At 39.1% G+C, this 72,089-nt stretch overlaps 1 long non-coding RNA gene across 1 annotated transcript; it reads left to right on the top strand.

Moving 5' to 3' along the window:
* The first annotated feature begins 845 nt into the window (after positions 1-845).
* Positions 846-38,348, top strand: 2810049E08Rik (RIKEN cDNA 2810049E08 gene). The gene is made up of 3 exons (NR_036594.1): positions 846-1,052; positions 20,367-20,453; positions 37,541-38,348. It is a non-coding gene; the product is annotated as an RIKEN cDNA 2810049E08 gene (long non-coding RNA).
* Positions 38,349-72,089: the final 33,741 nt, after the last annotated feature.

Below are 72,089 nucleotides of genomic sequence, written 5' to 3' on the forward strand. Positions count from 1 at the left end.
TCTGTCTGTCTGTCTAACTGTCTATTTATTTGAGACAGGATTTCTCTGTGTAGCTTTGGCTGTTCTGCAACTCACTCTGTAGAACAGACTGGCCTTGAACTCAGAGAGTCACCTGCCTCTGTTGGGGAATAAAGCAGTGCACCCCCACCCCTCGGTCCATTCTAGCATTCTTTTTTTTCCCCCATTCTAGCATTCTTAATAGGATACCTCTATTATTCAAGTTACTTACAGCTGGGAACTCTGTTACTTACCACCCAAAGCTTACTAACTGAATCCCACATCTACTCTTTTTCCAGTTATTCTCTTCTTGGAATATGAATCTTTGTAGTCTCTTCCATTCAATGCAGTAGAATGATAGGACTCAGAATACTGAAGCTGGAACACTAATAAGATTATACATTTAACCTCACTAAGTACATGTGATTTATTACAGAATGAATGAATTTAAACTCATAAAGCAGTTAACTTAAGGTTTCACAATCGAGTCTGAACACAAGAGTATACAATGCTAGTTGTCTGAATTCCAGTGACATCTATTTTTTACATTCCCCCCCAACTTGCGCTGTTTCTTTTTACTCTCACAATTCAACTCTAGTGAATTTAAAATGATCACTTTTATACTCTTTTATCCATAGATCACGGCCTTACTCAACTCACTTGAGAGAAACTCTCAAGTAGATAAGAACACAGAGATCCACAACACATGAAGACAGTGAGAGACTTTGGAGCACTCAGTCCTAAATATGATGTCTTTATCAAACCTTTCCCCTCAGGGATCTATGCAGAAGAGGAGACACATTTCAAGAGCCAGAGGTTATGTATGACTCAAAAGAAAAAAAAATGTCTTCCAAACACAACAGGACTGTTGCATATATAAACTCACAGAGACTGTGGCAGCATGTCAAAGTTCCACAAAGATTCAAGCTAGAGGGGAGGCTGATCATAGACGCCCTACACCCAGCTAAGAGGCTATCTGCATTGATGTCCACTGGTAAGACAGAAATTAGTGTTCTCCAATGCATTGTCCCTGGACATATCAACCACAACTGAGGGTAAGCCCCATGCTCAGGTTTTGTGTTGTCTAACACAAAACAAACTCAATGGCATTTTTTTTGGGTAAACTTTTGTTCCATGTTGACTTTTTTTGGCATTTTTTGTCTTATCAGTGTTTTGCTTGTTTTGATTCTGGCCTCTTATATATATGTTCACACACCTGTAGCCATACATGAGCATATACACCATACACATACACATGAACACACACACACATGAATTCACACATGCCCACATACACGTGAACATCTACACACACACACACACACACACACACACACACACACACACACACACATACACACAAAGATGTATAAGGCTAGAACATGCCTAACATGATGAAGTAAATTAGATATCACAGAAGTCATTTATGGATTTCTAGGAAGATCTCGATACTGTAGCTTCTTAAGAACTAAGGTTTTTGTAATTAGTGGTGTTTAGTAATCTCCATATATGTTCATTGTACTTTGCATATTGAATTTGTAAGGGGCTAATTTTAGAAATATAATGTATACAAAATGAACTGGGATCATATTCAAACCTAACACAAAGGAAAGATATACAAGAGTTGAACTGTTCAAATCCATCCCCATCATCCACTATAATTTGAAGACACCTTCTAACTCCTAGATCCCGTAAGTACTCACAAGTTCTGAGTGCGTCACAGGATGATGAACAAGGAAGAAGTGTGGTGGACAGAGAGCAAGAGATAGGCAGCTCTGGGTCATTGCTCTTGGTACCAGGCAGGTCTAGATCACCTTAGCTCACTGTCCCAGTATACTGAATTTTCTTAAAGAAAGAGATATTAGACAGCGATACATTTTGCAACAATTCTTCTAATTATATGCTCCAGTACAGGGGAATGCCAGGGCCAGGAAGTGGGAGTGGGTGGGTAGGGGAGCAGGGTGGGGGGAGGGTATAGGGGACTTTCGGGATAGCATTTGAAATGTAAATTAAAAAAATATCTAATAAAAAAATTGAAAAAAATTCTTCTAAAAGCCAGATAAAGTAAGATGGACAGCTTTATTAACAACCTGAAATATCATTTAAACTGCACATGTGTTTTAAACTTATTCTTTATTACAACAAGATCCTTATGTATATAAATAAAATTTTTAAATTGTTGTAAAAAATAAAATTTACCATTTTAAAATTGTCAATAATAATAATAATAATAATAATAATAATAATAATTTTCTAAGCATCCTTCTGCCTGACCTGATATCCCATGTTGCCTAGTGAAGCCTGGAATGCATGGAGTTCTTCCTGCTTGGCATTCTTAAGTGCTTGGACTACATACATGCACCACGACCCCTAGCTTAGTTATTCTTTCAGTACATAGCTCTGTGGAATTAAGTCATTCACAAACTGCAGACATCACCACCACCATGTTCCATAGAGCATTACTTATCTTTTGAAGTAGAAGCTGCACTCGTTAAAAACAGAGTTATGCAGACCCCCTTCCAGCGTCTAGAAACCACCATTTTGCCTTCTGTTTCTGGAATTTGACTCTTCCAAGTAATATTAAGGGGATGGTACAAGTTTTATCTTCTCTGCTTACTAGTTTATTTCATTCAAAAAATTTAAGCATATGTTAGAATTTCTTTTGGTTTTATGTCTTAATGATATTCCATTGTATGTATTACTACATTTGGGTTTCTATCCATTTATCAGTGGATATTGGGGTTGCTCTCCCGGATTAGTTGTAAATAATGGTGTTAAGAGTACAGAGATGGATGCCTCTTTGCATGCCTGCTTTCAATTATTTTGAGTATCTGATCAGAGGTTCAATTCCTGGATCACATATTAATTCAATATTTAACTTTATGGAGAATCACAATGTTTACTACAGCAGATCAATGACTTTATAAACCCATCAGAAGTATGTAAAAATTCTAACTTTTCCATGTTATCGTCAACATTTGCTATTGTCTCATTGTTTCATTGTTTTGTATCAGGCATTCTGATGAATGTTAGGTAGCATAACAGTGTGATTTTTACTTAAATTACTGTAACAACTACTGAAGTTGAAAATCTCCTCTCTCTCTCTCTCTCTCTCTCTCTCTCTCTCTCTCTCACACACACACACACACACACACACACACACACACACAAGAGATCAAACATCAAACCCAGGGCCCTCTTCATGATAACCAGAAATCTACTATTGAGCAGTATACAAATTCTGAAAATTAACATTTTGGATATTTGTCCATCTTCTGGGGAGGTGTGTTTATTCAACTGTGCTTCCTGTTTTTTGATTGAGGGCTGTTTTTCTGAATGATAGGTGATAGGAATTCTTTATAGAGTCTATATATGAATTACATACTAGCTTGTAGATTGCAAATGCCTTCTATCATTCTATATAGGTGTTTTGTTCTTCTGTTCATGGTGTCCTTTGATACATAGAAAGTTTTCATTTCAGTACCATGCAATTTAGCTCTATGTTTGTTGTTGCTGTTCTTCTATGCCTCTGTTGTGATTCCCAAGAAATCACTGCTAACTCTAACACAAGGCTTTACTTTTCAGCGATTTATAGTTTTACATGTTTGATCTATGTGGAATTATGTTTATAAGTGATATTAGATTATATTATTGTTGTACAAATGTGGTAAAAACATTCTTTTGCATTTAGATATTCTATTTTTCTATCAATTGTTGTGAAAAAGACGCAGAAGTTCTTTTATTGTTCTATCTCCTTCATGTGTTTTCTTGAGCATAGAGAAAACTAGGAACACCAGATAAGGGGTTTTAGTTAGCTACCACGATTTGAGCTAGCAGATGTGACACTTGCTAGAAGCGACACTGAGTATTTAACTAACTGCCCGAAATCTGTTTGCTTATTTCAATTCTACCATGGATTCATCCCTCTGAGTAATAGTATTGTAGACCACAAAGACTGAACAATTAACCAGATAGAAGGATCCTACTCTTTTGAAGTTTAAGCTACGATGATCTGTCACTTGGGAGTGGGATTGCATTACAAAGCTACCTTCTTGAGATTCCTATAAGGACAGAAAAAAGGCTTCCCTTTTTGACAATAATGACAAATGATTCTGTCCCCCAAACTATGGATTCCTTTCCCTTTGTTTGAGAAATAATTCCTAGTGAGTATATATTGCTTAAATATTAATCCACAGATGCTGTTATATTGTCCCACCAAGAAGTAAAATTCTTCACCCTAAGTAAAGGCATAGTAACAAGGGCTAATATTTCATATGAAATACCAAAATCAAACCAAAAAGAAGTTAAAAATATTGAGACAGTGGTCTTCAGGACATTAAGCCTAAGGTAATAAAAGAAGGGTATTCGTAAAAGAAGGTAGAAACATAAAGTGAATCGAATGATTGTTTCAAATTAATTGTATTTTTAAAAATTATGTCACATAAGAGCTAAGGCTACTGTGAGTCCACTAGACTGCTTGTGTAGTTTAGTGTCTAGAGAGATGAAAACATGTACTGTAGATCAGAGTACTGAATTCTCAAGATAAATAGATAAATAGGTCCAGACTTCTTCCCAAGGTGCCAGAATTTGTTATTTTTCTTACTGCTGTCAACTGTCCGTCAAGAATCAACTTAAGAGAGAAAGAGCTTTTTAAGTCATAGTTTAAGAAGGGGTACCATCCAACATGGCAAAGAAGGTCTTAACTCTGGGAAGTTGAGCAGAGGATCACATTGGATCCAAAGTCAGGAAGTTTAGCACAGAAAGAAGTTCCAGTGAGGCTCTGTCTCCTGAAGAAGATAAGAGCCTTCTTAAACAAGGCTCCTAGCTGGGGACCAAGTGTTCAAAGATATGAACCCTCAGAGCTGTTTAATATTAAAATGATAACAATAGCCTCTGAGTTTTCTGTTGAACACAGATCAGTAAGTACATGTGAGGAAGCTGTCAGAGGGCCTGGTAAGAAAATGGTGCCTATTCCCACCAAGCTGACAATAATACCTCATGATTCAAAGGTCACAGGGTCGAACATTCACAAGGTAGTTATGCAGCATAATCAGCTGTCTCTAGATTAAATATTGCCCTGGTTCCATGTATCAACCCTCTAAAGTAGCAATCTCCCACATCAAACTGTATCTGAGTAATGAGCCAGAAGGAAGCTCAGGCACTGAGTACACAAGAGTCCAGTATGTAACCCAAAACTTCCAGATATCTAAGAAACAAAATCCATGATAGAGAAAAAGTAGCTAGTTGAGTCTGAGATAATAAAGATAAAGCAAACCAAACTTATAATGATTTTAAACTGCTAGAACTGGGATAGATAATGCACCAATGATATTGACAGCATAGGAGACAATACGGATAAACTACAATATGAAAAGATGTGGGATCCGAGTTGTAAGTCCGACTTAGCATCTCTCAAGAAAAGAAACAGTTGAAATAATGGTGAGATATTTTCCAAACTCAACAAAAATTATCCAACAATACCAATGAATTCCATGGACAAGAAACGTGAGCATCACATATAGTGGTTAAATTGCTCAAGCTCAGGGAACGAGAAAATTGCTCTTTAAAATCAATGCAGGAAGGAAATGATTCATTTTACATAGGGGAAGGTAGAGGTGACACAGATTACCTAGAATTCTATACCCAGAAAAAATAACTTTTAAAGAGAAAGATGTTTCAAACATACTAAATAAAGATTTTGTCATTCACAAACCAGCACCCTAGAAAACAAAGAGAAGCTGTGTGTAGTAGTGCACACCTATGTTTCTAGCACTCAGGATGCTACTACTGAAGCAAGGATTGGGAGTACTGTCCTGCTTGAACTAGTAAGACTCTGTCTCAAAACAACAAACAACTCAAAGTCATAAATAAAACAGAAACTAAAACTTCAAACATGAACAGAAAAATCTTGAAATTGTTTAGGAAAGAAGGATCATACAGGAATGAAAAGAATGAGAAATAGCTATTTCATAAATAAGACATTACTAATTATTAGTCTATTACCTAACATCACTTAATGAAATTATTAATTTGAAATTTTACTTGTATATATTATGTAAAGGTCTCTCAGAACTCAACAGTAAGTTTAGAAAGGGTGGGAGATTTCCATCACAAATGATTCATAATTGAAGAGCTGGAACTTCGTAATTCCCTGAATTTATCATTAAACATTTTATACATTATCATCTTCCTACTTAATGACATACAAATATTATGTCTCGATAAGACAAGAAAATCAAGAAGAAGGAAGACCAACGTGTGGATACTTCATTCCTCCCTAGAATATGGAACAAAATACCCATAGAAGGAGTTACAGAGACAAAGTTTGGAGATAAGACGAAAGGATGGACTATCCAGAGACTACCCCACCTGGGGATCCATCCCATTATCAGCCACCAAACCCAGAGACTATTACATATGCCAGCAAGATTTGCTGAAGGGACTCTGATATAGCTGTCTCATATAAAGCTATGCTAGTGCCTAGCAAATACAGAAGTGGATGCTGACAGTCATCTATAGGATGGAACACAGGGCTCCCAGTAGAAGAGCTAGAGAAAATACCCAAGTAGCTGAAGGGGTCTGCAACCCTATAGGTGGAACAACACTATGAACTAACCAGTATCACCAGAGTTCGTGTCTCTAGCAGCATATGCAGCAGAAGATGGCCTAGTCGGCCATCATTGGGAAAAGAGGCCCCTTGGTATTGCAAACTTTATATGGCCCAGTACAGGGGAACGCCAGGGCCAAGAAGTGGGAGTGGGTGGGTAGGGGAGCAGGGCGGTGGGAGGATATAGGGGAATTTCGGGATAGCATTTGAAATTTAAATAAAGAAAATATCTAATAAAAAATGAAAAAAAATTATTTAGAAACCCAGCCTTAAAAAATTAAATGAAAGAACATGCAAAGCAATGAAACTTGTTGATAAAGAGGGTATAGGTAAAGTCTGTTTCATCAGTACCAGTGAGGGATAGGCATGGAATTAAAATGGCAAGAAACATATTACAATGGCTAAAACTAAAATTAAGTTATTAAAACAATGCCAATGAGAATACAGAAAAAGTACCTTACAAATCTATTTAGTAAGGAAATATTAAATTGTTTAGCCACTTCAGGAAATAGTATCACAGCTTATTAAAACCTGAACAATCAATTAACAATGAAACTATGGAAGGTTAGGTGCATTATTCACATCAAAACCTGAACCCAGTTGCCACAGCAGCTTTGTTCCTTATTCTAGTTTGGGAACAGCAAAAGCACTCTTCAAAGTGTCAGCGGGTAAATAAAGATGGCCCATCCACACTGTAGAATACTAAACAACGAAAAAAAGAGTTTGTATGCGTATTGTTGGCATTTTCTCCAGACTCTACCCAACAACAGCTAGGTATGAGCCTGATTCAAATATAAAAAGGACTCTCTCTCCATCTTTCCCCTTTCTCTCTCTCTCTATGTCTGTGTCTCTTTCTCTTATAAGGGATCAAAGAATAATACCTCAGCCTCAAAGACTCAGATAGTATGTAAACGCAAAGAGTGTTGTATTCTGCAGAAGTTCAGCATGCTGGGGTCTCCCCATTACCAAAATAGACAACCAAGTGAGTGTGCAGGCCTGAGTTAAAGCACATTAGGGAACTCCAGGGTATCTGCGTGACCTCTATATTAATCTGTTGGGTCTATCTCTATGGACATTCTATTACTGGGGTGTGGGCACTGGAAACTTGGCTGGGAAGGTCTGGAAACTGTTGTTGAAGAAGTAGCTGAGGAAGTCTGGAAACTGCTGCTGACCTATTGTCTTTGCCTCAGGCCAGGTGGCAGGGCAGCTTCTGAGGCCTGAACTTGCCTGGAATTGCCCAGTCCTCTGAGACAGGGATTTAGACCTAGTCTCCTTAACGGCCAATTTCAAGCCTATCATGGAATCGGTCTATCCTTCTCACTCTCTCTCTTCACCATGTGTCCCAATCTTCCACTCTTTCTCTCTTCCTCTCTTCTATCGCAGTCTTTCTCTGCCCCCCTTTCTTTGACTCTACTCCCTCCTCCAGTCCCAAATAAACTACATTAGGACTGTTGCATGGCTTGATTGTTCAAGGGGATACCTTGGCAGGGCCTGCCAAGCCCCACACTCCTTAAGGCCTTGTTTTATAAAACAAAACACAGGTAACAGGTCATTGGCTCAATAAAATCATGGTAAGTGAAAAGAACAAAAATTATGACACAGAGACTAGATCAATGCTTTCTAGAGTTGGACATTGTTTTGTAACAGCTTCCTCCCAGATAGAAACATTTTATCCTACAGGGAAGCACTTTAAGCAAAGAAGTAAACACCTCAAAACAGCTTCAGGAATCCCGGAAACACCTGATTCACTAAACCTCTCCCTAAGACTGCTGAGAGCCACTCTTGGCAAACCAAGCCGCAAAGAAGGCTCTGACATGATCCCAGCTGTCTAGAAGAAGCAGAAACCAGCTGAGCTGCCTGAAAGAGGTTTAACCCAACTGAGTCACTTGGAAAGGACACTGTCCAATCTGCTAAGCCACCTATAAGCTGTGCAGTGTGCACCAGTTTCCCAGCTTTGTGAGATGTACTGGGGCAGGTCTTGGTGATTCAGCTGTCTTTGAATCATTTCTACTCCTCCAAGTAGCTGCTCACCCATATTTCTGTAAGTAAGCCTAGTAAAACTTACTGGCTTGCCAAGTTGGACTCTGATGGAATCTATACCTTTTTCTGTCTTGGGCTTCCTATTTGGTGAACAGACATGTATGTAATGTCTCCCCAGAAAAAGTTTTTTCATTCCTGCTTCTTGCTTTCATAAATATGGCTGCTATGAACATAGTGGAGCATGTGTCCTTATTACAAGTTGGAGCATCTTCTGGGTATATGCCCAGGGTAGTATTGCTGGATCTTTCGGTAGTACTATGTTCAATTTTCTGAGGAAAAGTCCATCTGATTTCCAGAGTGGTTGTACCAGCTTGCAATCCCACCAGCAATGGAAGAGCATTCCTCTTTCTCCATATCCTCGTCAGCATCTGCTGTCACCTGAGGTTAGCCATTTGATCTTAGCCATTCTGAGTGGTGTGAGGTGGAATCTCAGGGTTGTTTTGATTTGTATTTCCCTGATGAGTGAGGATGTTGAACATTTTTTTTAGGTGCTTCTCATCCATTTGGTATTCCTCAGGTGAGAATTCTTTGTTTAGATCTGTACTCCATTAGATTAGCTCTGTACCCCATAGGGCTATTTGCTTTTCTGGAGTCTAACTTCTTGAGTTCTTTGTATATATATTGGATATTAGCCCTCTATCAGATTTAGGATTGGAAAAGATATTTTCCTTTGCACAATGAACTACTATGCGCTATTGAAAACAATGAATTTATGAAATTCTTAGACAAATGGATGGATCTGGAGGATATCATCCCAATTGAGGTAACCCAATCATAAAAGAACACACCTGGTATGCACTCACTAATAAGTGGATATTAGCCCAGAAGCTCTCTTGCACGCGCCTGACTCTCCAGCAAGAACGATGCCACAATAGGATCCTTCTGCACATGTTTATTGGGAGAGCTTGATTGCAGAGGTGAAGAGACCCTGAGCCTAGAAATGGTGCTGCTTATATAGGCCTAGGAGTGACGTGTCCATACCTGATTGGTTATGCTACCAGTACCTCATTAATATGCGTCGGGCCAGGCAGTGACTCAGCAAAAAACTCTTATGCCCATGCGCACATTGGTTGTTTACCCATAATCATGGGCGGTAGCCAGTGGTAGCCAGTGCCATCTTGGTTTTTTTTTGTTTGTTTGTTTGTTTGTTTGTTTTTTGTAATGGCGTTTGTGGCTTCCCACAAAGCTCAGAATACCCAAGATACAATTTGCAAAACACATGAAACTGAAGAAGAAGGGAGAACAAAGTGTGGATACTTTGATCCTTCTTAGAGGGGAGAACAAAATACCCATGGAAGGAGTTACAAAGACAAAGTTCAGAGAGGAGACTAAAGGGATCTTTAATAAACTGGTTCAAGAACACAGGAACAAAACTTTGACCAGCTATATACATTTATATATATCTTCCAGAGACTGCCCCACCTGGAGACCCATCCCATAAACAGCCACCAAACCCAGACACTATGCCAGATGCCAACAAGAGCTTGCGGACAGGAGCCTGATAAAGCTGTCTCCTGAGTGGTTCTGCCACTGCCTGACAAATACAGATATGGATGCTCACAGCCATCCATTGGACGAAGCACAGGGTCCCCAATGAAGGAGCTAGAGAAAGTACCCAAGTTGCTGAAGGGGTTTGCAGCCCCATAGGAGGAACAACAATATGAACTAAGCAGTACCCCCAGAGCTCTCTGGGACTAAACCACCAATCATAGAAAACACATGGTGAGACTCATGTCTCTAGCTGCATATGTAGTAGAGGATGGCTTAGTTGGTCATCAATGGGAGGAGAGGCCATTGGTTCTGTGAAGGTTCTAAGCCCCAGTATAGGGGAATGCCAGGGCCAGGAAGCAGGAGTGGGTGGGTTGGGGAGCAAGGGAGGGGAGGGGATAGGAGATTTTCGGAGGGGAAACTAGAAAAGGACATAACATTTGAAATGTAAATAAAGAAAATATCTAATAAAAAAAGTGTTGTCATGCAACAGAGATGGTGAGAGCAATGGATATGACTTAAATGAAGGACCACATCAGGAAAACTGACTGGGGATGGATTATATGAAAACAGTATTATTTTTGTACCTTCTTATGCATACACACTTGTCTCAAATTTTATTTTAAAAAGAACTGCACGATTAGTTGTGGTTTTCTGTTATCGTTTCCATCTGTTGCATCACAAGTCTTTGCAAGAAATACATTTGATAGTGAAGTTATATACTGAATGTATAAGGATTTCTTGAAACTCAACAATAATTATAGAAGAAACTAGTTTTGCCAATGGGCAAGATTCAAACAAACAGTTCATCAGAATGTCTGTATTGTCACACTAAAGTACATGTAATGATGGTTGGCTAGATTCATCTTAAGGTCAAGAGTCTAAAACTACACTGAAATATCATTATGTGACTGTTTCTGGAAGTTTGATCAGAGCTAGTGCCATTCATGCTATGAAGACATTGGAATTGCAGTAATTTGGTGGTAACATAAAAAAGTGTGGCCATTCTAGAAAACAGAGCAACCGTTTCTAAAAAGCTTAAATATGCACTTAGCATATGGCCAAGCTATTACATTTATAGACAAAAATAAATGTATATAGCTGGTCAAGGTTTTGTTCCTGTGTTCTTGAACCAGTTAATTAGACATTTTTAGATTTGCAATTACTCAAAGGCCTCTAGTATCAGAAAAAGTAAACTGGTTTTGGGATGTCCACATAAAGGTTACCTACTTCACAGAGGACTAGAATTAATGAAAGAACTATTAAGCCCAGTGTGTATGTATGTGTGTGTGTGTGTATGCATCTGTATATGTGTGTGTGTATATGTATGTATATGTGTGTGTGTGTGTGTGTGTGTATATATATAATCTGAAAAGTAATCTTGCAGAAAGGAAGAAGCCAAAGAACCTATCTTTTAGGGTTTGATATTTATAAAATTTCAACAATGCAAGCCAGTTAATGGTGATGGAAAGCAGGACAGTAGATGTTTAGAGTTTGAGAAGACAAATGGGAGCATTGCAGATGGATGTCGGAATAGTTTGGGAAAGATTAATTGTTATTTTGTTTTTATGATTTCTCAGCAGGAATCAGACACTTTGTTTTATTATCTGTTAGTTCTTCCTTGAGTTAAAAGTACTTTTAAGGAATTGAGATGGAGTTAATTTCCCTCCTTGGAGTTGCTTCAGCTAGGATTTGAACTTCCATCATATCTGGTCTCTCCTTTTGTTGTAGAACACTTGACTTCTAGTGTTCTTCTCTGAGCTGTTGTGTGAAAAGTATGGCTGTCCTGGGCCTGCTATTCTGGAGATACTTAGTAGTGAGGCCACAGGGAAAGATTCAGACGCCAGCAGTCTGAGCTGAGACTGTCATCTCATTGTAGCTCTTTCATACTATTATGTCTTGGCATGATTTGTTACTCAGCAACAGGTGACCTGAATGACACCTACTCTCCTTTCTCCATGCTTTTAGTATGATTTGACCTTTTCAAAAAAAGATATTTTGTTAATTAGCCAGGAAATGTCATTGCAAATGTACGTGAATGTGGGGTCCGCGCATTTGTGTGATTTTAGGTGTCCTTCCTTCTCTGTCTCCTTTCCTATACAGAATCTCTCATTAACTTGAAGCCAGGCTGGTGGCCAACCCAGTGATCCTTCTGCCTCTTCTCTGCTCCCACAATCATGGTGTCCAGGATTTTTCTCCATAATCCTGATGTGTGCAGCTATACCCAGCTTTTTCATGAGTGCAGGTCTTCCAGCTTGCTCAGCAAGCTTCTTACCCACTGGGCCATCTCTCCAGCTGCATCTTTTGTTCCAGATAGAGTACTACAGCCTGCCACAGAATAAGTGTGTACATTATAAAGCTGTGTTCTATTGCCTGAGCTCTAGCTTTGAGTTTAGAAAATAAACTAACTGTGTCTTAAATGAGGAGAATCACTAGATTTAGTCTAACATCTTCAAATTCAGTGAAACAGTTTGGATCCTGACAAAGGATTTAAGAGACATCTGACCTGCCATGGCTCTTGGTATATGTGTGATATGTTGTTATGATAGAGGAACAATTTTGTCTATACCTTATCTACTGCATGTAACAGGTATTGATTTTGATTATGGTTATTATTGATTTTTGAATGGCTTCCTTCATGTAGTGTCAAAGGAACAGTTTGTGTATATGTGTGCATGTTTATCCTATTAAAACTGAGGCCCAGGAAACACACCATAAGAGCTCTTATTTGTTATTAGACAACCCGACTCTGTCTGCTTGATTTCATGTAGGAGGATCCTTGCATGTGTATTTTTCAAGGATTTTTGTAGTTTGAAATAATCATAGCAGTGAGACTATGTGAGGATGATGTAGTGTGGTTCTTAATGCCCTAGTGCTAGGAGCTGATGTAAATATACATACTGGCTAACAGAATCAGATTATGTAATTAGTTAGATAATCAAGCAATTAATAGCTTTTATGGGAAGCAAAAACCCAAAGTGGAATTCCCCACACTTTAATGGCTGAAGTAAGTTATTGGATCTGAAACCCCTTTCATGGTGATCAATATATTTTGAAGCTAGTGTCTAGTAAGGTCAGTGTTGCATGGTAGTGAAATTTTCTCCTATTGGCTCACATGAGCAAACTCTTATTACTTCTTTCCAATTCTTCATCCTGTCACATCTTATTGGGAGTTAAAAATCAGCTAGGGCGGTTTATATCACAAAATGGCAAATTCTAAACGTCAAGCCTCCACCCCAGAACAGATTGGCAAAAAATTTCAACACAATCCTAGTTATACCTTTAAGTACTCAGATAAATATCAATTTAGGTAGATTTATGTGAACTGAGAGTAATTTGAGTCATAATGAACTGTATGAGGAGATGAGGGTAATGCCAAATGGTAGGAGTTCAAGTGAATATAGAAAAGAAAATATACAAGTTATCAGTTATTAATAGAGTATTGGACAAATGCATGTATTTCTTTGTTTCCAGATTCTGCTAATTCACATGAAACAAAAATGGGCTTTCCAGAAGGAGATAAAAAAGAAAGGGTTTGGTGGTGAGAGTGTTTTTTTGTGCCACCAGCTTTCAGAGTGCAAGACAGACAAGTTGAGTTCTGAGTGGCAAGTGTCATTCTGAGGCCAGGCTTGAACTCTCAAAGTTGAAAGTAAGGAAGATTTACAAAGATTTCCATGAAGATAGAGCTGGTAAATATTAAATATTAAAGATGAGAGTTTGTCGGCCTCTATTATTCAAATCCTAATTTAATAAGGGTTCTCAAACGCTTTGACACCCCCCATTCTTTTGTCCATTGGTTGGATGCAAATATCTGCATCTGATTTTTTTCAGCTGCTTGCTCAGTCTTCCAGAGTGCTATCATGCCAGGTCCCTTTCTGTGAGTGCTCCATAGCCTCAGTATCAGTGTCAGGCTTTGGGGCCTCCCCTGGAGCTGGTTCCCACTTTGGGCCTGTTGCGGGACCTTCTTTTCCTCAGGGTCCTCTCTATTTCCATCTCTGTAATTCTTTCAGACAGAAACAATTATGGGTCAGAGGTGTGACTGTGGGATGGCAACCCCATCCCTCACTTGATGGCCTGTCTTCCTGCTGGAGGTGGACTCTACAAGTTCCCTCTCCCTACTGTCCGGCATTTCATCCACGGTTCCTTTTTTTGAGTCCCAAGAGTCTCTCACCTCCCAGGTATCAGATGCATTCTGGAGCCCCCCCCCCCCCCACCCCTGACCGCCTACCTCCCGAGGTTGCCTGTTTCCCAAGAAGCAGCTGAAAGAGTCAGAGGCAGATAGTTGTACCCAACCAATGGACAAAAGAATCTGACTCCTGTTGTTGAATTAGGGAAAGACTGAAAGAAACTGAGGAGAAGGGCAATCCAGCAGGAGGGCCAGCAGTCTCAATTAATCTGGACCCCCGAGATCTCTCAAACACTGGACCACCCAAAAGGCAGCATTCAGAAGCTTATATGAGGCCCCCAACATATATACAGCAGAGGACTTCCTGGTCTGTGTTCATTCAGAGATGATGCACCTAACCATCAAGAGAATGGAGGCCCCAGGGATTTTAGAGGTCAGATGGGATACGGGGTAGGAGCATCCAGGTGGAGATAGGGGGGTGAGGAGGAGGTATGGGATGGGATGGGTGGAGGGAGGGTGAATGGGGGAGGAGTAAAATATGGAGTGTAAAATAAACAAATAAATTAATTTTTAAAATATCAGTTAAAGCAAAATCAAACAAACAAAAAAAGGAATTGTTTTCACTATTCTGGTTTTTTTGCCTTTCCAGATCAATTTGAGAATTGCTCTTTCCATGTCTTTGAAGAATTGTGTTGGGATTTTGATGGGGATTGCATTGACTCTATAGATTGCTTTTTGATGACTATTTTTACTACGTTAATTTTGCCAATCCATGAGCATGGGAGATATCTCCATTTTCTGAGATCTTCTACAACTTCTTTCTTGAAAGACTTGAAGTTATTGTCATATAGGTCTTTCACTTGTATGGTTAGAGTTATCCCGAGATATTTTATATTATTTGTGGCTATTGTGAAGGGAGTTGTTTAACTAATTTCTTTCTCATCCTGTTTGTCATTTGTATAAAGAAAGGCTACTGATCTATTTGAGTTAATTTTATAACTGGCAACTTTGTTGAGCTTGTTTATCAGCTGAAGGAGTTCTCTGGTAGAATTTTTGGGGTCATTTATATATACTATCATATCATCTGCAAATAATGATACCTTTATTTCTTCTTTACCAATTTGTATCCCCTTGATTGCTTTTTGTTATCTTATTGTTCTAGCTAACACTTGGAGTACTGTATTGACTAGATATGGGGAGAGTGGGTGTCCTTCTTTTGTCCCCGATTTCAGTGGGATTCCTTCAAGTATGTCTCCATTTAATTTTATATTTGTTTGCTGTATATTGCTTTTATTATGTTTAGGTATGAGCCTTGAATTCTTGATCTCTCCAAGACTTTTAACATGAAGGGGTGTTCTATTTTGTCAAGTGTTTTTTCTTCAAGGAAATGATCATGTAATTTTTTTCTTTGAGTTTGCTTATATAGTAGATTACATTAATGGATTTTCCTATTTTAAACAAACCTTGCACCCCTGGAATGAAACCTACTTGATTGTGGTGAATGATGGTTTTGACGTATTCTTGGATTTATTTTGCAAGAATTTTATAGGGTATTTTTGAATTGATATTCATAAGCGAGATTGGTGTGAAGATCTAATTTTTGGTTGGGTCCTTGTGTTGTTTAGGTGTCAGAGTAATTGTAGCTTCATAGCATAAGTTAGGTAGCATTCCTCATCTTTCTATTTTATGGAATAGTTTGAGGAAAATTGGTATCAGGTCTTCTTTGAAGGTCTGGTAGAATTCTGCACTAAATCCATCTGGCCCTGGGCATTTTTTTTTTTTTTTTTTTTTGGTTGGGAGGTTTTAATGACTCCTTCTATTTCCTTGTGTGATATGGGCCTGTTTAGATAGTTTATCTGCTTTTGATTTAACTTTAGTATGTGTCATCTGTCTAGAAAAACACCCAATTCATCTAGATTTTCCAGTTTTGTTGAGTATAGGCTTTTATAGTAGGATCTGATGATTTTTAATTTTTTCTCCATTTCTGTTGTTATGTCTCCCTTTTCATTTCTGATTAATTTGGATACTGACTCTTGGCTCTTTAGTTAGTTTAGCTAGGGGTTTATCTATCTTGTTTGTTTTCTCAAAGAACCAGCTTTTGGTTTTGCTGATTCTTTGTATTGTTTTCTTTGTTTCTATTTGGTTGATTTTTAGCCCTGAGTTTGACTGTTTCGTCCCTTCTACTACTCTTGCATAAGTTTGCTTCTTTTTGTTCTAGAGCTCTCTTGTGTGCGGTTAAGATTTTAGAGTAAGATCTCTCCAGTTTCTTTACCAGGGCACTCAGTGTTATGAATTTTACTCTTACCAATGCTTTCATTGTGTCCCACAAGTCTGGATATGATGTGCCAACATTTTCATTAAATTCCAGGAAGTCTTTAATTTCTTTCTTTATTTCTTCCCTGACCAAGTTATCATTGAGTAAAGAGTTGTTCAGTTTCCACATGTATGTGGGCTTTCTGTAGTTTTTGCTGTTATTGAAGACAAGCCTTAGGCCATGGTGGTCTGATAGGATGCACAATATTATTTCAATCTTCCTGTATCTGTTGATGGTTGTTTTGTGACCAATTATATGGTCAGTTTTGGAGAAGGTACCATGAGGTGCTGAGAAGAAGGTATATTCTTTTCTTTTAGGGTGAAATTTTCTGTAGATATCTGTTAAATCCAGTTGGTTCATAACCTTTCTTAGTTTTTCTGTGTCTCTGTTTAGTTTCTGTTTCAATGACCTGTCGATTGATGAGAGTGGGGTGTTGAAATCTTCCACTATTAATGTGTGGAGTTCAATGTGAGTTTTGGGTTTCAGTAAAGTTTCTTTTATGAATTTGGGTGCTCTTGCATTTGGGGCGTAGACGTTCATAATTGAGACTTTCTCTTGGTGGATTTTTCCCTTGATGAATATGAAGTGTCCTTCTTCATCATGCTTGATAACTTTTGATTGAAAGTCTATTTTTTTTTTTTTTTGGATATTACCATGGCAAATCCTGCTTATTTCCTGAGACCATTTGCTTGGAAGACCCTTTTCCATCCTTTTACTCTGAGATAGTGACTGTCTTTCTTATTGAGGTTTGCTTCTTGTATGCAGCAAAATGCTGGATCTTGTTTGCTATCTAGTCTGTTAGCTTATGTCTTTTTATAGGTGAGTTTAATATCCTTTAATATTGAGAGATATTAAAGAGAGATGACTGATGACTTTTGGTTCCTGATATTTTTGTTTTGTAGGTGGTTTTATGTGCTTGTGATTCTCTGCTTTTGACTTTGTTGTGAGATGCTTAATATCTTGTCCTTTCTTTGGTGCAGGTATCTTCCTTGCATTGGAGTTTTCCTTCCAGGATCCTCTGTAGGACTGTATTGGTAGATAGATACTGTTTGAAATTGGTTTTGTTCTGGAATATTTTGCTTTCTTCATCTATATTGATTGAGAGTTTTCCTGGATTTCATAGCCTGGGCTGGAATTTGTGTTTTCTTAGAGTCTATATGACTTCTGTCCAGGGTCTTCTGGCTTTCATAGTCTTTGTTGAGAAGTCTGATGTAATTCTGATAGGTCTATCTTTATATGTTACTTTGCTCTTTTCCCTTGAAGCTTTTAATATTCTTTCTTTGTTCTGTACATTTAGTGTTTTGTTAATTATGTGATGAGAATTTTCTTTTTCTGTTCTCATTCATTTGTGTTTATATATATATATATATATATATATATATATATATATATATATATATAAGCTTCTTATACATTTATGGCCATCTCTTTCTTTAGGGTTTGGAAGTTTTCGTCTATGATTTTGTTGAAGACATTTTCAGGTCCTTTGAGCTGGGAATCTTCATTCTCTTCTATTCCGGTTATTCTTAGATTTCGTCTTACATTGTGTCCTGAATTTCCTGGATGCTTTGGGTTAGGAGTTTTTATGTTTTGAATTTTCTTTGACAGTTGTGTCAATATCTTCTATGGTATCTTCTATACCTGAGATTCTCTCTTCTATCTCTTCTATTCTGTTGGTAATACTTACATCTATAATTCCTGACCTCTTTCCTAGAATTTTCCATTTCCAGGTTTGCCTCCATTTACGTTTTGTTCATTGTTTCTACTTCTACTTTTAGGTCTTAGACGGCTTTATTCAATTCTGGTACCTGTTTACATGTGTTTTCCTGTATTTCTTTCAGTGACTTATTGATATCCTATTTAAAGAACTCTATTATCTTCATGAGATAGGATTTTAGGACAAATTCCTGATTTTCAGGTGTGTTGGTATATTCAGGGCTTGCCATGTTGGTAGAACTGTTTTCTGATGATGCCCACGTATTTTGGCTTCTGTTGTTTATGGTCTTGCACTTGCCTTTTGCCATCTGGGTATCCCTGGTGTTTGTTGGTCTGGGTGACTGTCTGGAGTCTGCCTCTTTTGTCTCTCTGTTGCTTCAGTTCTCCTGGTAGGCCTGTGGACCTGGCTGTAGCAGATCACCAGTGGGGACTTCCAATTGGGGGCTCTTCAGAGGGGTAGAGAAACTGCTGATCTGTTGCCCTGGCTGCAGTAGGTCTTCTTAGAGGTTTTCAGACTGTTGGGTCTTCAGTGGAGGAGTCAAGCAGTTATTCAACTGCTCTGAGGGCAGCTGATCATAAAGTGCTCTGAGTGCAGCAGATCTTCAACTGCTCTGAGTGCAGCAGGTCCTCTAGGATGGGTCTGGATATGGTGTCTTCAGTGGAGCAGACCGACTAGGAGTCTGCCCCAGCAGAGAGGACCAGGCAGAAGGGGAGAAAGGGACAGAGGGGAGTGGTATTTGGGAGGATGGCAGTTTGGGTGGGTGATGGGTCCTGAGTCCACCAATCTCCCAGCATCAGCTCCAGGCAGGAGGGAGGGGGTTCTTACCAACTGCTCTGAGTGCAACAGGTCCTCTAGGATGGGTAGGGATATGTTGTCTTCACAGGAGGAAACCAAATAGGAGTCTGCCCCAGCAGAAAGTCCTAGAAATTTCTGTTGTCAGGATACTAGCAGTCTAGTTTAGTAGCATCAGGATATCAAAAATCTAGTTCAAAAGTGTCACCAAATACAAATCATCTGTGGCAGTAGAATCCAGCAGAAACAGCCAGTAATCCACCAAATTGGTCCAAGTCAGTGGGAGCAACCAGAACCAGCCAGAATGCCAGGAAGATTTTCCTGCCTTGCTTCTCTCAATGAAGCGAAGATCAGAGAAGGCTCGAGACCAACAAAATGTTGCAAGGCTAGATATACAAGCACACTGTAACTGTCTGCTGGTCCTAATTATACTCTACAAACTTTTTGTGTCCTTTCATGGTTCTGCTTCAGGAAAACATCACATGTGTTTGCATCAATATGAGATAGTTAGATATTTCCACTGAGCTGAAAGGTACAGAGGGAACATTAATTGTAAATAACATGTAGGCGGGTTCTATTTGATATTACTTTAAACTACACTGTGCTCAGTAACAAACATTAAAACCCATATATTACTATCTTAGGATAAGTCAATTTTTGATAGAGAATATTCATGTTGTAAAATAATGTTCCCCTCGGGATGCTCTGATAATTAGTTAAGCAACATATAACCCACATATGTTCTAATACTGTCTCAATGGAGACCAGTGCCTTCAACAATGAAGCCAAATCCTCACTAAAAAGAAGAAAAAGAAGTTGTCCCATTTATAAATTTTGAAGTCACCATTTGAGCAAGTAAGCAATATTTTGTGGAGAATTACACTGAAAGAAAAATGAAAGATTTTGAAGAACAGCAGCTCTGTGATGCTTTCTCTAGGCACTGATGGTGTCACTCCTCCAAATATTGACTGGTCAGATTTTCAAGATGTAAAATCTGGCATAGATCATATTGCTCTTAAACTCTCTCTGAACTAATTCCCTATTAATGATTATGCTTTCCCCCATTTCCTATTAGATAAATAAATGTATTACACTGGTGAAATCCATTAATCTCTATAGCTATTAAATAACAACAATAAGAAAAAGTAATAATTTGAGCAAAAAATACATACAATGTATTAACAAGACTGCAAAAGTATGCATGCAATTAGAGAGCCCTAGATCCATTTCTTTTTCAGTTGGTGGACCCAGTAGACCGTCAATTTGTCTGCTATGCTTTCCCCAGCAGAGTATCAGCTTCACTTCACCAATGTGGGATGCTTCTCCAACGTCCTCATTATTACTTCCTCTCCTTGGCATTTACAGTTCCCAGGTTTGTGTCACGGATGTTATTCATGTGTCATTTACCACTTTCCCCAAACAATTAAGCTCCAAATCACATCAGAGATTGTTCAAGCTGCTTGCCACCTGGACAAATTATACACCATGGCTTGCTTATTTTGTCTATCAGCATCTGGGAAAGATCACCTTCTGTGGGTCAGTCAACTTCAGTAGTTGTTTTTTTTTTCTGGTAGCCCCCAAAAGGACTAATTCATGGTGTATGATTTCAACTACAATTTTTTTCTCCCTCTCCTTCTTTCTCTCTCTCCCTCTGTATGTGTGTCTGCATATGTGTGTCCTTCTTTGTGTGAAGCAAAAGACTATTATTATCCTCTTATTTAATATGACTGGTTGGCACTATCATTTTAACCATGAAGATGGAAAATTCCTTCAGTAATTTAGCCAGCTTTTAACATACAAGTCATGCATCACTTAACATGGAATACATTTTGAGAAATGTGACATTCGACAATTGCATCATTGTGCAAGAATCATAGTGTAGTTTCACAGCCTACATCAGTACTGGTCAATCACTTGACTTGAGGCAATCAAGTCAGCCAGTAGATTTATGAAGATGCTGTCAATAAATTTACAATATTGTTTTACAGTGGATGTTTTTAATAAGTAGAAGTACAAAATAATAATAAAAAGCATTTATAGAAAGTACACAAATCAGCAACACAGACATTCATCATCATTATCAAATATGTGTATGGGCTGCAATAGCTCTAGTTTCCTGTTACTGGCAGGCAGAGAGTTTCTTTGCACCAGCAGCACCACAAATATGAGTACCACATTACCCTATGACACTGAGATAGTTATTCCATTGTGAAGTAGTAAGAAAATCATGGCTCTATTCTAATATAAGAGATTATTGTCATACAAGCAACAGAAGTGTGGATATGTGACAGTATAACTGGATGTAAGGAAATACAGCCCTCCTTTCATAGTACTTCACCCGTGAGAACTCTTAAAATTCTAACAGAGTGAATAACAGTCTTATTAGCTATCTTTAATATTTGTTCTTCACCAGGAACTTGTCTAAATTGGAGAAGGTGGGACTATTGGTTCACTGCTGTGTCTCCAGGACTGAGCATTCTTGGATGCAACAGAAATTCCATGGATACCAATGCAAATACTATGAGAGTTAGCATGTGTCTTCCACTGATAGTAAAAGTTAATGCCTGTTTCATGGTGCAGAAAGCCTGTTTCTATTGCAGACTGCCACCCGTATTTTAACAGTGCCTTGGCAATACAGCATGCAGCTCGTAAGCCAGAATCTTGTTTGAAATTCCTGTAGAAAGCGTCCACACATTGCTTGTCTACCAATCTTAGAGTGAGCTCTTGACAATTACATGGGCAGTTATCTGAAACACCACTGTTTTCAAGATATTTTCTTATCTAGAGGAGTCAAATAGAAACCAGACTTTCTAAGAATCTAGCTCTAAGTGCGTCTAAAAATGTAGTTTAAAAGTCCTCTCATTTGGGGTATTCATTTAACGATCGCTTTACATTTCACAATAATTTTAACTATTTATTACCACAAATATAAAATTTGCGCCTCTGGAAAAGGCTCAGTGGATAAAACACTTGTGGCGCAATTGGGAACAACACAGTTGCAATCCCAGCTGGGCTCATGACGTAGTCCACCTGTAGTCACAATGATTGCTAGGTGGACATAGGGATCTCTGGGCTGAGCTTGGTACCCAGGGTAGCCAGACTATCTAAATAGCCAAACTCTTAGGTAACTTATGCTGAATAAAGTTTTCTTAATAAATCCATAATAGTGAATAATCTCCCCATATTGAGTATTCCCATTTAGAACACTTCTTTTTTATTTTCACACTATTTAAGACAGTTCTCTGAGTAAGTTCTTGTGCATAGTCATAATTATTTTATTTTTAGGAATTCAAAGTATAAAAATAGTCATGACCTTGTTATAAATGGCAAAGGCTTTTCTTTTTCTTTCTGCCTTTTGTTTGTTTTTGTTTTGTTTTTGTTTTTCAAGACAAGGTTTCTTGGTGTAGCCCTGGTTGTCCTAGAACTTTCTCTGTAGATCAGGCTGGCCTTGAACCCAGAGATGTATCTGTCTCTATTAGCATCAAAAGCAAGTTTCACCATACCTAGAAAGGCTCTCCCTTTTCACTGTTGTCTCAAAACTAAAAATGTAGCTTATAGTGTGTGTGCTGGTTAGTTTTATGTCTACTTGACTCGAACTAGAATCATTTGGGAAGAGGGAACCTTAATTAGAAGGTAGTCCTAGCTGATTGGCCTGTGGGAAAGCATTTTCTTGATTAGAGATTATTGTGGGTGGTGTCACCCCTGCATTTGGTAGTCCTAGAAGAAATCAGGCTAAGCAAACTATGAAGAACTAGCCTTACAGAAACTAAGCTTTCCTCCATGGCCGCTGCTTCAGTTACTGCCTTCAGGCGTCTGCCTTGAGTTCCACCCTGACTAACTTTCATGGTAGACCATGATAGGGAGATGTAAACTGAAGCGAACCCTTACTCCCCAGGTTATTTTTGGTCATGGTGTTTTATCACAGAAATAGAATTCCTAAGACAGTATGATGTACATGAAAAGTTATCTTTTCCTCCATGGTTTCTGTCACTGTTATCCTCAGGGAAATGACCTTTATCTTATAATGTTCTAACACCCACATATTTTGTTTTAATTATATTACCAATATATAGCTTTTACAACATGATTTGAAAGTATAGTCGTATAAAAAGCATTGAATTTCATTTAATGTATATACAGCACATTTGAAACTATAGAGGATAGATTATATTCTGGAACTATTTTTATAGTTGTTTTTTTCAAAATTAGAATCATACTGATTTCTAATTTTTTAACTGAAGTTGTTATAAATGTCATTCTATACCAGTAAAATACAGACAGGAATTATTATTTCACAAAGTGCTAAACAATTTTATTTTAAAACCATAAAATAATTTGTTTTATTCAGTGCTGTAATGATATCTAGATGAGGTACAATTTAATAATTAATTAAAGGTATGTTAAATCCATGTAATATGCCAGACATGCACTTTGATACTGAAGATACAAGATGAAGAAAAAACCAAATAAGAATACAGTGTCTCATATATATCTCATATATAGCTCACCATTGCTAGGAAATTTTCCCCAAAACTTTTTTTTTAATTATTTTACACTGTTTTTGATTGCTTTCTTTGAATAAATTATGAAAGTGGAAACTATTCTTAGGAGAATGACTTTTATAAACACTACTACATTCTACCAAAGAAACCTGTGACACCTGTCTACACTGCACTGCTATTAACATTATGACTCTGTATCATCGCTATTTTCAGTCTCAGGGATCTGAGGGGGAAATGGTTTGCCAGTGTTGCCAGTGCCATTTCACTCACTGAGGCTGGCATGACTACTTGTTTAACATCTTGCTAAGCTTTTGTATGATTTCTTTTGTGAATTGCTTGTTGTATATTTTGTTTGTCACTCTGGTGTCTGTTTTTTTGCATCATCAAAACCAGCTATACATACCTTATATGTGAAAAACTGCTAAGAGTCTTTGGCTAGGAAAATTATTGTCAGCTTTAAAATGTGAAGTGTAGCTGTTATGAAAGTATCAACTGACTTGGGGGCTTTAGTGCATTACTCAACGGCATGGGGATCTTCTTCACTCGGTAACACTCCGTTTTTGGCATCAGTCAGTGGACATGTCACATGGTCTCTAGAGCTAAATGTAAAACAATTCTGGCTTCATGTTGAAAATAAGGAGAAAGCGGCCACCAGTGATTATGAGATGGGTTATAAAGTCTCACTGTTCAAAATGGGAATACTGTTGGTAACAAAAGTCATCACATGTACCAGCAGGTGAAGTACACGAAATAACTCTTCATTTGAACATAACAAAAGTCATCAATTCAATTAGCATCCTTGTGGGCAATCTCCAGAGAAAAGCCAATGACTGCATTATTATGGAGTAAGAATGCATTGTTGCTGGTGAGACAAATTGGGAGGGAAACGTGGGCTTTCCTAGATTAGACTGTCTCTAGTTGGTGAGTGGGGAACTGATTTCAATTTCTAGGGTCATTAATCTCCTACTTTTTATGGGCAGTAAATTACCTTTAAATTAAAACAAACAAACAGGATACCTGTCAGACTGTGTGTCAGTATAAACACAGGCTTTCAGCAAATTGTAATTAGGACCGATATCTTGACCTACTTAAAAAGTGAAGTAGTAGGGAAGAAAACATCTAATTTCTCTTCAAACAAACAAAAGATAACTCTTAAAAAATTCGGAAGACTAGATATAACACAGTTGTAGATTGCTTGCCTAGTAAACCTCAAGGCCTGAGTTCAGGTTCCAGCCTAGAAAAATATAAAAACTGATGTCTATATTTTTCTATGTGTAATATACCACATGGATTTTATTCAGTCACAATAGCTTTATATATATGCTGAGTGACATCTCTTGTGTACATTTTTGTTTTAATTTTATTTCTTTTATTCAAGATGGGAATGAGGGTTTTGGCTACCAAGTGTATCTATTCTCTGACTTCAGTGTCTAGAAGAACATTAAAAAGAAAAGGAATAGAGAAAGAAAGAAGCAAGCAAGCAAACAAACAAAGAGAAGTAGTCCTTTTGAGGTAAAGTCACCATTATTCTTATATTATTGCATGTGAAGTCATTTTTACCACATTTCAACCATATCAATTGCCAACTTGAATGAATACATGTCCATAGTGTTCTGTCCTCTATTCGTCAGGCTCTGCTAAAGAGAAACCACCAACCACAAACCTGAAAGGATAAATGAATGACAACAATCCTGTATCTGGTCTGCAAACCTGCTACTGTTATCACTGTTTTTCTGGGTGCTTATATTGGATAAGGGAAGATAGCTTTGATATTTCTGGTAATTTCTATTGAAAATTAAATATGATTTTAGGATGCTTTTATCTAATGGGATAGAAAACTCTACTTCACTTGAATCAAAATTAAATATAGCCCCAAAGTCTAGAGGTTCCAAGACTAACTGGAATCACTATAAAAATGGTTTCACTGAGGTCCCATTTCTCTTCCGCAAGATTGTAGCTTTGTGTTCTCCTCTTTTGTCTTCATTCATGAGCAGCTGTTGGTTCATATCCTTTCAGAATTCTTAGACTCTGCTCTGACAGATCAGTCTGAGTACAAACAACCATCTCTGAGTCAACATTGTGGTCAAATATTAGACTGAAATAAGCCAAGGACTCTGCTCAGAGCAGAAGAAGGGAAATCCCTGTGTCAGGACATGGAACCAGGGTAGGTGAGAGGAGACTACCCAAATAAGTAGATGTAGACAAAAGAGAACTTGATGTGAAATAACCCAGTATGGGTTGTCATTTCTGCAAGTAGAGATTTTTCTACCACAGTACTAATTCTTCTTTGTATGTGGAGACCATCTCATGCTAACATTACTACAGGAACAAATTTAGTTTTCTTGTCACAGACTGAGTAACTAGTCAGACTTAACGTAACAATAATGGAACGAGCAAAAAAGAATTCCCTCAGTTTGTGTTTTCTTTATTGTTTCTATTTCCATTTTCAGGTCTTGAACAATTTTATTTATTTCCTTTACCTATTTAATTGTTATTTAATTGTATTTTTCTGTGTTTCTTTAAGGGATTTATTCATTTCTTCTTTAAGATCCCCTATCATCTTTATAAGATTTGATTTAATATCATTTTCTTGAGCTTCAGATGTGTTAGGATATCCAGGACTGGCTGTGCTCTGAAGATGTCATATTGCCCTGGCTTTTGTTGATTTTGTTCTTTTGAAGGCCTTTAGCTATCTGAATGGCTTTGGTCCCTGGATATTCTTGTGGTAGATTTTGGGAGGGGACTTAACCTCAATCTTCTTGGTGTGGTTGGCCTCTTATGGGTATGTTTGTGCTATATGGTTCCAGACCAGCTGGTCTGATGAAGGTAGGCAGAGAGTTGGTGGGAGAATGGAGATCCACTGAGGATCTGCCCGAGCAAACTGCTCAGGGCAGTTTGGGGTGCCCAATGGAACTCAGTGGGCAGGGAAGATGGATCAGGAAAAGAATTCGACCAGTATTGTTTCAGGATCCGCTGGTCTGATGAAGGTGAGTGGAGAAGTGGCAGGAGAATAGAGGAAGGCTGGGGATAGCAGGCTATTCTGGTATATATGGTTTATAAATAAGAGTATTATTTCCTAAAAATGTTTCATGTAAAGTAAAATATTATTTTAGGAACTATTATTCAATATACAAAAATACCTCAACTGTGTCTTTAAAATCTTAGTAGATAGCTAGAATTAATCAGCTTCTTTAAAAACAGATAATGAATGACACTGCAGAAACCAGGAAAGTAAAAAGGGACTATTCTTGGGGGTGGGGAGAAGAGGAATAGAATTTGAATAGCAGTGTACAAGTTATCTGAAGGAGGAAATGGGGAAAATGTGTGGGCTCTATATTTAGGGATGAGGAGGGAGATGAATACAGAAGGATGAATATGACCATAAAAAGACCTTTAAAATTCAAAAGGAGTCATAGTATTATCAATCTGTCCAAAAATAACTATAATACAAGTAAATCTATGTATACATACACAAATATAGTTTAATAAAATTTTCCCATTTAGGCTGAGAATACATGCCCCAAGATTGATAAATTGTGTAACAAAACCCCAACAGCAGGCATAAACATCCAATCTTTCTTTTGAGTTGTTAGTCAGGGTTCTACAAGAAACTCCCCCCAAAATTTAGGTTACGGCTTGTTAGTTACCCTTGGTCCCTATTGTAGAAGACACCATTTGACATAAGACTCAGAGGACAAAGTTGGATCTGACTTCAAAGCCACCTGCCTGAAGACTAACTTTCGTAGTGTCAAAAACATGGAAGTTTCCAAAAGAGGGAAGCAGCTAGTAGTCCTACACAGCTATGATGCCTATGAAATCCAATCACTCCCAGGTACAATAATCCTCAAGGTGCAATAGTGGCATGTATATATTGGCAGTTACCAACATCTCTCTAATTGGACTTAAGACCTTCTCAACAAGAGGGAAATCATGCTGGAAGACCCACAAAGTGAGGACTCCTCCACATTCTGACTCAGAAGAGATGACACCCCAAATCACTCACAAGAAACGGCCTTGATGCAAACCACAAGAGGACTTTTTATTCCAGGTGCACTCTGGGGCCCACAGTCATATACCACATAGGGGTAGAGGACCATGAGCCCTGAGTAGCTGGGGAGGGGGTTATTTAAAGGAAGAAACCAAAATCAAGGGGTTGGGGAGGGTGTTATTGGAAAATAAAAAAAATACCAGTTAAGAGTCACGAGGAAGTGGAAGTCACAAGGAATAATACCTGGTAATTGTGTGGTTATTTCTCAAGACAGTTTCTCTGAGCCTCTAGCAATAGCACATTTCTATAGCGGGTTCCAGCAACATGACCTCTTTTTGAACAAACACTCCCTGAACCCAGGCAGCAGGTGGGTGGAGGAATGTCGCTATCTGTTTTATAATTAGCATGCCTTAGAGCATTGAGTCACAAAGGTCACATTCTCAAACCTGGGCCTAAAGGCCTAGTTTTTTTGTTTTTATGTTACACTTTTTCAATGCCTTGTAGTAGAAACCTGGGATTAGTGAATGCATGTATCTTGGAGCAGAACATATATCCACCACTTTACTAAACTAACATAATCACCAACTACATTCTAAATATTTATCCTATACCCAAAGATAAGTCTAATTCTTACCCCCATCAAGGATATTTCTCTTAGCAAGAGATATAAATCATTAGAGAAAATCTGTGCCAGAGACATCAGTAGATTCTCAACAAATACTAACTGTGGGCTCTGCAATATGCATGTGTGGAGAAAATCGATTTAAGGTTGAAGTCTACCATGTCTATATAGCTCCTCTGAGTTCAGTATAATGAAGGACTCCCTTTTCCAGCAGGATTTCCTTTTTTCTGTCTAAACTTATGTGGAGAGTCTGACCATCACACCCTCTACCTGAGGAAGGTCACATAGTTCTTGGTAAACCTACAAGTTTAATTTCCTCCTGCTCCTCCCAGCCCCCTGCCCCCAGAACCTGCCCAGCAAGTACCTGGGATTCCTGAAATGACTCTCCATGCAAATGAGGCATTCACAGTACATTACCCTCCATCCAGTGATTTACATTTTTATCTTGAAAACTCTTTTCCATTCTCCAAGGTTCATATATAGCCCTTGCCCACCATGAATAAACTGTATAAAGACAAGCAGTTTCACTGAATATTGATTAAGATAACTGTTTCATTGAGTACCTCCTAAAAGAGCTATAACACTAACATCCCTGGAGAACTGCTCCTCCTGTACACATAGCACATACTACTAGACCAGGATCTCGTAAACCCCACCTGTTCTGGGCTCACTTCATCCTTCCAGACTGGTGTGCAGCAGGGCATGGGAACCCCGAGGGAGGATGAAGAACTTGGAAACATATGAATGAACCTGTCATGATGAAAGAATGTGGGAAATGGTATTAAAGAAGTTTCTCTGGCCACAGTTGAAACTCATAATTCCACTCACATTTGACTTACTATAACAACTTGTGATGTGACCACATCTAAGTTCAAGGCAACACCAATGAATCCAAACTGCATGTCCAGATAAGAGATAGTTCTGAGGAATATTTTGCTGGTCTCTACCACCAATGAAATCCAAATGCAGGCCCAGATAAGAGATAAGTTTGACAATGGAGTACTACTCAGCTATTAAAAACAATGAATTTGTGAAATTCTTAGGCAAATGGATGGATCTGGAGGATATCATCCTGAGTGAGGTAACCCAATCACAAAAGAACACACATGATAGGCAATCATTGATGAGTGGATACTAGCCCAGAAACTTAGAATACCCAAGATACAAGTTGCGAAACAAATAAAACTCAAGAAGAAGGAAGACCAAAGTGTAGATACTTCATTTCTTCTTAGAATGGGGAACAAAATACCCATGGAAGGAGTTACAGAGACAAAGTTCGGAGCTGAGACAGTAGGAAGGACAATCCAGAGACTGCCCCACCCAGAAATCCATCCCATAAACAAACACCGAACCCAGACACTATTACATATGCCAGCAAGATTTTGCTGACAGGAGTCTGATAGAGTTGTCTCTCCTGAGGCTATGCCAGTACCTGGCAAATACAGAAGTGGATGCTCACAGTCATCTATTGCATGGAACACATGACCCCCAATGAAGGAGCTAGAGAAAATACCCAAGGAACTAAAGGGGTCTGGGAGGAACAACAATATGAACTAACGAATACCCCCCAGAGCTTGTGTCTCTAGTTGCATATGTAGCAGAGGATGGCCTAGTAGGCCATCAATGGGAGGAGAGGCCCTTGGTCTTGCAAAGATTATATGCCCCAGTACAGGGGAATGCCAAGGCCAGGAAGCAGGAGTGGGTAGATTGGGGAGCAGGGCAGGGGGAGGGTATAGGGGACTTTCGGAGTATCATTTGAAATGTAAATGAAGAAAATATCTAATAAAAAAAGAAATGGCAAGATAAAAAAGAGAGATAAGTCTGAGGAACACTTTGCTGGTCTCTACCACCAATGAAATCCAAATGCATGCTCAGATAAGATATAAGTCTGAGGATTACTCTACTGATCTTTACTACATCAAGGAGTCAACATTATAACAGATTAGCGTAAAAGGAAAAACCTATCAAAGTGGCATTTAAATTCTTAACATTTGTGCTCTAAACACCCTGGCTTCCAAGTTTGTCAAAGAAACACTGCTATAACTTAAATCACATATTGACAGACACGCTCTGACAATAGAAGACTCCAGTACCATATTCTTAACAGTGGACAGGTTATCCAGACAAAAACTAAACACAGAAATACTGGAGTCAGCAGATGTGATAAAGCCAATGGACCTAACAGATATGTATAGAACATTTCACACACACACACACACACTCACTCACTTTCTTTTCAGCACCTCACAGCACATTCTCCAAAATTGGTCACATACTCTGCCACTAAGCAAGTCTCAACATATAGAAAAAAATTGAAAAAACTCCTTGCAAGCTATCAGATCACCATAGATTAAACCTAAATATCACCAATAACAGAAACAACAGAAAGCTTAAAAACTCATAAAAGCTCAACAACTCTACTAAATGAAAAAAAAGCAGAGATAAAGAAAGAAATTAAAGACTTCCTAGAATTCAAGGAAAATGAATGCATAACATACCTGTACTGGCTAGTTTTGTGTCAACTTGACACAGCTGGGGTTATCACAGAGAAAGGAGCTTCAGTTGAGGAAATGCCTCCATGAGATCCAGCTGTGGGGCATTTTCTCAATTAGTGATCAAGGGGGAAAGGCCCCTTGTGGGTGGGACCATCTCTGGGCTGGTAGTCTTGGTTCTATAAGAGAGCAGGCTGAGCAAGCCAGGGGAAGCAAGCCAGTAAAGAACATCCCTCCATGGCCTCTGCATCAGCTCCTGCTTCCTGACCTGCTTGAGTTCCAGTCCTGACTTCCTTTGGTGATGAACAGCAGTATGGAAGTATAAGCTGAATAAACCCTTTCCTCCCCAACTTGCTTCTTGGTCATGATGTTTGTGCAGAAATAGAAACCCTGACTAAGACAATACCCCACCTTCTTGGTACACAATGGAAGCAGTGTTAAGATAAGAGTTCACAACAGTAAATGCCTCCATAAAAAACTGGAGCAAGCTTATGAATACAAGTTAATAACATACCTGAAATTTCAAAAGAAAAAAATGAAAAGAAGAAATCACACTCAAGAGGAGTAGATGACACAAAATAATCAAACTCATGGCTGAAATCAATAAAATAAAATCAAAGAGAACAATGCAAAGAATTAAGGAAACAAAAAAGTTGGTTCTTTGAAAAAAATCAATAAGATAGACAAACCATCTAAATTGACTAAAAGGCAGAGAGAGAGAGAGAGAGAGAGAGAAAATATCCAACAAATCAGAATCAAAAAGAGGTCATGAAAAGAGACACGAATGAAGTCCAAAGAATTGTATGGATATACTTTAAAACCCTGTATTCCACCAAACTGGAAAATCTAACAGTAATGAATAACTTTATTGATATGTGCAACTTACCAAAGTTAAATCAAGATCAGAAAAAAATTTTAAGTAGACCTATACCCATCTAGGGAATAGAAGCTGTCATTTAAAGTCCCTCAATCGAAAAAAGGCAGTGGCCAGATGATTTTTTTCTTTTTCATTTTTTTATTAGCTATTTTCTTTACATTTCAAATGTAAAATGTACATCCACTTTCCAAGTTTCCCCTCTGAAAATCACCTATAACCCCTCTCCCCCTGCTCCCCAACCCACCCACTCCCATTCCTGATCCTGGCATTCCCCTATACTGGAACATAGAGCCTTCACAGGACCAAAGGCTCCTCCCATAGATGACCAACTAGGCCATCCTCTGCTACATACATAGCTAGAGCCACAAGTTCCACCATGTGTTTTTTTGGATTGATGGTATAGTTACAAGGAGCTCTGGGGAGTACTGGATATTTCATATTGATGTTCCTTCTATGGGGCTTCAGACCCCTTCAGCTCCCTGGGTACTTTCTCTGGCTCCTTCATTGGGGACTTTATGCTCCTTTCAATGGATGACTGTATTTGTCAGTCACTGGCAGAGCCTCCCAGGAGACAGCTATATCAGGCTCCTGTCAGCAATCTCTTGTTGGTATCTGCCTAATGTCTGGATTTGGTGGTGGATTATGGGGTGGATCCCTGGGTGGGGCAGTCTCTGGATGGTTGTTCCTTCAGGCTCTGCTCTGAACTTTGTCTCTGTAACTCCTTCTGTGGGTATTTTCTTCCCCATTCTTTTTTTTTTTTTTCCAAAAGTATTTTTTTTAATTAGGTATTTTCCTCGTTTACATTTTCAATGCTATCCCAAAGGTCCCCCATACCCACCCCCCCAATCCCCTACCCACCCACTCCCCCTTTTTGGCCCTGGCGTTCCCCTGTACTGGGGCATATAAAGTTTGCAAGTCCAATGGGCCTCTCTTTGCAGTGATGGCCGACTAGGCCATCTTTTGATATATATGCAGCTAAAGACAAGAGCTCCCGGGTACTGGTTAGTTCATATTGTTGTTCCACCTATAGGGTTGCAGTTCCCTTTAGCTCCTTGGGGTTTTCTCTAGCTCCTCCATTTGGGGCCTTGTGACCCATCCAATAGCTGACTGTGATCATCCACTTCTGTGTTTGCTAGGCCCCGGCATAGTCTCACAAGAGAGAGCTATATCTGGGTCCTTTCAGCGAAATCTTGCTAGTGTATGCAATGGTGTCAGCATTTGGAAGCTGATTATGGGATGGATCCCTGCATATGGCAATCACTAGATGGTCCATCCTTTCGTCACAGCTCCAAATTTTGTCTCTGTAACTCCTTCTATGGGTGTTTTGTTCCCATTTCTAAGAAAGGGTAAAGTGTCCACACTTTGGTCTTCGTTCTTCTTGAATTTCATGCGTTTGGCAAGTTGTATCTTGGGTATCCTAGGAACGAAGTATCCACACTTTGGTCTCCCTTCTTCTTGAGTTTCATGTGTTTTGCAAATTGTATCTTGGGTATTCTAAGTTTCTGGGCTAATATCCACTTATCAGTGAGTGCATACCATGTGTGGTTTTTTTGTGATTGGGTTACCTCACTCAGGATGATATCCTCCAGATCCATCCATTTGCCTAAGAATTTCATAAATTCTTTGTTTTTAATAGCTGAGTAGTAATCCATTCTGTAAATTTACCATATTTTCTGTATCCATACTTCTGTTGAGGGACATCTGGGTTCTTTCCAGCTTCTGGCTATTATAAATAAGACTTCTATGAATATAGTAGAGCATGTGTCCTTATTATAAGTTGGAACATCTTCTGGGTATATTCCCAGGAGAGGTATTGCTGGATCTTATGGTAGTACTATGTCCGGTTTCCTGAGGAACCACCAAACTGATTTCCAGAGTGGTTATACCAGCTTGCAATCACACCAGCAATGGAGGAGTGTTCCTCTTTCTCCACATCCTTGCCAGCATCTGCTTTCACCTAAATTTTTGATCTTAACCATTCTGACTGTTGTGAGTTGGAATCTCAGGGTTGTTTTGATTTGCATTTCCCTGATGATTAAGGATGTTGAACACTTTTTTCAGGTGCTTCTCAGCCCTTCAGTATTCCTCAGTTGAGAACTCTTTGTTTAGCTATGTACCCCATTTTTAAATAAGGTTGTTTGATTTTCTGGAGTCCAACTTCTTGAGTTCTTTGTATATATTGGATATTAGTCCCCTATCAGATTGAGGATTGGTAAAGATCCTTTCTCAATCTGTTGGTGGCCTTTTTGTCTTATTGGCAGTGTCTTTTGCCTTACAGAAGCTTTGCAATTTTGTGAGGTCCCATTTGTCTATTCTTGATCTTAGAGCACAAGCCATTGCTATTCTGTTCAGGAATTTTTCCCCTTTGCCCATATCTTCGAAGCTTTTTTCTACTTTCTCCTCTATAAGTTTCAGAGTCTCTGGTTTTATGTGAAGTTCCTTGATCCACTTTTACTTGAGCTTTGTCCAAGGAGATAAGAATGGATGGATCAATTCCCATTCTTCTACATGATAACCACCAGTTGTGCCAGCACCATTTGTTGAAAATGCTGCCTTTTTTTTCCCACTGAATGGTTTTAGCTCCTTTGTCAAAGAGCAAGTGACCATAGGTGTGGGTTTATTTCTGACTCTTCAATTCTATTCCATTGATCTACCTGTCTGTTGCTGTACCAGTACCATGAAGTTTTTAATCTCAATTGCTCTGTAGTATAGCTTGCGATCAGGGATGGTGATTCCACCAGAGGCTCTTTTATTGTTGAGAATAGTTTTTGCTATCTTAGCTTTTTTGTTATTCCAGATGAATTTGCAAACTTCCCTTTCTAACTCTGTGAAGACTTGAGTTGGAATTTTGACCGGGATTGCATTGAATCTGTAGATTGCTTTTGGCAAGATAGCCATTTTGACTATATTAATCCTGCCAATCCATGAGCATGGGAGGTCTTTAGAATTCTACCAGACTTTTAAAGATGAGTTAATACCAATATTCCTCCAATTAATTCACACAATAGAAGCCGAAGGAACCTTGCTCATAAAGATTCAACAAAGAAAGAGAATTTCAGATCAATTTCCCTTATGAGGGTAGATGCAAAAATACTCAGTAAAATACTCTCAAAGTGAATTGAAAATGATCATCCACCATGATTATATAGACTTTATTGCAGAGATTGCAGGGATGGTACAATATATGAAAATCACTAAATGTATCTATCATAGAAACAAACTGAGAGAGAAACCCCACAATCATCTCATTAGATATGGAAAAGGTCTTTTGACAATTCCAATACCATTTCATGATAAAAGGCTTGGAAAGATTAGAGATACAAAGGATATACCTAACTGTAATAAAGGCAATTTCCAGCTAGCCTTTAGTCAACATCACATAAAGTGGAGAGAAACTCTGCTGAACATTATCCTGCTGAGCCTCTCTGTCACAGATCTGTCATAGTGGGGCCCACTACAGTGGGGTGGGTTCATCCTGGATGTTTTCTGTCTGCCCAGTGCTGTGAGGAGGAATCTATTTTCAGTTAAAGAGGAAAAAAGGCATCCCAGAGTGTTCCCTTGCCTTTTTCCATTGCACTGTGTGAGGAAAAGCAAGATGACAATCATAAGCACACAGACACTCCACACACACATAATTGATATGTGACTTAGTCTTGTATTCTGGAGCAGTGAGAAATATATTTCTTTTATTTATAAGCCAGCAAGTTTACGGAATTTAATTATAGCTCCCTAGTTAGACTGAGACACAATATATACAAGGACCTTGGTTTGTTATGATGAATTCAGTTCCTACAAAGTGAAAGTCTCATTGTAGTGCTGACTCATATTCATTTAAAAATGTAAGGATTGCCTTCTGGTCAGCACCAGCTCTGGGCCACCTTGGGCACAAACTCGGCAGATGGCCCTATGGTCTCCAGAGGACTCTCCATGCCCCAGGCGCCCTAGCACACCCAGGATCTTAGGATCATTGGTGAGTGGAACACAACATCTGTTCCAACACAACTGGGAGTGCCTGGGGCCAGCAGGAGCAGGGACACTGGACCCTTCCCGACCAGTGGCTTGGAATACTTCTGGTCAGCACTGGTCTACCTTGGTTTTCAACACAGCAGACAACACCACGGTCCCCAGAGGATGTACCACTCCCGGGCTCTGTAACACATCCAGGATCTTAGGATTCCAGAATCCCAAGATCCCAGGAGTTTGGTCACACCAGGATCCAAACACAAAAACACTCCAACACAAGGAGGGAAATGATGCCCTAGAAAAAGCAAGAAAGTAATCCTTCAACAAATCTAAAAGAAGATGAATTGATACAGAAAGTGTGGTACATTTACACAATGGAGTACTAATCAGCTATTAAAAACAATGAGTTTATGAAATTCTTAGAAAAATAAATGGATCTGGAGTATATCATCCTAAGTGAGGTAACCCAATGACAAAAGAACACACATGATATGCACTCACTGGTAAGTGGATATTAGCCCAGAAGCTCAGAATCCTTCTTAGAAGGGGGAACAAAATACCCATGGAAGGAGTTACGGAGACAAAGTTCGGAGCAGAGCCTGAGGGAATGACCATTTAGAGACTGCTCCACTTGGGGATCCATCCCATAATCACCACCAAACCCAGACACTATGGCAGGTGCCAGCAAGAGCTTGCTGACAGGAGCCTGATATAGCTATCTCCTTAGGGGCTCTGCCAGTGCCTGGCAAATACAGAAGTGGATGCTCACAATAATCCATTGGATGGAGCACAAGGTCCCCAATGAAGGAGTTAGAGAAAGTACTTAAGGAACTGCAGGGGTTTGAAGCCACATAGGGGGAATATCAATATGAACTAACCAGTACCCCCAGAGCTCCTTGGAACTAAACCACCAATCAAAAAATACACATGGTGGGACTCATGGCTCCAGCTGTATATGTAGCAGAGAATGGCCTAGTCAGTCATCAATGGGAGGAGGGGCCCTAGTTCCTGTGAAGGTTCTATGCCCCAGTATAGTGGAGTGCCAGGACCAGGAATGGGAGTGGGTAGGTTGGGGAGCAGGGGCCGGGCTGTGTGGATAGGGGATTTTTGGAGGGGAAATTAGGAAGGAATAACATTTGAAATGTAAATAAAGAAAATATCTAATAAAATGTAAGGATTGAAAATTTGCATTTCTAATATTACCATTTCAGCTGTACTGATTTGTGTTGTGTTTGTCTAAACAAATGAAGAATGTTCAGGGAAACTGACTAAAGACACTGATCACTGTGGGTGACATTAAGGCCTTTGTGAAACTGGCCTAGACACTGTCTCTCTTTTTTTTTCTATATTAAGATGAAGAAGCCATCACCTCTGAACAAAAAATCAGGTGTCTAGAATATAAGCAGTTTCCCAGTGCCTTGCATTCAAATCACAAATGAAATTACCTTTAGAACTATCAAAGTCAACATAGAATCACCAAATGCTGTCATTGAGGAACTAAGTAGGACATTTCAGAAGTATTAGAACCACAGCGTAAGAGCATGTGTTAGATATGAACAGAGCAGGTATAGGATCCCTGGGTGGTAAGTGATAAACTACTGTCCAGTTTGATGAGTCTCTATTATGAACATATTATCTTTTCAGAGCAGCTAGAACTACTCAGTTACTTAAAAGTACAGTGTTACACTACTGAAGCTTTAAATGTCAGAGCATCTTCTAATCATGTTTATAAAGATAATTTTGCCATTTAAAAAATCAGCATGTAAATTAAAAATCAATGACCTATTTTATTTCTTTTAATTACTGAAATAAAAAGAAGTTATGTTGTATTGATGTTTGCTCCTATGGTCTTGTTGACTGTTATTAATGAAAATATTAATACAGTGTAGTACAAAAAGAAATTTGCTGTCAAACTTTATGCCACCAATTGACAGACACCATACAAGATATGCATATCTGCTTATAGGCAAGCATTTGTTTCTACCATCATTAATGATACTCTGTTATGCTTGCAGACAGAAGCATTTAGTCCTCTGAGAGTCTCCATCCAGAAGCTGACTGAGAGAGATGCAGATACCCACAGCCAAACAGTGGACAGAGCTTGGGGACTCTTATGGAAGAATAGGAGGAAGAATTGCTGGCCCTGAAGGAGATAACTCCATAGGAAGACCAACAGAGTCAGCTAACCTGGACCCTTCGGGCTTACAGAGACTGCCATCAACAAAAGAACATAGATGGGCTGGACCTAGGCCTCTATGCTCATATATAGCAGATGTTTAGCTTGGTCTTCATGTGAGTCCTAAACAACTGAAACAGGGGCTATTCCTAAAGCTGTTGCCTGTCTGTGGGATATGTTCGGCTAGGTGGGCTGCCTTGTCAGGCCTCAGTGGGAGACGAAGCTCCTAACCTCAGGGAGACTTGAAGTACCTAGGTGAGGGGAATATACTCAGGAGGGGACCCTGCCCACTCAAAGGAGAAAGGAAGTGTGATGTGGGAGGGGTTGTGGGAGGGGATTCCTGGGATACAAGTCAGGGAGTGGGATGTAGAGTGAATAAGTAAAAAAATTAAATTAAATTAAATTAAAATACGAATTTTACTTTTAAAAAGAATTTTCTCCTCATTGGTAAGTTTTGCTTCTTTATACACATGAATTCTTTACAGAGCTGTTTCAAATGTTTTGTAGCATTGCTTATATGTTTCAGTTATGAGCCATAAAGAATGACTGTAATAAAATGACTGTGTAAAAATAGATTAGCACTAGTTAAGGATTCATTGTCAAACTTTCTAAACTTTCATTAAATGTGCATATGCACATAAAAAATCTATTGGTGTTCTCAGGTGTGCTAAAATGAACAGTGCACTTAGACACCTTCTTGCTACTGTAGTTTTTTGAAAAACAAATGTTCTGTTTCTCCAATCTCCCAAAACAAAAACAAAAATAACCCTTGTCCAGCCTTTCCAGAAACAAGTTGAGCCTCTTGGACCCTGAGCCAGCTACATCTGAGAGCGTAAGGCAGCAGATCTTCAAGCAGGACTTTGAGTAAAATATTTTCAGATGTCCACAGTTCCTGGAATAGGAATATATTCCAATTTTTCACACTGATTTGAAGGTTTTGTTTGGTATTAAAGATCATAAAACAAAGAGAATTTGTGACTTGGAGTCCTCAAATAGCTCAGGTGATATATTTGCATGATTTGAATGCATTCTTAGCAGACATCTACATCCCAGCAGTTATGTATCTTAGATTGTACTCTGTCATCTTAAGGATATTACATTTTATACAAAACATACTCTGTAGCTTCTGACTTCTTAAACTTCTTTTGCTTATCCTGTATTTGAGTTTTGCCAGTTGAAGCAGGTCACTATAGAGCCCTATCTAGCCTGGAACTTCCTGTACATCAGCCTGTCCTTGGACTTACAACAGTCTAACTGCCTCTACTTCCTGCGGTCTAGAATTACAAATCAACACCACCAGCAGGCTTTAAAGCTGATACATTTTAAAAGGAAAATTATACTCAACAGCCCATTCTTAGAAAAAGTGTTAGTTATTTGATATTAGTGTTAGTTAGCTTGATATTTATATAGTTAGTAACCAGTTGCTAACACCCCTTTAATAGAGAATAGGTGTTCTAGGGTGGGGCTAGTTGAATTGCATATAATCTAAATGAGAAAAAAAAAGAAAGAATGAAAGAGAGAAGGAAGGAAGGAAAGACATCTGAACCATGTCAGGTAATACTATAGATATTTGTGATGATAGCCCTTGAATCTACAAATCCAAGGTGTTTCTTACACTAGTTTACTCAGAGGGTGGTGTATTAGTAGCACTTTGTATCATGAAAACCTAAAATACAGACCTTAAGAAAGGTTAATCTAAATTCACAGATGACAGGAAATGTCATGGTCTCCAGAACATCTCTAATCTTTTGAATTTCATATGACATGCCCCTTTATGCTCCTAGAATAGACAGAATATTGGAGAGACCATTGCTCAGACCCACTGAACTAATTCTTCTGCTTTTAACTAAAGTCTCCTATTTCTTTGAAAAGACCTTGTTTAAATTGCAGATGAATCTGGTCTGGGGAAAGGTGTCCCTAAAGAGAAAGTAACGTAAGTGCCCATGTTAGTGTTATCTTACTGTGTGCACAGGATAAATCTAGGGGAGATTGAACTAATCTAAAGTTCAACATCTGTTTCATTCAAAGTGGAACATTTGAAATTCAATGCAAAGAAGGACTTTCCAGCCTGGCTTTGATTCTGAACGACTAATTGCAGCAGTCATCTTTCAGTTTTTGAGTCCATAAAGCCCTCTAGCAAGCCCCAATAACAGTCTCATAAAGTAGCATTATAAGCTGATGGGCGTATTATAGGTTCCTTGCTGTTTTGAGTAGGAGCCATATCCTATAATTTTATAAATTTTTGCATTTAGTCACATTGGACATCAGTAGTAGCAGTGACAATACCATTTGGGATTGGAACACTTTTAAGATGGGATTCATTCTCTCTCTCTCTCTCTCTCTCTCTCTCTCTCTCTCTCTCTCTCTTTTTCTCTGAATGATTTTGAGCAAGTTATAGATTTTTTTCTTTTTAAAGTGGGGATGTAAATAATAGCAGTTACACTGAGAACACTAATGAACGAATGTGTCAGCAGTACTAAAAATATAGTATCTGAGCTCTTAGTATAACCGCTGGTAAAGTGTGAGGGTCAAAGCATATTAACTGTAATTAAGCATCATCATAACATGTTTATTCAGAACTGACCTTTGGACTTAGCAGTTTGGTTTATAGAACATATACATGAGGTAATGCAACATATTTATTAAAAGTTAACTTTGAGTAGCATGCACGAAGTCCTCTAAACCCACTCATTTTGCTTCAACAGTGTTTGGATGGAACATATCCCAGGACTCTCTCCTTTTAAACTTTAAACCTTCTTCCAGTCTCTCCTGTCATGGCCTCCAAGATTGTCTCCTTGTAATCTCAGTCTTCAGGACCAGATAGCCTCCTTTTGCTCTTTGTTACATATTGCTAACCTGCTATGGCTTCCCAGATTTCTCAGAGTATGCCAACTGGGTAGAGGCTGCTGCCAACTTCCTAAGGCAAGGTGTACCTGTGGGCCTTCTACATTTACCATTTTCCTGAGCCATGTAGCTTTGCTGTGGGCTACTTGTTTCCTGAGTTGGCTAGTGAGAAGCATGGAAGCAGTCAATGTCTACTGAAGACACAACAATAGTCCCATGCCTGCACTGTCCAGACACGCAGATGCTTTCTGAAGACGGCTGTGGTAAAATTTAGGATGCCATGGAAACTGTGCTGGCCTTGTAGAAGGACCAAAACCAGGCCCTTCTGGATTTTGATGAACTTTGGGTTCAGGCCCCACTCCCACAAATTCTTGGAGTGTCACTTCTCTAAAGAGGAGATGAAACTCACCAAGCAGATGCATGTCCAATCTCTGCAGATTGGCAAACTGAGCTTTGCTGAGCACATGTCTTTTCAAAAGCTTTCAAATGCCTGGGACATGCATGGGTTTCTAGATATTCTTCCCCTTTGTCCCAGCCAGTCTCGGACTTCTACCAGCGCTTCTCCAGCCACTAAGTACCATTGTGATTACCCCATAGCCTCTCCTAAGCTGTGGAACAAATGAAAATAAACAGAAAATTTATACTTTGGACATTTTCTGACATGCAAATGTTTGGCACAATGAAATAAGAACATTTTCCTCTTGGTCTTAATATCTCAACATTGTTACCAATGTTGCTCACACAAGTTCAACTGAGTCACAGTTGATGCTTAGCTTTCCATGCGTGTTTCCTTATGTTACACAGACTCTTAAAAGTGGGGGGCTCAGCATTTGTATCTGCTATTTTTCTCGGTCCTGATATGCTGTTTTATCCTACATGATGTCTGAGGAATCCACACAATCTTTGATTTGTACACAAAATGACCAAAGCTATCATTGTGCTTCATTGATGCAGTGGAAAACAGACCTGACAATATAATCTTGATTAAGAAGCTTAGTTATATAACATGTTGCAAATGCAAGATTAATAGTTTCTGTTGTATATGCATTATTGTGCACACATGGAAAACATTTATAATAGCATTGTTTAACTTATAACAAATAACAAAGCTATAAGGAAAGTAGATACTGGGTTAGTGTTCAGATAATGTATTTGGGAATCCTCACACATATCTACTTGAATGTTGTCCAGAGGCTGCATCAATATTTGTCCCATAGGTGATAGCTGTCTGAACAAGAACCGTCTTACAGAGAACAGACTGTTACTCAAATATGTGCTTAGATTTCCTCTTGTTTTTGAGACGGCATCTCATTGTGTAGCCCAGACTGACTTCAAACTTGTGCTTCTCCTATCTCAGCTAACAAAGTACTGGAATTACAGGCGTGCTGACTGGCTGGTTTTTGGAGCTATCTGACAGAGTTCCTATCCAACCAATTTCAAATATTGGAAATATTGTAAGGAACATAAAAAAGGTCAACTCAGTTATTTAAGGTTCTTTACTGATCTTAAAACAAGGATTAGTGTATTTTAATGTGAGTAAGGTTGCTTCTGAGAAAATGTACTAGAGTGGATTTGTGCACAATCAGCCATTAGGCAGTGGTAAAGTTAAAACTTGCTAACTCATACAAATTCTTCTGAATGGCTAAAGAATTTCTGAACAGACATGGGTGTTGGTACACACTATTATCCCAGCACTCAGGAGGCTGAGGCAGGAGGATATTGAATTTGAGTCCTGCCAGAGCTATACACCAAAAACACATAAGAAAACAATTGCCTTTTCAGGCAATTTCCCTGTTCGGGCGCCAGACTGTTGGAAGCCGACCCTCGGCTCACATGAACCAGGTTTCACCTGGGAGGCAAGCCGGGGCTGAAAAGAGAGGGGAACTAGGTGGTTGAGAGAAAAGTGGAGCTAAGTCAAGATTCCTGATCAAAGCTCAAATGTTTAATGGCAAATGAGCTTATAAAGGAGGGGGTGGGGGGGCCCATTCCAGCCAATTCATTCTTGGAGCCTGAAACCAGCTGCAGGATAGGGTGTAGTCTCTGGAATAGCTCAGAGGCCTCTTAGCAGGTAGCAGTGGCTGAACAATAGAGTGATCTTGAGAGGAACGCTCCACCCTAGGTAATCTCCTTAGTGGCAGCAAAGTCAAGGTCTGGCTCAGCCTGCTTCTAGGCTGGGGGAGGCTACACCTCTCCTGAGTAGCTGCAAACAAACTAGGTCTCTAGTACTGAAGTCTACTGTTTAATATTTTGAATATTTTGTGTGGCAATGAAATCATGTTGACCCACTCAAGAAAGAAAAATTACCTTGAAGGACAATGTTGTAATCAATGATGGAACAGGAAAATATTTTCTAAAAATCAGGGAAGATTTTCTAGATTATGTTAGCTTTAAATTATTGTTATCATTTTTGTTGTTGTTATTGTTGTTGATGTTGTTGTTACTGGTGTGTCTTTGTGTCTGCATGCCTGCGTTTAAGGGTGCAAGAGCCATTATACACATGATGAAGTAAGAAGACAGTTTTCTTCTACCTTCACACTTTTCAGAGATCAAACTAAGATCCACAGTTTTGTACAGTAAACGTTTTACCCAGCTGAGCCATTGCACCAGCTGAAGAAGAGGTTAGCTTTTTGTAAATCATGAATCCTAAAGATATTGTATATACACAAATTTTCATTATGTGTAAAAAGAAATGTGATGTTTCTATAAGGCATACTATTTGTCTTAAAAACATTAAACACTGTTTAGTTTTTTAAATGGCTTTTTGGATGATAATACTTTAAAAAATGATGTCTAAAATTTCTTGGGAAAAGTTAGTTCCATTCTGTAATTCTGCTATGATAGTGGGATTAGGCACATGGTTGATGGCTTGATATGACAGGGTCCAACCTGGGAAATGTTGACTTCTTGGATAAGAGCCAAAGGTTGCCCCTGGGGTTAACATAAGTCAGTTAATCTCCTGACGGAAACAAGAAACCTTGACATCAAATGCACTGGCATAATGCTTGTCAGAGAGGTTGGGGCAGACTGCTTCTAACTCAGATAATATCTAGCCCCAGAGTTGCAAAGATGTTTTGGACATGAGTACAGCATAATTGGCATGACTTTACTAAGGCAGCCATTCAGAGAATGTTATCTAAGGTGAGTTTGGGATTGGAAGGATTTTTAAAAGACTGGTTACCAATAGAAAGAAATAACCTGCACAAGAGGCACAACTTGTTTTAATGCATGAGTAAGGACACAATGAGAACTCCATAAGCTGCTACTAGGCTCTGTTGCTTATCCTCTGAGAGGTTTTTCTGGCTATGAGGATTCTTAAAAGTCACTGAGAGAGTCACTTGAAACTACTGTTCAACAGTAGTCCTTTTCAAACAAAAAGAAGACTTTCTAAAGAACCAGGGTAGAATAAAGGAAAAGAAAAAAAAAAAAAACCAACCCTTTACATCAAATCTTGCCATCATCTGATAACGTTATGTACAGGTGCTTGTACCTGAAACTGATGGACTGTGACACGAAGTACAAGGAGAGCACTGACTCCTAAAGTGTATTTTGACCTCTGCACACATGGTATAATCCATGATCAAGCTCTCTTTTCTCACACAAGCATACAAATAGTAATAAATAAATAAATGAATGAATAAATGAATAAATCTTAAAAAGTCAAAACCCATCTAAAATGAGCTAAGTATCAGAATATTTAGTACTTCCCAGACCCTAAAGTCTTCAGACTACCCATATCCTACTTGACAGAACTGAAGGCCCTAAGCAACATTGGAACTGGAATGCTAACTCTGCCACTTAATTTTCATCGACACTATTTTATGTGTCCAAAGGTAGGAAGATGAGCAAATGGAGGTTTTTCTTTTAGTGACTTTACAATCCATCAGAGATGCTTACATCAAAGAAAAGATCATCACCAAGAGAACAGTGAAGCACCACCACTTGGAAATTGAGGCTGCTGTCTGTAAATTCAATAATATCAGTTTTCTTTATTGCTTCTCATGTTTTTATAATCTGCTAATTCATTAGCTCCTAGTCTTATAGTCTGAACAATAAATTCTAGCCTGACTCTTCTGTGCTCTTCTAGACAATTGCATCCTGAATGTTTGCATAAATGAAATTTACTGTTTTTTCCTCAAGACATGACATCCATGATGTGGCCCATTTGGACTAGTTTTGTGACATTCAACCAAGAACCAACCTGCACATAGATTACCTCATCTTGATTTTAATATTAACTCATTTCTGTGGTTTGTAGCTTCCTGTCCCTCTTGATTCCCATGTTACAGGCTGACTTCTCTTGGACAAAGATCCAGCTGCAAATTAACATCTGTGGAAAAGAAGGGGAGAAAACAAGATTGGCAGAAGGAGTCTGGGTTGAGCAGAGACACTGGACTATTGCCTCCATCCTAAGACCTAATTAGGCTTCAGAGGCTGTCCCAGGTGGGACAGAAATGTTAGAAATGTCTCGTGTTACATTTTCTTTTCTGTTCCCTTTGCAATCATGGTTTTTTTTTTTTTTTTTTATAGATTTCCAAATACATTTTGTTTGAAGTTCAGAGGTTTTCTAACTGTGCTCCTTACCCTCTTTAGGAAGCTTGCACACTACTGCTTCCTGATCCAGCCTACATGCTAACAAAATGGAAATCCCTTCATTCTCTCAATGTGGTCTGTTATTCTGTGTGTGTGCTCCCTGCTTGCTTGGTAGGGTTTCTCTCCCCTGACTCATGCTGAATTCATTCTCAGTCTTCCTCAGGAGCCATCTGGCGTTTGGCTCTTACAATTTTCTATCATTTCAGGATAGAGTGAAGCACCCTCGTTTCTGTGAGTTCCTATCATTAGCTGTGATCATTTGCTTATTTCTTGTTTCATACTCTAGGATGTGTGCTACATCCACTCCAGTAGTGATGCACATGACAGGCCAAAAGCCTGGATGTAGTCCTGAGGCAAAGAGTTTCATAGAAACTTAGTCTCCTGGAACTGTGGCATTCCATAGCACGTATGCTACAATTTTGTCCTTGCAAATGGATCTGTGTGCTTCCTTTCAGTATTGTTTTGTTATAGGTGCCTCCAAGCAATGACTTGCCAAATACCTAAGCAAAATTGAACTTTGCTTCCTGGCCTTCACCAATGCCCTAGGTAGTCCTTGTGTGACCATGGGCTTGGAATTCAGTAAGAATGTTGCCTATTCAGTGACATTCAGAATTGCCGCTAGTATTGTAAGAGAGATAGTGAAAGAAATCAGGCATTACTATCTACTACATAGAGTTAGAAATCTCAGGGCAAGCTTAGCAACGTAAGTTTAGAATTCTTATTATAGTTATGTATGGCAGACTACATTACTTAGTAGAAACTCCCCCCACACTATCACTTAGAATAAAAGCCGAGCCACTCACATATACAGGAATTTACAATGGTTTAGGAAGTAGATTGGGCTGTGGTTTTAAAGTATTGCAATATTCATGAGATGGTTACCTAGAACTGAACTCCCTAATTAGAACCAGGACTTGGGTGTGAAAGCCTTTGCCCTGGGAGTGTAAAGACCTCACACCTGGCTTCTAAGACTATAGCTGACCTTAGATAGAGCTGACTTTGTCTCAGTTGTTTTATTGCCCAGTTCCTGCCAGTCTTTGTGTTTACATTCCTCTGTTTTGTGTAAGAGTCATTAAGCATCCGGTAACATCATTTGTACCTTGACGATGTGTCACCTAACTTCCCTATCTTCTTCTGTATAAAAAGTATGACACTTGATTTGACAAATTACATTCAAATTCAACAGACTCTCTCATTTTGCATCTGTTTTTCACCTACTGTCGCAGAATCCTTCACCCACATGCAACCAGAGACCCAAAAACGGGGTTAGTCTGCGACAGATATGAAAACTAAAAGGACCATTCACAAGTGGTTGTATAAGTAGGTATACTACAGATATGCAAGTTCATATTGCATTCCTTAATCTTAGAACAATTTCTGGTTTAACGGTATTCCCCAATTATTTTTTTATGCTGTGATAAAAATACCATTATAAAAGGTACCATAAGGAGAAAGAGTTGACTTTCATATACAGTTCCAGAAGAAAGTCCATAGTGATGGGGGTGACATGGTAGCAGGTGGCCAAAACAGGGAGATGAGACATCTTATCACAACCACTCAAATAGAGCAGAGAGCAAATTGAAAGTAGGGTGAGGTACAAAATCTCAACACTCATCCGTAGTGATACATTTCCTCAAGAAGGTTCCATGTCCTAAAAGTTCCATAACCTCTCCAAACAGTGCTACAACCAGGGACAGGGTGTCCAAATATACATGGGGGCTATTTCTTCTTCAATCCACCACCAACTGTTTTAAAATGTTCAAGAGTGCAAGGTAGAGAGGTATGCACTTGTTATCTAGCTGTTTGTGGGACTGAGGGAACACGCTTATGAAATTGAGGGTCATCTTGAGCTAAAGAGAAAACACACACACACACACACACACACACACACACACACACACGCACACACACACACGCACACGCTCACGCACACTCACTCACACACACACACTCATGCACACTCACACACACACACACACACACACACACACACACACACACACACACACACTTCTTTATCTCTCCCTCAAAAAAAGTAAAAGGTAATCAAGGGGCCTCTTATACAATATAAATTATATTCTATTCAATCAATATTCACAATTGCTTCATTAAGAGTTGGCACACGTCTTTAATCCCAGCACTCGGGAGGCAGAGGCAGGAGGATTTCTGAGTTTGAGAACATCCTGGTCTACAAAGTGAGTTCTAGGTTAACCAGGGCTATACAGAGAAACTCTGTCTTAAAAAACCAAAAAACAACAAAACAAACCAAACCAACCAACCAACCAAACAAACAAACAAACAAAAAAGAGTTAAGGGCTGGGAGCCAGCTCCAGGCCACCTTGGGCACAAACTTGGTGGACGATCCCATGCTCCTCAGAGGACACTCCACACCAGAGGCACCCTAGCACACCAAGGATCTTAGGATCACTGGTGAGTGGAACACAACACTTGTTCCAAACCAATTGTGATGGGCCTATGACACCCGGAGCAAGGACACAAGAGCCCTGCCTGACCAGGAGCTCAGGTTCCTTCTGATCAGTGCTGGTATAACTTGGTTTGGAACACTACAGACAGCCTCACAGTCCTTGTTAGATGCTGAGAAAGCATTTGACAAAATCCTTCATGATAAAAGTCATGGAAAGATCAGGAATTCAAGGCCCATATGTAAACATAATAAAAGCAATATACAGCAAACCAGTAGCCACCATCAAACTAAATGGAGAGAAGCTGGAAGCAATCCGACTAAAATCAGGGTCTAGACAAGGCTGCCTACTTTCTCTCTACCTATTCAATATAGTACTTAAAGTCCTAGCCAGAGCAATTCGACAACAAAAGGAGATCAAGGGGATACAAATTGGAAAAGATGAAGTCAAAATATCACTTTTTGCAGATGATATGATAGTATATATAAGTGATCCTAAAAATTCCACCAGAGAACTCCTAAACCTGATAAACAGCTTCGGTGAAGTAGCTGGATATAAAATTAACTCAAACAAATCAGTGGCCTTTCTCTACACAAAGGATAAACAGGATGGGAAAGAAATTAGGGAAACAACATCCTTCACAATAGTCACAAATAATATAAAATACCTTGGTGTGATTCTACTAAGGAAGTGAAAGATCTGTATGGTAAGAACTTCAAGTCTCTGAAGAAAAAAATCAGAGAAGGTCTCAGAAGATGGAAAGATCTCCCATGCTCATGAATTGGTAGGATTAATATAGTCAAAATGGCTATCTTGCCAAAAGCAATCTACAGATTCAATGCAATCCCGGTCAAAATTCCAACTCAAGTCTTCACTGACTTAGAAAGAGCAATTTGCAAATTCATCTGGAATAACAAAAAACCTAAGATAGCAAAAACTACTCTCAACAATAAAAGAATCTCCGGTGGAATCACCATCCCTGACTGCAAGCTATACTACAGAGCAATTGTGATAAAAACTGCATGGTACTGGCAGAGTGATAGACAGGTAGATCAATGGAATAGAATTGAAGAGTCAGAAATAAACCCACACCTATGGTCACTTGCTCTTTGACAAAGGAGCTAAAACCATTCAGTGGGGGAAAAAAAGGCAGCATTTTCAACAAATGGTGCTGGCACAACTGGTGGTTATCATGTAGAAAATTTTGAATTGATCCATTCCTATTTCCTTATACAAAGCTCAAATCTAAGTGGATCAAGGAACTCCACAAAAAACCAGAGATTCTGAAACTTATAGAGGAGAAAGTGTGGGAAAGCCTCGAAGATATGTGCACAGGGGGAAAATTACTGAACAGAACAGCAATGGCTTGTGCTTTAAGATCAAGGACAGACAAATGGAACCTCATAAAATTGCAAAGCTTCTGTAAGGCAAAAGATACTGTCAATAAGACAAAAAGGCCACCAACAGATTGAGAAAGGATCTTTACCAATCCCCAATCTGATAGGAGACTAATATCCAATATATACAAAGAACTCAAGAAGCTGAACTCCAGAAAATCAAACAACCCTATTAAAAAATGGGGTACATAGCTAAACAAAGAATTCTCAACTGAGGAATACCGAATGGCTGAGAAGCACCTGAAAAAATGTTCAACATCCTTACTCATCAGGGAATTGCAAATCAAAACAACCCTGAGATTCCACCTCACACCAGTCAGAATGGCTAAGATCAAAAATTCAGGTGACAGCAGATGCTGGTGAGGAAGTGGAGAAAGAGGAACACTTCTCCATTGCTGGTGGGATTGCAAACTGGTACAACCACTCTGGAAATCAGTTTGGTGGTTCTTCACAAAATTGAACATAGTACTACTATAAGACCCAGAAATACCTCTCCTAGGCATATACCCAAAAGATATTCCAACTTGTAATAAGGACACATGCTCCACTATCCTCATAGCAGCCTTATTTATACTAGCCAGAAGCTGAAAAGAACCCAGATGTCCCTCAACAGAAGAATGGATACAGAAAATGTGGTACATTTACACAGTGGAGTACTACTCAGATAATAAAAAACAATGAATTTATGAAATTCTTAGGCAAATACATCGATCTGGAGGATATAATCCTGAGTGAGACCACCCAATCACCAAGAACACACATGATATGCACTCACTGATAAGTGGATATTAGCTCAGAAACTTAGAATAACCAAGATACAATTTGCGAAACACATGAAACTCAAGAAGAAGGAAGACCAACATGTGAGTACTTCAATCCTTCTTAGAATGGAGAACAAAATACCCATGGAAGGAGTTACAGAGACAAGCAGAGCCTGAAGGAATAACCATCCAGAGACTACCCCACTTGGGGACCCATCCCCTAAACAACCACCAAACTCAGACACTAGGCATATGGCAACAAGAGCCTGCTGGTAATAGCCTTATATAGCTGTTTCCTGTGAGGCTTTGCCCGTGCCTGGCAAATACAGAAGTGGATGCTCACAGTCGTTCATTGGACGGAGCACAAAGTCCACAATGAAGGAGCCAGAGAAAGTACCCAGACAGCTGAAGGGGTCTGAAGCCCCATAGGAGGAACATCAATATGAACTAACCAGTACCCCCAGAGCTCCTTGTAACTATACCACCAATCCAAGAAAACACATGGTGAAACTTGTGGCTCTAGCTATGTATGTAGCAGAGGATGGCCTAGTCAGTCATCAATGGGAGGAGAGGCCCTTGGTCCTGTGAAGGCTTTATTTTCCAATATAGGGGAATGCCAAGACCAGGAATGATAGTGGTAGATTGTGGAGCATGGGGGGAGGGGGGTAAGGGGTATGGGATTTTAGTGAAAATTAAAGAAAAAGAAAAAGAAAAAAAGTGTTAAGGGCTTTAGGGCCTCTGTGTCTGGTTTGTTTGTAGAGACGCACTAGGCTTTTGTAAAGTTTATTCTATTGACTTTATGATTTTTAAATCAAGATATAAGAGAAAAGGTCACACTTTAATGATCTTCACAGACAAATATTTCATAGTCCTACCTGGTAAATCCTAGAACGTTAAACCCCAGTGGATCTCTACCGTGTGTTTCATTCAGAGACCCTTGAGACAGTCGGGCAGCCACTGTGAGAGTGATTTGCAAGTGCAGTATTTAGGAAGTGTATCAGCGAGTGAGTAGTGTGGGATAGGATACAGCTGCTTTTTTTGAGCAGAAAATGTTAATAATGATGAGCAGAAGTTGTAATAATGATGGCTATTTGGGGTAGATGTATTCATAAAAACCTGCAATAAACACTACAGTCTATACTCAGAACATGTGGATAACTCATGACGATTCTATCTTTTTAGATATTAAAGTTGAAGCAATGATCCAATTAGAAGATTATCATGGCAGGTTGGGAAGCCAAGATATGAGAACAAGGCAGTGGCTCTGTTGCAGTAGAGAAACTAAATTGTGTGGGAGTAACAGCAAGACCATCACTGTGAGCTGGTGCTCTAGGGTGCCATGGCCTGGCTGCAGCATCCCATTCTCTTTTGGTATAGAGCTGGGAACCACCAGTGAAGGCTGGCTGGTGGGTCTTTTGAAATTACCTTCAGCATTCGGGAAATAATGAACCACATGTTAAACTGTATCAGTCTGGATTCTAGGAACTTATAGTGTTTAAATACATTTATTAAATTTAATAAGATGTGTTTCATTAAATTTGAGGTTTTTGAATTTGAAGAAACTAATCTTTAACTTTCTCTGCTAGTGACTGCGTTACTGAGAAACACCTGAAGTCTCTCTATTTAGGGAATTTATTTTGTGACTACACGTAAAACAAATTCCTTGGCAAGTTCTAGCCTTCCTGTGTGCAACCTGTAAGCTGTATAATTTAGAAGAAACAGCATGGAAATGATGCTTTTAAAAATAAGCTTTTCCTGTTCTTCAAAGCCAAAGCCTAAGGGAGGGTGGGGAGACACTAAGAAATCAGAACCTACCTGGATGGCATTCAAAGGAAGAAAAATAAAAGAACACTTTGCCCAGAATAAAGGTACAACTGAGGTGAAAGTGTTGGCACCACACTTCTCTCTCAGAACCTTGTCACAGCTCTAACTAGCCCTTCTGACGGTGTACACAATCTGGTTCAGACGTGTGGAGGAGGAAAGTTTTTCTGTGTATACAAGGGAGATAATTAGCGATGTAGGGGTGTTGCTTGCCAGATAGAGCAGTCGCTGGGGAACAGGGCAGTAGAGAGAGTGTTCCTGGACTACCCTCACTATTTGTATGATAAGCTGTTTATTTTGTCGCCAAAGAGAGAAAATGTTTTTATTAGTATCCAGGGTGGCTTTGTGAGGAGTCATCTTGGCTATAGTGAATTGCATTCTCTAAAATTCCCTTTCAAGTGTGTTTCTGGTGAAGGTGAGCTTCAAAGGACAGCCCCCAGTTGGAGTGCAGATGGGGGCAGCCGCACTTTGTAGTGTGTGTTCGCTTTTACCCAGAAACTCGAGCAACCGTTGTATGTTTCTCTGAGAGGGTAATGTCCCAAATAATTTGTTTTTTTTGAGGTAACCGAAAGTGAGAATAAGCTCGGTGGGGTTCTGACTTAAGTGGGAGCCCTCTAAAAAGAAATACATCATGCTCTTAGAAGAGGTGAGACTATGGAGAACAAAGGGGAAGACAGTGGGGACATGGAAGAGGCCACCTCCAGTAGCCAGGCAAGACCCCCAGTGGAGAGATAAGGACAACAACCCACTCACAATACTTTTGACACAAAATTTATCCTGTATAAAAGAAATGCAAAGATGGATCAGAGACTCAAGTAATGGCCAACTAATAACCAGCTCAACTTGAGACCAACACCATAGGCAAGCACCAATCCCTTACACTATTAATGATACTCTGGTAAGCTTGCAGACAGGAGCCTAGCATGGCTGTCCTCTGAGAGGATCAATACAGCAACTGACTGAAATAAATGTAGATAGCCACAGCCAAACATTGGGTGGAGGTTGGGGACTCTTATGGAAGAGTTGCGGGAAGGATTGAAGGCCCTGAAGGGGATAGGAACGCCACAGGAAGACCAACAGTGTCAACTAACTTGGACCCTTGGGAGCTCTCAGAGACTGAGCTACCAACCAAAGAGCATACATAGACTGGACCTAGGTCCCTGGCACAGAAGAAGCAGATGTGCAGTCAGTCTCTATGTGGATCCTCCAACAACTGGAGCAGGAGTTGTCCCTAAAACTATTGCCTGTCTATGGAATATGTTTCCTAATATGGCTGCCTTGTCTGGCCTCAGTGGGAGAGGATGTGCCTAATCCTGCAGAGACTGATGAGCAAGGGTGAGGGATATCTGGGAGGGGGGGTCACCCTCTTAGAGCAGAGGGGGATGGACTCTGTTAGTGGGGATCAGGAGGATGGCAGTGGTTGGAATGTAAATAAAAATGTAAATCAGCTGCTTACCTTGGAATGAAGCGATAGCTGGACCTACAACTGTTCTACCTTCCTCTTGATTTTGTATCAGTTTCTATGATTCCAATATCAAGTGAGTGGATTCAGAACATGGCACAGTTGCTCCATAATCTATATAATCTTGTTCTGGCTAATTTTATGTCATCATCTGCGTGAAAGGAACCTCAATTGAGAAAATTTCTCCATAAGACTGGGCTGTAGGCAGACCCGTAGGATATGTTTTAAATTAGGGATTGATGTGGGAGGGCTCAGCCCATCATAGGTTTCCTGGGCTGGTGGTCCTGGGTTCTATAAGAATTGAGGTCGAGGAAGCCCAAGAGGAACGAGGCAGTAAGCAGCACCTCTCCATGGCCTCTGCAACAGCTCCTGCCTCCAGGTTCCTGACATGTTTAAGTTCCTGTCCTGACTTCCTTTGATGATGAACTGTGATGTGGAAGTGAAAGTAAAATAAACTTTCCTCTCCACATTGCTTTTGGTCATTGTGGGAACAGAAACCCTAGCTATGACATCAAGGTTGAAAGCTGTAAAACATGGAAACATATTTTATTCTGTTTTTGTGGGCTTCTGGTTTGACCTTGCTGGGTTTCTGTGCCACGTATTCTGAATTTTATGACTTAGTGTAAGGACAACCTTGTAAAGTGAAGAATGAATTCTTTGTAATTCTGTAATTTTGGTTTATATGGATAAATATGCATGTATAAATACTTATTCACACGTACACATTTGAAGTGTGCACACTGGTTTTGCATTTTATTTGAGTCATACATTTTCTACAGTTTGTATACCATTTCATAGTTTGCCAAGTGTCATTCATGTCGTACTGTATAGCACATCATCATAGATGAAGACAATGATAGCCCCTAAACTTTGTAGTCTATAAGGGTCTTAATGAAGACTTGAAGTAAAGACTCACATACCCCAATCTAACTGTGCTCTTTGTGATGGCAATGAATTTATAATATTGCATAGAAAAAAAAAGATATGTAAAATTTTAATTAGGGACAGAGATAAAAATATAAACAGGGTTGAACTCCTCCTCTTTTTTATATTCCAAGAAAATGGTAGAATTACACTTTGGTGAGATTCAAGTATGTAATTAATTTCAATAGTTACCAAGTTAAAAGCATTTCTACTTGATGTCTGGTGTGCTTATTGGCACAACTGTAATGAAGTAGGAGAATACCAGGCAAGGAAGAATAAGTGTAAAGCAAGTTCAAGGAAGTAGCAGATTTAGTTGGAGAATAAAACATTGGCCATATGCAATAGCCATGCTGTGTTGCTTAGATGTAACAGTTTATGGTTAATTGGTAGTAAGCATAATGGCCTTGACACTATTTGGAGATATTTAGTGTCTTGATTTGTCAGCGTCGATATTGAATGTTTTCATGTATGTGCCAGTAAGTCAAAGTTAGATATGTAATTTCTCTCTATGTGCAATAGACCCGGAATCTTGGAATATTGAATGCTTTAGGAAATAACCGTCACTTTTAAATTGAAGGGCAGAAAGATGAGAGATGGGTAGCATGTGACTGTTTATGGATTTGCTTGATCTTTGTTCTTTCAGCCTTCTCACAAACTAAGAAATCATAGCCCATGTAAGGATAAAAATGCTCTCATTTATTCTCTATATTTTCTGGGTGCAAAGTCTGCTTCTTTGCTGAGGATCTGTGCTTTCATTCCAGCAACCCTCAGTGAGACCTTCATGTGTCTGAGGCTGAAGGCTTGCTTACCTTTTCCTTTGAGGAAACCACAGAAAAAGAGTTGGTAATGGTCCATAGCACACCCAACCTTCCAGGAGTAAATAAAACTAAACTGTAAAGAGCTGAGAGAAAGGGGTTAGCAAGAAAAAGCTTGAGAAACCACCAAGTACTTGCAGCTGCCCTGAGGGCTTTTCCTCTCCAGAGGAAGAGTTAATTTTGAGATCACTATCCATTCTGTTTGAGCATCTGAAGATCCTCCGGTAATGTGGAAAGGTGACATACTCTAGCACTGACATTATACATCATGTACAAAAGAAGCTACACTATGTTAGAGTAGTGTTTGCTTAGCAAGCCAGCCAGAGACTGAGAAGTTGGGTACAGATTAAGCATCTGTGGCTTGAGAGATTTTCATGGAATGGGATCATTCTCTGCATTAACCTGAGATAAGATGTAGGAGACTATGGAATTTGGAAAGAAATAACAATATCTGTTCAAGGTTTTAATGCATGTCTTCTTTAAAAAGAAAGGCGATAACTAAGGGTGGGAGTTAGGAGCATGAAAGGAGAAAATTTTAAGAGAACTTTGGGTGATCCCTTCTGTTTTGTAATTGGAGGAATCTCTTCTAATTTGAATCACTAAGCTCCTAGAGAGTGCACATAGTATTGAGGCAAAGATAGTGACTTTGTAGTAGACACCAGCTTTTGTACAAAGGCAAAATGATGCACAGTAAACTAAAATGCAGATAACTGTAGAGTAACTGAACCATGGCTTTTGCTTGGTTTCTATCTCTGGTTTGTCTCTATCTGGAGTCTGTAGAAGGCGTTTGTCCACTTATAGACCATGACAACAGATTACTGCATCTAAAATTAGATCCACAAATATCGATGTATAGTGCTATGCAACATAGTCAAGTTATGATAGAAACAGCTTTTATTTCTTTGTAGCTATATAATATTGTTCAGTTCTTTAGCAATCTATTGAGAAGTAAGGAGCTGTGGTACTTTGTTATATCTATTGAATCACCAACCAAGTTTTGGCCAAATCAACCACCTCCTTGAGTGCCGAGTAGAAAAGCTTACTTCGAGAGTGGGAGGGGTTTGAGAAACTCTGATTTGCTTTCTTTCCTTGCCGTGCCTTCCCTCCAGCCTTTAATATAAATGGGCCACTGCTCGTGATTTCTTCCTGCTCATCCTTATCGCTTATTGTGCTTACATGACCCTCTGAAAGCGGTTCCGTTCATTTGATGTGACCAGATAAAGTCAAAAGCCTCCTGCTTCTCTAGCCTGGAGAATCCTTAGCTGTTTGCTCCTGAACTCTGTTCAGGGACAACCACGCAAGCTGTGTCATCAGATAAGTTATTCCTGTAAGGATGTAAATATGAGAAATAAGGGAAAAATGTAAGGCAAGGAAAAATACTTGATAGTGGAGGAGGATAGGAGGGGGAAAAAAGGCAGAAATAAGACTGAATAAAGGGGAAAATCAACAGAAAGAAGAAAACAAGAAAAATATCAGAGGGAAATGTCTGGGAGAGAAAAGGAAGCTGGAGGAAGGATGAGACAGCAAACTCAGGATAGCTCCCATCATGGCGTAGGTGGTCGCAGACTCCTGCTGTCTGAGTCCTCTGAAATGCTCTCCATAGCTCTGCCCAGCACAACCCCCACCCCGCCCCCCAATATCACCATTAATGATGAAGGAAGCCCTAGCTGCAGAGGTGGCATTTTCTCCTAATTTAATTTTCAGTTACTGAACTCAGTTACTGCCTCTTTAGAGCCTGAGGGAGGATGAGCCTTTGTTAAAGCGCTAGCTGTTAACTTTCCCTCTCTTTTCAACCTCATTATATTTCCTGAGGTTTAGTTCTAGACCTGAAGCGCTGCACTGCAGCTAAACTCTGTAAAATAACGTTTTTGGTGAAAAGTAACACTTGGAAAAAATGTCACACAAATTTTGACTTCAGTTGTATCCAGTGATGTCACCAAATGTATTTCTAGCTCAGATGACTCCAGTAATAGGGTATTAAATTGGTCACGGGCTTAGTGGAAGCCCGAGCTTGTGATTTCCCCTTCCTGGCATCCTGCAGTGCAGTGATGAACCAGAAAAACTTCTTGTCTGGTGGGACCTTTATATGCATATTCAATGAATAGCACACCCACTCAGGCAGAAGCCTCCTGACAGCAGGATTTGAGATGGGGCAGCTTACCTGGCTGAGTCCAAACAGGGCATAAAAAATTCTTAATTAATTGTCATAGCATTTAAATGGCATTTCCTGTATGTACAGATCTTTCTTCCTTCTAAGGGAGATTTAAAAAAAAAACTGGGAGCATTAAAAATAAAGTATTCACAATAACTAAAGATTAGAATGACAACAACTGGTTGACTCTGGTCAATTGTTCATAAAGACCCACAAAGGTTATATCGAATGCACAGTAATTGGTCTGTATTACCATGTCCTCCATCGGTGTCACCACGCTGACTCTTTTGGACCCTGGCTTGAGAACCCCACCCCAAGTTATCAGGTACAACCAGGAAGGTTTTGTTGACTTAAGTGACCCCTTGATGCTACTGGTTTCTGTTTTGCTGGCCTTTGTGACAAGCTGTTTTGTCTATGAGGGTATTGTGTTCTGTCTTCTGTGTGATGAAGAAAGAACCTTAAATGTCATCTAAGTGTAGCAGGTTGTTTCTGTGTGACGTGAGCCTAATTGCACACTACCTCCCCCATCCAATTGCATTGCTAGTGCAACACCATTAAACTTCCTCTGACCTACAATATCTACATTGTACTCAGAAATCATTTCTTCATTGATTATAAAATATAGTTATGTGAAAGAACTTTTATTTTATGAGATAAGGCCATATGTAGGTCACACTGGCCCTAAACTTGTTATATAGCAAAGTCTCAACTTATGATTCCCTACACTCTGTTTTCTTTCTTTCTTTCTTTCTTTCTTTCTTTCTTTCTTTCTTTCTTTCTTTCTTTCTTTCTTTCTTTCTTTCTTTTTTCCTTCTTTCTTTCTTTCTTTCTTTCTTTCTTTCTTTCTTTCTTTCTTTTTTCACTCTGTTCTCTGAAGTCTACAATTGTAGGTATAGCTCACCATATGGTACTGGGAATTGAACCCAGTCCAGGGTCTTGCACATACTCTCCAAGCCCTTTATACACTGAGCTACATTCCTATCTCTTAAAATCCATTCTTAAAGATTATATGGATGCATAGATAACTAAAAGCTTTATAGTCTATGATTCTATTAAAATGTAAAATCAACTTTATTTGGTAAAAATTTATGTCAGATTTTATCTGAACTCTTTCTAAGAGAGGCTTTTTAACAATTTAAAATATGTATACAGTAAGAAACGGGTTTTAAATTAGATATGGTGGTGCTTTTAAGTTGAAACCAGGGTGGTCTTGAGTTTCAGGCCAGCCTGGGCTACATAATGACACCTTTTCCTCAAAAAACAAAAAGATATGCATTTATACCATGAGCCATTTATTACAATATGCATAGCTTTTAGACAGAAACCACTTGACTTCTCTGTCTTCAGATTTCTTGTTTTATGCTTATTCTCTTTTTTAAAAATGCCGCTTACCACCTAGCCCACAAACTTCATTTCCCACCAACAGATAAACATGTTACTTGAAAACTGATTCTCTAGATCACTGAGAAAAATCAGCACAATAGATGAAAACAATCAAGATATAAAAACATGAATAATCTGCATTGTAAACACACAGAAGGTATTTGTCATATACAGAATTATTTATTATTTATTTTTATCAGTACTCGTAGTGGATCCAATAGCATTCGAGGCAAGTTCTATATCACTGAATATATCCTTCTTAAAGGTATGATTTTGAGTTATGGTATAATTATGATTCCCACACTGGTCTCCAACTTATGTCCTCTTGTCTCAGCTTCCCCATTAACAGAATGACAGTGGTATGCCACCATGCCAGTTTAAGCATCAAACTTAATTGCTGATCATATTTTGAAGAGTTTGACAGATATGGCCCTTTTACACTTTAAATCAATTTGTGAGTAAGTACATGGCTAACAATTTTATAAAAATTAGTTCATATGTTTTTTAACCTTCAAAATTAAACTGTGAAGTAAAAAGCTTATTAGTTGAGGAAAGTGAGATTATACATAGACAATTTGCTTCAGGTTATAATAGTTCGGTAGGTATTGATCTGGGTTCTACAAATGACCCTCCTACCCACTCAGAGAGGTGGAGCCAATCAGAATTACCTCTTTTCCCACCACGCAGTCTCCCTCCCCAACCACTTCTTCCAAGCTCTATACCACGAACTACTGCTTAAACTGAAGGGAAAGAGAAAGGATGATGGAGAAAATGTAAGATCCAGAGATCAGGGAGGACTAGAGCCAAGCAATGTCACATGACAAAGCTACGGCACTCATGAATGTACAGCAGCTGTGTTTGTCAGCATGTGACCTGCATAAGATCAAGACAGTTGACATTCTAATATGGAGTTGGGAAGAGGTCATGAACTCCAGCCCTAATGGAAGAACCATGGACACTTTATGTCATCTGGCTGGGGGAAGAAACCGTTTTCTTTAAGGGAACAGTGGTACTCCTGGTAGGTCGGCTATGGTTGTGGTGAATGGAACTGTATACAGAAGTATATGAACAGCATAAACTGGAGTTGATGGGGTATTGATTTTAAAAAAGAAAAAAAAAGAGAAAGACACAAAATTGCGGTAAGTGATGGGAGTAAATTTGGAAGGGGTTAAGGGGAAGATTTGGGGTAAATGTAATCAAAATATGTGCTATGAAATTCGCTGAAATCTCATTAAAATATTTTCAAAGAAAGGCTAGCCACATTGTTGAACTCTTGATTTGATTGAGAGACCCTTACTCAAAATACGTGAAAGAGTAAGTGAGGAAAATTCTAGATGTCACCCTCAGGCCTTCAAACATGTTCAACTTCTTCCACATTCAAATATGCATACACAAATGACCACATACTTACAACATGTGAATATGAAAAAGTGTATTTTTGTTTTCTATGTAAGTGGATCTTATATGGTTTTATCTCCAGAACCCAGAGGGGGAAAATGTTGATGTTGCAGTGTAAGTTTATAATTCCAGCGCTGGGAATATAGAGACAGGTGGGTCTCAGCCTCATTGGCTAGCCAGCATCGTTTAATCAGCAAGTTCTAGAGTAAGTGAGAGACCCTGTATTCAAAACCAAGGTGTATAGCTGAGCATAGTAATGCATAACTTTAATTCTGTACATGGAAGGTGGGGGTTGTTGGTGTTAAAGAGTAACTTCATTGACATAAGACATTTAAGGTCAGCCTGGGTTACAGGAGACACTGTCTCAAGAGACAAAAAAACAAAAAACAAACAAACGAAAAACAAAAACACAAAAACACTTAAAGGCAGGGCCCATGTCCAGCAGTAAATATGAAATAGAAAATGAACTCAGTGGTGGTTTTGAGGATTCTTTTTGTTCTCATTTTGCTTTGCTTTGGCAATTATGACCTTACTGCTCTTTTGCATGCACATTTTGGTTTCTGATTTTGTTTTTCAAAGCTGTGTGTGTGTGAGTGTGTGTGAGTGAGTGTGTGTGTGTTTCTCATGATATTTCTCTTTCTTTCTCTTTTTCTTTTTTGTTTTACTCTGATTTTTAAATTTCTGCTTGTTTATTTTCTAGAGAAAGGGGAAGAAGTTGTAGAGTTGAATGGGTATGGGGGTGGGAGGATCTGAAAGGAGATGGGGGAGGAGAATTATGATTAGAATATATTGCAAAAAATATTTTCAATAGCAAACAAAAAAATCCTAAATTTGAGAGCTGATAACTTCACACCTCCACCCGTATGTGAATATGTGTGTGAACACTCTACCTCCAACAACTTGCTAATAGAAGGAACTTTTATAATTATATTTATTATTATAATTATAATAGAATAATATCATTTTCCCATTCCCTTTTTTCCCTCAAAATCCTCACATATACCTTTCCTTGCCCTCTTTCAAATTGATGCCCACCTTTTTTTACTAATTGTTGTTGTTGGTGGTGGTGGTGGTGGTAGCGGTGGCATGTACGTGTGTGTGCATGTGTGTATGTGTGTGTATCCATTAGTACAACCTTCTCAGTATGTATTAGACTACATTTATGCATATGGTTTAAAGGCTGATCCCTTGGTATTGAGGAACTAATTGATATGCTTTTCCCTAGGGAAGACTGTTTCTCCTGCTCTCAACATTTCTTACTTGCCTGCAGTTCTTTGTGTAGGGTTGAGGCCTAGTGAGCTTTACCCCTTCCATATTAGCATGCCTGTTGGTATCCTTTGGCAACCAACAGCTCTCTATTTAGACTTAGAACTGCTCAACAAGAAGGAAAACATGTCTGGTACTGGAAACCTAGCCAAATATCCAGGGGTGCTAAAGTTAATGATCTTGGAGAGGAACATATAATTTAAATTTTACTAACCCAGCATAATCCCTAGCTACACTTTAAATGTTTATATTTATTCCCACAGATAAGTGTAATCCTCACCTTTCATCAAGGAAATCTGTCTGTGCAGTAGATGGAGACCATTACAGAAAACCACAAGTGATCAGAATGAAGACTTCTGGAGGCTAGCCCAACTGATACATTAACAACACAGTTCCTGAACCTAAAGCTCTCAGATCATGGTAGAAGAGAAAGCAAAAGGACAAACAGGCAGAAGATCCCAGAGTTTGCTGTGAGAACACATTTCCTAGGAACATTAGAAGCTACGCCCAGAAAGGCTCACCAACGTGACTGTCTACAGGAAGGAATTTAAAAATGTGATACTAATTCTTTACATTCTAGGGCAAGTGAATACATGTAAAGTAGCCAATACTTTTATTGTTACTAACAAGAACTTTTCTTCAACAATGAATTCACTGTTGGACTTCCACGCTGTTTTTGCATCATCAGCAAGTTATACTTTATCTGTGGTTTCTAATGAGAGTAAAAAGCATTGAGTAATGACTCGAGTCAGTGCTTTTCCAGAGGACCTGGGTTCAATTCTTAGTACCCAATGGCTCACAGCTATCTGTAACTCCAACCCCAAAGGGTTGGATACCTCTTCTGGCCTGCCATGAGTATTGCATGCACATGTTGCAAAACACTCATACACATAAAGTCATAATTTTTTAAAATTTATGTTGAGTATGAATGCAAAAATGTAGATATAAACAACAGCAGATTTTTCTGGATTCTCAGTGTTCCCTCTAGAAAATATTGCACAATTGTCCTTTTAAAAGCACGCATCAAGCCACACTTCCTCAAGAGTCTTACTGATATTTTCTTCTCCAAATACTTTGCACCTCACATTTTATTAGCTTATGTGGTGTGTAATTAAATTGTAATAGTGAATGACAGAATTCTCCTTTAAGAATAAACATAATGGTAACGTGGTGAACGAAGTCTAGGCAATCAGTCTAGGGCATAGCTTTGTGCTCTCAGGCTTGGAGCCATTAACTGTGGGGCCTATATAATCAGGGGAGTGTACACAAATACTACGTATCTTCTCAGATTTCCTCGATGGTGTTTCTCCTGCTCTCTCTCTTGGGTGACATCTATGTGTACTAAGTCACCTTCTCACAGTGGGTTTTAATGAAACACCCTATTTTAGGCATGGGATACAGCTTCCAGAGTGGTTCCCAAGGGGCCAGGTGAGGCCATTAAAAGAGCTAGAAAGAAAATCTTGTCTTGTGAATCACAGGAAATGAAAATGGGAGGGATCTGACATGAGTCTCTTCTTTTCTTCCCGCCGTGGACAACAAGGTAAGCTTCTTTTTCAACCTTTTAGGAGAAAGCCCTTTGTGCTGAGTAAACAAGTCTGCCCAGGGAATTGTTCTTATCTCTCTTGAACTCTGTGTGAAGGGGTGGTCATCGCCATAATGGCTCTGTATCTTTTATTGCCCACCTTCTCCCTCTCCCTGCATCTTCATTACCCTGGGCTTACATGTCCCTAGTGTCAGCACTTTAATCTCTGCCTGAGGCTCTGCCTTCCAGAGGAATGATACAAAGACAGTCAGTTAATTTGATGTCAGTTAAACAGAGGTTTAAACAGCTTCCGTGGCATAGCGTTAGTGTTGGAGCAGGAGAGATGATGAACACAGAGGAGTGTGAGGTATCTGGAGTAATTTACAGCCTATGGGGCTTACAAAAGCAATGCAACGTATATTGAGATATCTAAAATTAAAATGAGCCTGAAGGGATAAAAATGAGAAGAATAAACATTAGAGAAAACAAGCCTTACAGTCAAATAGAGCAGAGACATACTGAGAGGAGTACTAAGAATATTAACACGACAGGAAATATCGTTATGTTATGCGTTATGTCATTATGTTAACCACACCACAAAACATGAGCTCATGAATGAGACATTGTTAATTTACTAATTTGGGGATGAAGGAATGGAGTCTTAGGAAACTTAAAGGATTGCCTATAGTCACTGGACGAAGAGATGGAGTACTTCTAAGATCTAAACCCAGGCAGTTTGACTCTTAACCACAGAATAAGAAGATACAAGAAAATATTTAAATTGAGCCTGAGGCATTTATTAGAACCAGAGCACTATCCAGAGACTTGAGAATAATATCTCAGATTCCAAATATGAAACCATTTAATAAACAAGGCCAGCTGAGGTGTGACTTCTCATGTGAGGTCAGGGGCCTCTGAATGATTGTGTAGATTAAGGCAACCTCTGTGTAAAGTAAGTCAGAACTATCTGGTATGAGCTTGCTCCCTCTGGAAGAGATTGCTTCTTCTTTATTTTTAAATTGTAATTGCTGAAAATGGCTAGCGCTGTCCAACTTTATTTCATTGATGCAATTATTCTGCAAATGTTAAATAGACTTTGCTTAGAAGCATGGAAAATTATACCTGGGTATATGTAGATACATAAAGCACAGTCTAAATATAAAGAATTTGTTTTCTGATGGAGAACAAAGCCTAGTATTCTGGAATTTGTAAGATGATATGAGCAAGTGGGGTGCATGGGAAGAGCAAAGGAGAATTGTGTAATCACCACCACTGCTAGAGAAATAGGGACCTCTGTCTCAGGAGACAAGGGAAGGAAGGACATTCGGTAGAGAAGGAAACTACTAGGGAAACAAACAGAATGGTGAAGAATTATGACACAACCTATAAACAGCTTCAAACACAGTGAGCTTAGAGTGTTGAGATATCACACACAGCCAGAGGAGTCTTTCAAAACTAAAATGATGCTTCAGATAAACCAGGGTATTTGGTCAATACACATTCAAAGGACATAGGCTGTAATATTTAAGAATCACTTGGAGTTGTGTTTGATTTAAAAACTTACATATCAAAGGCAGAGAAACTGTGCCATCAGCTAAGCAGCTGATTTGATGTCCATTTTCTCTTTTAATCTGAAACAGCAACAATTCCTTGGGGCTTTATACAATAAGCAAGAGGAAAAAAAACCCAATACAATTGGCATAGTGGGGTCCTGTAATAGGTGCTCAATAAACATGGCTTCTCTGTCTCTTCTTAGTTTAAGACAAAAATGGGACTGAAGGGTAGGTTAACACAAGAGTAGAGTTGCCGTGGATTTTTGTGCTTGAAGCTAAGCAGTATGAATTTTATCCCGAGAAAAAAAATAATTAAATAGAGAAATCTCAGTTCCATTTGCACTTTGAAGTAAACGTCTCCAGCAGAGATTTAAGTTGTTTAGTAGGGCAACTGGATGTATCTAAACTCCCCAGGTGCCCTCTGGCATCACACAGCATTGAGATATTTCTGTAGTGGTAGTTAGAAATTATTAAATTCTGGGGCTAAAAGATGGCTCAGTGAGTAAGAGTGTTTGCTCCACAACTATGAGGGCCTGGCATCAAATACCAGCAACTATGTGAAAAAAATCAGGCAAGGCTGTGCATGTAGACCTGTAACCCCAGAGCTGTCGAAGGTAGAGGATGCCTGGCTGCTACTATATTCAGGTTCAGTGAAAGAAACAGTCTCAAGAAGACAAGGCAGAGTGACAAGAAAGGGTGTCTGACATCCTTCACTGGTCCAACCCGAGTGTCCACAGGCATGCACCACACATCTGAGCACACACCACTCATGCATATGTCCTGGCTCTGTCTATGGCTTGAGCTCCTCTATAAGTAGGACCCATATTCATGTTTAAATAATGTGCTTGCTGGTGATTGAGAAAAACTTCCTATGGAAGTGGGGACATGGGACAGAGCTAGTGAGGCACTGAATGAGGGCCAGAGAAGACTGGCTTTTCTCCACCAGGTAGCACTCACTGTTCATGCCGTTGAATTCATGCTTTGGGAAAGACATGTGAAAAAGGTTTTTAAAAACCCCAAAACCAAACTCCGTCAAAGTTCTGCCTCTGTTGAGAGTCCAAGGATGGTGAAGACTGGAGGGCACAGTGCAGAGAGATGTGCTGGGAAAGGAAAGGCAGACCTTGGGCAAACAGTCAGAAGAGTAAACCAACCAAGTGCCACAAACCATTCAGAAAGTCCATCACAGACCATGAAAAATGGCCAATTTGATGTAAATAAAATTCTCAATAGGGGAGATTTTACTTCTCATATGCAAACAACTTTATGGCTGCTGAAATGTTAAAAGAAAACACTGTATTTGCCAACTTTCATTCTGTAAGTACTGTTGAAACTATTTCAGGCTTTTCAAGTCACGTCATTTCCCCAGTATCAAAGAATTAAAACACAAAAACAAAACAGCAAAAACAAAGAAAATCAAGTGTCACTATGATGCCACAGAGAGGAGCTGGCAGGCAGATGCCAGTAAATGAGATATACAAAGAACTAGGGAGAATTCTTCTAGCTCTGGCCTCTTCTCCCCTTCAGCTGCTCGAGTCTGTCTAACTTGTCTAGACATTAAAATAAACTGAATCATTATGTGGCGCTCCTTCTAAAGGAGGCTAATGAGTTCTTAATTGCAAGATTTCGTGTCGGAGTTGGGGATTCTACATTCTCATGTACATGGAAGTCCACAGAGAGATGGATTGGCTTCAAGGCATTCTGCCTTGCTTCACTCTCAGAGGGATGAAGCTAGTCCACCCTCAGCTGAAACTTCTGAAACCAAGGACAGAATAAATATTTCTACCTTTAAGTTATATTTTTAGACATTTTGTCACAGTAACAGAAAAATGATATTACAGAATGTATTACAATTTTCTTGTAAGTACACAGGTTTCCAATGTGCTGCTGTCACTGAGATTACTATAATAACTTAAATTTTACTGGAGATAGAGGCACTTAAACACAATTCTATCTTCTTGTATTTAAAACTATTCACCAAGAAAGTTGGTGTCACGTGAAAGCAACTGTTTCTCCTTTCTATGGTACTTCTAATTCAACCAAAGATGGCCTTTTCTTTTCTTTTTAAATTGTATGTTTTATGTATCTACATTTCTTTTTTCTTTATTTACATTTTCAAATGTTATCCCTTTTCACAGTTTCCCCTCCAGAAAACTGGGCTTGAGAAAGAAATATGACGCCTATGATCTCAGTGACACGCTGATGTAAATAATAATGATTAATAATAATAATAAAATTATAATGATAATAATGATACTAAAAATGCTAATCTTTAATTTTAATTTTTATTTTTCCAAGACAGGGTTTCTCTGTGTACTTCTGGCTGTCCTGGAACTTACTCTGTAGACCAGGCTGGCCTCGAACTCAGAAATCTACCTGCCTCTGCCTCCCAAGTGCTGGGATTAAAGGTATGCGCCACCACTGCCCAGCCTGAAAATGCTAATATTCTTTTTATTAGATATTTTCTTTATTTACATTTCAAGTGTTATCCACCTTCTTGGTTTCCCCTCCCCCTATGCCCTTCCTCCTTCTCCTGTTCACCAACCCACCCACTCCCACTTCCTGGCTCTGGCATTCCCCTACACCAGGGCATAGAGCCTTCACAGGACCAAGGGCCTCTCCTCCCACTGATGACTGACAAGGCCATCCTCTGCAACATATGCAGCTGGAGCCATGAGTCCCACCATGTGTACTCTTTGGTTGGTGGTTTAGTCTCTGGGAGCTCTGATGGTACTGGTTAGTTCATATTGTAGTTCCTCCTAAGGGGCTGCAAACCCTTTCAGCTCCTTGGGTTTTATATCTAGATCCTTCATTGAGGACCCTGTGCTCAGTCCAATGGATGGCTGTGAACATCCACTTCTGTATTTGTCAGGCACTGGCAGAGTCTCTTAGGAGACAGCTATATCAGGCTCCTGTCAGCAAGCACTTATTGGCATCCACAATAGTGTCTGGGTTTGGTAATTGTATATGGGATGGATTCCCAGGTGAGGCAGTCACTGAATGGTCCTTCAGCCTCTGCTCCACACTTTGTGTCTGTAACTCCTTCCATGGGTATTTTGTTCCCCCTTCTAAGAAAAACCGAAGTATCCACACTTTGGTCTTCATTCTTCTTGAGTTTCATGCGGTTTGTGAATTGTATCTTGCATATTCTGAGCTTCTGGGCTAATATCCACTTATCAGTGAGCACATATCATGTGTGTTCTTTTGTGATTGGGTTACCTCACTCAGGATGATATTTTCTAGTTCCATCCCTTTGCCTAAGAACATTATGAATTCATTGTTTTTAATAGCTGAGTAGTATGCCATGGTGTAAATGTACCACATTTTCTGTATCTATTCCTCTGTTGAGGGACATCTGGCTTTTTTCCAGCTTCTGGCTATTATAAATAAGGTTACTGTGAACATAGTGGTGCATGTGTCCTTGTTATATGTTGTGGGTTCATTTCTGGGTCTTCAGTTGTATTCCATTCATCTACCTGCTTGTCACTGCCAATACCACACAGATTTTAGTACTATTGCTCTGTAATACAGCTTGAGGTTAGAGATGGTGATTCCTCCCAGAAGTTTTTTTATTGTTGAAAATAGTCTTCACTATCCTGGGTTTTTGTTATACCAAATGAATTTGAAAATTGCTTTCTAACTCTATGAAGAATTGAGTGAGAATTTTTATTATTTTTATTATTATTATATTAGGTATTTTCTTCATTTACATTTCCAATGCTATCCCAAAAGTCCTCCATACCCTCCCCCACACCCCCCTACCCACCCACTCCCACTTCTTGGCCCTGGCGTTCCCCTATACTGAGGCATATAAAGTTTGCAAGACCAATGGGCCTCTCTTTCCACTGATGGCCAACTAGGCCATCTTCTGATACATATGCAGCTAGAAACAGGAGTGGGAATTTTGATAGGGATTGCATTGAATCTGTAGATTGCTTTGAGCAAGATTGCCATTTTTACTATATTAACCCTGCCAATCCATGAGCATGGGTGATCTTTCCATCTTCTGAGGTCTTCTTTGATTTCTTTCTTCAGGTACTTAAAGTTCTTGTCAGACAGATTTTTCACTTGCTTGGTTAGTGTCACACCAATGTATTTTGAATTATTTGTGACTATTGTGAAGGGTGTTATTTCCCTAATTTCTTTCTCAACCTGTTTATCCTTTGAGTAGAGGAAGGCCAGTGATTTGTTTGAGTTAATTTTTATATCCAGCCACTTTTCTGAACTTGTTTATGAGCTGGAGAAGTTCTCTGGTGAAAATTTTGGAGTCACTTAAGTACACTACCATTATCATCTGTAAACACTGATATTTTGATCTCTTTTGTTGTCTAATTGCTCGGGCCGGGACTTATTGTACTATATTGAGTACTATATTGATTAGGTAGTGAGAGAATGGGCAGCCTTGTCTAGTCCTTGATTTTAGTGGGATTGCTTCATGAGTCTCTCCATTAAGTTTGATGTTGGCTACTGGTTTGCTATATATTGCTTTTACTATGTTTAGATATGGGCCTTGAATTACTGATCTTTTCAAGACCATTACCATGAAGGGGTGTTGAATTTTGTCATATGCTTTCCCAGCATCTAAGGAGATAATCGTGTGGGTTTTCTTTTCTTTTTGTGTTTGTTTACATGGTGAATTAAGGTGATAGATTTCTTTATATTGAACCAGCACTGCATCCCTGGGATGAACCCTACTTGATCATGATTGATGATTGTTTTGATATGTTCTTGGTTTTGGTTTGAGTACTTTGGGATCAATTTTCATAAGGGAAAATGGTCTAAAGTTCTCTTTCCTTGTTGAATCTTTGTGTGGTTTAGATATAAGCAAGAGTGTGGCTTCATAGAACGAAGTTGGCAGTGTTTCTTATGTTTCTATTTTGTGGAATAGTTTAAAGAGTATTTGCATTAGGTCTTCTTTGAAAATCTGATAGCATTCTGCACTAAACCCATCTGGTCCTGGGTTTTTTTCTGTTGGGAGATTTTTAATGACGGCTTCTATATATTTAGGGGTTATGGGACTGTTTAGTTGATTTATCTGATCCTGATTTAACTTTTATACCTGATATTTGTCTAGAAAATTGTTCACTTCCTTCAGATTTTCCAGTTTTGTTGAGTATAGGCTTTTGTAGTAGGATCTGATGATTTTTTTAAAAAAAATTCTTTGGTTTCTGTTTTTATGTTTCCCTTTTCAGTTCTGAATTTGTTAATTTTGATACTGTCTCTGTGCCGTCTCATTACTCTGATTAAGAGTTTATCTACCTTTTTGATTTTCTCAAAGAAACAGCTCTTGGTTTTGTTGATTCTTTTATAATTCCTTTTGTTTCTATTTGGTTAACTTCAGCCTTGAGTTTGATTATTTCCAGCTCTTCTTGTGTGTATTTGCTTCTATTTGTTCTAGAGCTTTCAGTTGTGCTGTTAAGCTGCTATTTATGATCTCTCCAGTTTCTTTTTGGAGGCACTCAGAGCTATGTGTTTTCCTCTTAGTATTGCTTTCTTTGTATCCTATAAGTTTGGGTATATTGTGCCTTCATTTGCATTATAGTCTAAAAATCTTTAATTTCCTTTTTTATTTCTTTCTTGACAAATTTATCATTGAGTAGAGCATGGTTTTGCTTCCATGTGTATGTGGGCTTTTTGTTTTGTTGTTATTGAAGACCAGCATTAGTTCGTGGTGATCTGATAGGACACACGGGACTACTTCAATCTTCTTATATCTGTGGAGGCCTGTTTTGTGACTGATTATATGGCCAATTTTGAAGAAGGTACCATGAGGTGCTGAGAAGAAGTTATATTCTTTTGTTTTAGGATGAAATGCCCTATAGATATCTGGTAAATCCATTTGGTTCATAAGTTCTGTTAGTTTCACTGTGTCTCTGTTTAGTTTCTGTTTTCATGATCTGTCCACTGATGAGAGTGAGGTGTTGAACTCTCTCACTATTACTGTGTGACATGTACTGTTTGCTTTGAGCTTTAGTAAAGTTTCATTTATGAAAGTACATGCCCTTGCATTTGGAACATAGATGGTTCAGAATTGAGAGTTCATGTTGGTAGATTTTCTAGTTTTAGGAGTATAAAGTGTCCTTCCTTATCCTTTTTGATAACTTTTGTTTGAAATTAGATTTTATTCAATATTAGAATGGCTACTCCATCTTGTTTCTTGGGACCAATTGCTTGGATTTTTTTTTCCAGCCTTTTACTCTGAGAAAGTGTCTGTCTTTGTCACTGAGATGTGTTTCCTGCATGCAGCAAATTTCTGCATGCAGAAACTGGGTTCTGTTTACATATCCAGTCTGTTAGTCTATGTCTTTTTACTGGGGAATTGAGTCCATTGGTGTTAAGAGATATTAAGGAATAGTGATTGTTGCTTCCTGATATTACTGTTGACAGAGGAGGAGTTATGTTTGTGTGGCTTCTTTTTTTGGATTTGTTGAAAGAAGATTACTTTCTTGATTTTTCTAGGATGTAGTTTCCTTCCTTGTCTTGGTGTTTTTCTATTTATTATCTTTTGTAGGGTTGAATTTGACGAAAGATATTGGTTTGTCTTAGAATACCTTGGTTTCTCCATCTATGGTAATTGAGTTTTGCTGGATATAGTAAACTAGGCTGGTATTTGTGTTCTCTTAGGGTCTGTGTGACACCAGCCCAGGATCTTCTAGCTTTTATAGTCTTTGGAGGGAAGTCTGGTGTAATTCTGATAGATCTCCTTTTTATGTTACTTCACATTTCCCGTTACTGCCTTTAATATCCTTTCTTTGTTTTGTGAATTTGGTGTTTTGACTATTATGTAATGGGAGGAATTTGCTTTCTGGTCCAATCTATTTGGACTTCTGTAGGCTTCTTGTATGCTCATGGGCATCTTTTTCTTTAGGTTAGGGAAGTTTTCTTCTATAATTTTGTTGAAGAAATTTACTGGCCCTTGAAGTTGGGAATTTTTGCTCTCCTCTATACCTATTATCCTTAGGTTTGGTCTTATTGTGCCTTGGATTCCTGGAGGTTTTTGGTTAGGAGCTTTTTGTATTGTGCATTTTCTTTGACTGTGTTGTCAGTGTTTTCTATGGTATCTTTTGTACCTGAGATTCTCTCTTCTATCTCTTGTGTTCTGTTGGTGATGCTTGCATCTATGACTTCTGATCTCTTTCCTAGGTTTTCTATTTCTATTTTCTTGTCTTTTCTTTATTGTTTCTATTTTTATTTTTAGATCCTGAATGGTTTTCTTCAAAGTTGTTTCCCTGTAATTCTTTAAGGGAATTTTGTGTTTCCTCTTGAAGAGATTCTACTTTTTTTTTTCTGTATTCTCCTGTATTTTTTTAAGAGACTTATTGATGTCCTTCTTAAAGTCCTCTATCATCATCATGAGATGTGCTTTTAAGTTCAAATCTTGCTTTTCTAGTGTCTTGGCATATCCAAGACTAGTTGTGGGAGAATTGAGTTCTCATGATGCCAAGTAACCTCGGTTTCTGTTGCTTAGGTCCTTGAACTCCCCTCTCTGGTTATCTCTTGCCATCTGGTTATCTCTGGTGTTAGTTTCTCTGACTCGAGCTTGTCCCTCCTGTGGGCCTGTGAGCTTATAATCTTATGTGTATCAACACCCCTGGAAGACATTCTTTCTCCTGTCAGGATTTAGGTGTGAAGGGCCATGGAACAGCCTTGCTCTGGGGCACGAATGGAAAGTGGAAAGATCCTGGGCCCAGATACTCCACTGTTTTTGCGCCCTGTGCATTCCCGGCTGGTCCCTTTTTGGACAGTTAGTGGAGCAAACGTGGTGATCTCACCTGTGGGCTTAGAAGTGACAGCACTCCCCGGAGACTAGCTCTCTCCAGGCAGGATTTGACTGCAGAGGGCTGTGGGACATCCTTAGCTCCTGGGTGCACATGGAGTCTGGTGGACTTTTCTTTATGTGAAGTCCACTGTAACTTTTGATGATAACCTAACAGTAGTGTATATTTTCAACGAGAGGCAGCAGAAAAATGGTTTCACAATATCTTGCTGGTGCTTAAATAGTCAGGGAAAAAAGAGAATGAAATTATTTCTTCCGTGATATGGTATTAATGAGAAATCAAATTTGTGGAGGTTCACAATT

The sequence above is a fragment of the Mus musculus genome, chromosome 13, assembly GCF_000001635.26.
Source record: "Mus musculus strain C57BL/6J chromosome 13, GRCm38.p6 C57BL/6J".
Classification (NCBI taxonomy): Eukaryota; Metazoa; Chordata; class Mammalia; order Rodentia; family Muridae; genus Mus; species Mus musculus.